General features: G+C 39.7%; 1 non-coding gene and 1 pseudogene across 1 annotated transcript; both read left to right on the top strand.

Moving 5' to 3' along the window:
- The first annotated feature begins 30,309 nt into the window (after positions 1–30,309).
- Positions 30,310–71,591, top strand: LOC114685660 (annotated as a pseudogene).
- On the top strand, positions 39,071–39,177 carry LOC114685668. The gene has a single exon (XR_003733483.1). It is a non-coding gene; the product is annotated as a U6 spliceosomal RNA (small nuclear RNA).
- Positions 71,592–72,089: the final 498 nt, after the last annotated feature.

Raw genomic sequence — 72,089 nt, 5'->3', positions numbered from 1 at the left:
TTGAGACCCTGCCTTGAGTTCCTGCCTTGATTTCCTTCAATGAAGGAGTATGAACAGGAAGTGTAAACTGAACAAACCCTTTCCTCACCTAAGTTTCTTTTGTTCAGAGTGTTTTTTTTTTTCACAACAGAAAGGAAACTAGACCACTAACATTTCCTGCTTTCCTTTTGGTTCCACATAATTGACACCCCTTTTATTTTCCTATCATCTGTGAAGCAAATCTCATCAGGAGACCCCACCATATTGTTCATCTGGACTCGGTTCCCAGGTAATGCTGAAGTTTCACTACAGAGATAGAACCCTGCCTCCTCTGACTGTATCCAAGACTGGCTTGCTAGCCTTGTGTTGCTGTGCCTGTCCTTGGTGTTGGGCACATTTCTGTACAGTCATTGCAGGTTGGCATGGAACTGACCTTTCTCTGGTCTGGTGGTGACAACATGAGTATGGATATGAGGTAATTTTTTTTCTAATTTTTCTTTAATGAGAAGCTAAGTAAAGATCAACTTAGCCATCATTGATAAGTATATGGATAGGAAACTATAAGATCTAAGGAGAAGAGTGAACCCAGGATAAAAGCAAGACTATAAGAGGACCAAAAGGGTTCTGTGCTATGATATGCATATGCGTTTAAAAAGAGAAATTTGAAAAAAACCTTTCATGATTTTTTTGTGCTTCTTGTCTAACCGTGAATATCTAGATTCTTTGTGGAAACATTTAGAAACTGTTCTAGAGCTGGGGAATGACTCAGAAGAGTGCTTGCTATACAACCAGGAGGACAACAGTTCAGATTCCCAGTACCCCCCCCCAAAAAAAATCTGGGTATGGTGGCACACACTTGTAACCCCAGTGCTGGTATGGGGTGGGGTGGTAAAAGGTGAATCTCTGGAGCTCCATGGCCAGCTAGTCTAGCCAAATAGGTGAATTCCAGGTTCAGTGAGATACCCTGTTTTCAAAAACTAAGGTGGGGAGCAATTGAGGAAGATACCCAATGTCCACCTTTTACTTCCACATGTGCATGTGCAGCCCCCACACACTGTTCTCAGCATGGGCCCCACATTGCATTTTCCCATGGTGCATTGCAGGAAATCCCATTGCCTGACAGTGATGAGAAATAAAGGATATTCTAGAACACTTGTCTCCCCCTGAATGAGAGGAAGGCAGAGTACAGAGGGCACAATCAAGCTGCTGGGCTGGGGAAGAGCCAACTGGATTAAAAATCACCTAGCGCATTGTGAGAAATACCTCTGGATGTCATAAGGACATTTCCAAAGAGGTTTAATTGAGGGGGAAGACCTGCCTTGAATGTGGATGGCACCATCTCATGGGCTGGTGTTTTGTACTAAATAAAAAGGGAAAAGGGAAAAAGGGAGCTGAGTACCAGCATATTTCTCTTTCTCTGCTTCCTGACTGTGGACGTCATGTGACAGCCACCTCACATTTTCCACACTGTGACTGTGGACAATATGCCCCTGAACTGTGAGACAAAGAAAACTTTTCTTTCTTTAAGTTCTATTTTGTAAGATATTTAACTTACAGCAATGAAGATATACAGCCTATGTCCTAGAGGACCTCAGAAGTAACAGTTGAAGATCTCATCCACAAGTCATTACTATAGAGGTCACCAGTTTTGGGGTCACTACAGTGTCACCTTACTCAGGTCACTGACAGAAAGCTCTGAGATGGGACTGTGGGAAATGACAGTGCTCTGGGACCACTGTGGCAAGCAGCCACAGCATCCTGCATGTGGGAATTTCACCTTAACTGTGACATCTCAGGTGCCATCTTGCTGTTGATTGACATAGTTTATACAATAAAGGGGGCCTTGTGGAGGCATGTAAAAGTTTGAAGCAAGTATCCTGGCCTTAGGTATTGGCACCTTTTCCTCTTGACACCGGGTATAGTTTTAAGGATTACACAAAGGAAAGCCACACACAAAAGGATCCAGCAGTTTGCTTGGATTGTGACAGGTACCCAGGAGAAAGAATGGATTATTACGTAGGAGAAAAAAAAAAGCAGGACATAGGAAAGTGTAGCCAGCTCTGTGCTTTAGGCAGCAGCTAGAATTTTCTTCTAAATATTGCAGGCTCTGTTATTCTGTTAGTCACTTCTGTACGCCTATCCATTGACCATGGTCTCCTCTTTCTGACACCACTCTTTGTGACAGGATCTCACTATGTAGCCCTGGATGGTCTCAAACTCGTAGATAGCCTTCTGCTTCTGCTCCTAAGCACTGGCATCAAAGGCAAGCGTCACCACACCCCGCTGTTTCATTACTCTTACCATCCATCAACTCAGCATTTGCAGCTCCTGGTTTTTCTCACTTTCTTTGTGTTTCTGGCCCCAAAGACTTTCCCAGTGATGCATCTATGGGCAAAGAATCTGGGAAGGCCTCAGCCCATCTCAGCTGGGGGGAGGGGAGGGACATGCTATCCTGCTCTCTTCCACACTTAGCTTCCTTTGGGGGTCTTCATGTGAATGTTGGCCTTTGGACATTTTGAAGTATCACAACTGTGACTGTCTGCTGCTGTCCCCTCCCCCAAAGCTCCCTTTCTACTCTGGACATATTCTTGTTTCCCCCTGTGCTTGAGTACTCCATGTAGACCATTGCTGCCCAGCTGTCCTGTGAGAATGGCTTCCTGATCTGGAGATGGAATGAGTCAGAGGAAAAGAAAAAGATGAATTTAGACAAAGACCTTGAATGGGGACAGGAGGAGCAGGTGAAATGCCACTCAACACAGTGGAGTAGAACTTCTCTGCCCAACTGCTCACTAGCAAGCATGCCATCGTGCAAAGAGTACAACCTCAAATGTTCCTGCGGCAGGTAGTCAACTCAGGTCCCCGGTACTTGGACTATTCTGTGTGATGAATGCTAGAGGATGTCAAGCAGGCCATTGAGAAAGGCCTTTGTTCTCCTTCCTTGAGTCACTGGAGTGTCTGGCTGGCAAGGGGTGTCATTTTTTAAGGTTCCTAAGGCAAGAGGGCAAAGCCATAGTCATTCTTTGCAGAAGCATCTGCAGACACAAGACCCACAGCTAGACTCACAATTAAAGGCAGTTTGAGCTCTGAAGTGGGGTGGAATGAATGTGCAAGAAGATAGCCTGACCTCCAAACATCTTCCCCTCATTCTCTACTCTTTAATCTTGTTTTTCCTTTCATCTTTCCTTTCTTCCCCTTTCCATTCTGTTCTAGGAAGTACATTGCATTCTGAGGAGGATAAATTGGATCCTTATGAACGATTTTATTTCCCTCTTATAACATTAACAAAAATGGGGAGAACTCAAATCATTTCATATCTTGTGTTTCTACTCTGGAAGGCCCCTGGGCCACAAACTTGGCCCCTCCCTTGGCTGAGTAGACTGAAGGTTACCATGGTTACATGATTACAGCACTGGTGCTGGTCCCTCAAAGCAGGCCTGGCTGGCTACTTAGGTCCTGACTCCCAATCTGGAAGTGAAGCTGGAGGAGGATGGGGCCTGGAAGTCAGGTTGGGGATGCAGAGGCCTGAGTGGTGTTTATGCCCATCCCAGTGTGGCCATCAGGTGGTTTCTAATCTCATTTTTCTCAACATCTAGCAGATTATATATATATAATTTTTTTTAATAGTGTCTCTCTATGTAGCTCAGGCCAGCCTGGAACTCAGCTACTCTGCTTCAACCTCCTAGATTCCTACTGTGTTAGGATTACAGGCATACACCATCATGCATAGCTTAAGCAAGGCCCTTGAAATATTTGTGCCATTACTGGTGTCCCCTTCTATGGACAGATAGACCTTGTTCATACATAAGTGATCTCCCTGTTTGTGCTTGGTGATCCCACAGTATTCTCTCCTGTTTCTTCCCGATGGCTGCTGGTGTTCCTTTGCTTCAGGCTAAGTAACATGCTCTGCTCCTCTGTGTGTCCTTTCCTGTGTCTTATCTCCAATCCAGATCAACTTCATCCACTTCCTTGTCTTAGTCACATCTGCTAAGATTCTTTCCAAATATGAAAATTGTAGCCTCGGATCCTGAGTGGGTGTGAATTTTGAAGGGACACTGTTTAAATAATACAACTACTGCCCTTGTTTGGCAGCTCTTCCTTAGAATGCCCCTCTTCCATTCTATTCACTTTGTGGAGATTCCTGCAGAGGGCAGAAATCTTGTTACTAGTTGGCAAGTTCAACAGGTCACACTATAAGCTGGGGCATAACTGGGCAGTGGTGGTGCACGCCTTTAATCCCAGCACTCGGGAGGCACAGCCAGGTGGATCTCTGTGAGGCCAGCCTGGTCTACAGAGTGAGATCCAGGACAGGCACCAAAACTACACAGAGAAACCCTGTCTCAAAACAAACAAAACCCAAACAAACAAAAACCAGGCTGGGGTATAGATACTTTTATGCTGAGATATAGATGCTTTTCTCATAGATATGACAAAACACCTGATGAAAACAAAGTGTATGGAAGGAAAAGCTCATTCTTTAAGGGTATTGTCCATGGTGGAGGGGAAGGTATGGCAAGACAGATGGCTACACTGTAGCTATAGTTAGGAAACACAGAGTGATGGATACTGATTCTTACCTCACTTTCTCCCTTTTATCCAGAAGTTCAGCCCATGAATTGGTACCACCCATATTCAAGATGGGTCTCCCACCAGTCAGTCCTTCCTGGAGTCCCTTCCACATACTGCCCAGAGGCACATCTCCTAGGTAATTCTGTCAGACTGACAAAACTAACCTTCTCAGCTGGTTGTCTTTTGTCTCTGGGGATGGAAAAGGTGAAAGGACCCAAATCAGCACAGAACACATCAAGACCAATTTCTCTGCACAAAGGAGATTTATTTGCTCCAGAGGGACAAAGGGCAGGGAATAAGAGACAAAGATGGGAGATGGAAGATGAGGTAGAAGGGATATTTGCCCTGGAGGGACAAAGGACTGCCTCTGGATATGAAGGAGACAGATGTGGCCCACAGGCAAAATGACAGTTTATAAGAGAAAGGCAGAAACCCTGTGTTAGGATGAGGTCTTAGCTAGGGTTTCTATTGCTGTGAAGAGACACAATGATCAGAGCAATACTTATAAAGAAAAACATTTATTTGGGTCTGCCTTGCAGTTTCAGAGGTTTAGTCCATTATTGTCATGGTGGGAAGCATAGTATACAGGCAGACATGGTGCTGGAGAAGACGCTGAAATTTCATCTAAATTTGCAGGCAGTAGGAAGAGACTGCCACACTGGGCATGGCTTGAGCATCTGAGACCTCAAAGCTTGTCCTCCAGTCCTCTCTTCCTCTAACAAAGCCACACCCACTCCAACGAGGTCACATTTCCTAATAGTGTCACTCCCTAAGAGCCTATGAGGGCTATTTTCTTTCAAACCACCACAGATGAGTTGGTTAATTTTGACTGGGCATCTTAATTAGGGTAGCAAAAAGGGGGCTTTTAATACTTTGGTATCTGGGCCTTGGTGGTCAGCCTCAGGAGGAAGAAGTGGCCAAATTTAGGAATGTAATCTAACAGTTTTTGACAAGGGAGCAAGGGAAAGGTGAGGGGCAAAACCTGCCAGAGCCATGTTTTCTATGCTCAGGCCTGCTAGAGCCCTTCAAAGGGGTTCTTTGTGGCTCCATCCATCAGTGAGATGTCTTGTGTTAGTCTGTATTTGGGCTTTCTTGTCTGTCTTTTGTTTATATAAGTTCCAAACCACAGAACCCTCTTGGTAAACAGCAGATTATAGCATCAATGCCCCCATGTTGTCTCTTCCTCAGGAGAGCTTTAAGGTCTCATCTCACATACTTTATAGTTTGAATAAATGGTCTGTTTCTCCTAACAACACTTAAGTATATTTCTTAACAAAAACTTCCCAGATTTTGGGAAATGAAGATGTTACTCATCTGGAAGGAAATTCTTAGTTTTAAAACCTGTGACTAAGCCTGTCAGTGTTACTGTCTCCCCTATGGCTGAGCATCTATGATGACAGAGGTATACATTTTCATTCTGGTCCAGGGGCTTTCAGTGGGAATCTTCTCACCCTCCAGCAAGGCCCTGTGAGTCATGTCAGCTCTGCATCCAGCTTCTTCTGCTGCTGCATTTTCCCACTGCCTGGAAATTCACAGGGGGGTAAGCAAGAGGGCCAATCCACTCTCCAGTGAGTCACCATTTGGCTTCCTGGCACAATGGCTAGTGTCTTCCTCTGCTAGTAATTTGCAGAGTAGTCAGCTCTAGAGGGAATGGTCACTGTTGTGTACCTATTTCTCAGTTGGAAATAACAACCCCACTCATGGATTTTCTTGTCAGAAAGTAGGTGTAAAAAAAAGCTTCAGAGAGCCACTTTCTCTGTGAACTCCTTAGGAAAGGTCATGCTAGTGAGCCTTAGGGCTAGGGTTAGAGATGGGGGTTAGGGTTAGGGTTAGGGATTAGTCTTTAATTGAAATAGAATTATATTGCTTTTCCTCCTCTGTATCTTCCCTCCTGCCTCTCCCTAGTACACTCTCTAGTATCCCTTTTATTTCTCCCGTCTCAAGTTGATAGCTTCTTTTTTGATCATTATTGTTACATATGTATATGTATGTATGTATGAATCTATTTATGCATTTACACAAATATATTGAAATACAAACTGCTGACTCCCTTTTTGGTGTTGGTGTGTATATGGTTTGAAGGCTGACATTCTGCATTGAACAACCAATAAAAGTGTTCAGTTTGCAGAACAGGATGCAAGGAAAGAACCTTCTCACAGCCAATAGAGACCTTCATAGAAAATCACAACTGTGTAGGCAGACTTTTCTTTCCCACCCACCAGTTCCCAAATAACTGACACAGACTTAACATTAATTGTAAATGTTCAGCCAATAGCTCAGGCTGGTTGCTAGCTATCTCTTACATTTTAAATTAACCCATATTTCTTATCTACCCTCTGCCACATGGCTGCACCTTCTTTCAACAGGACATGTTCATCTTGCTTCTCTCTGTGTCTCTCATAACTCCTCTGACTCTGCCCTTTTTCTTCCTAGCATTCTCTGTTTGGCTCTCCTTCCAACTTTATCCTGTACAGCTATTGTTCAGTCAGCTTCTTTATTAAACCATTCACAGTGATATATATATTCACACAGTGTAAATAAATATTCCACACAACTGGATCCAATTTGTAGATCAACGTGGGAATGATCTATTTGTCAATATTATGAGTATTCTTAACGATAACTATTCCAACTGGGGAGAGATGGAATCTAATCTTCAATGTGTTTTAAACTGCATAGATCCCACATGGCCTCTGATAACAGCAGAGACCATGAACATCAATACCTCCCTCTGCCTCAGCACAAACATCACTATAGCCCCAGTGGCAGCACAGGCCAAGGACACCAACATGGCCTCTGATGGCAGTGCTAGCCCTCACATCAACATGGCTTCAGGCAGCAACACAGACCATGGACATCCACATGGTCTTTGGTGGTAATGGTGGTAACAGGTCATGGATATCGACATGGCCCCTGGCTGCAAAAGGACCATGGACCCAAACATGGTCCATGGCCACAGACATCAACATGGCCTCAGGTGCTGCATAGGCCACTCACATCAACATGGCCCATGGCCAGATGATGATTCTTTATATAGTTAACTTTCATTATTGGAGGAACATTCCAAGTTTTATGAGTTGAAGCATAAGAAGTTAGAGATAATTTTGAGGCCTCTAGTTCAAACAAATCACCTTTCTTCTCATTCAACTAATCTTGCTTTTCAATTATGTGTCTTTAAATTTCATTTCTAAAGAATTTTCTGCATTTACTCCAAGTTTCTACAATATTTGCTGTGGCCATTAATATCAGGAGTGGTAATAGTTTCAAGGTGGTGTGAAACAGGAAACTCCCACCCTTGAGGAAGAAACCAAAAACTAGACTCCAAAACCATCTCACAGATTCAGCATCAGAGTAATATAGCTGCTAGGAAGAAACAAACTCTCCAGTTTGATAGGCTGCATAGACTCATTAATGCTTATTTCTGGAGCAACAACTAGTTCACTAATCAAAACTTCAGTGTGAAGGCTGAAGACTGAACACAGACAACTAGTTATATCATATAATAATGAAATCAGGATAAGCCTCTAGAGCCTAACTTTATAAGTCATATGTTAGTCTCCCTTCAAATTTGTAGCCACCATCTTCTGACAAACTATGACTCTTTCAATTAAAATTTTACATTAAACAGGTCTCTCTAACATTTTCCCTGACTTTGTTCCATGAGTATAACTTCAGCAAGCTTGACATACTAATTATGACCTTTAGACACACTAGCTTCCTCCTTTCCTTCTTCAGTTTGCCTATCTTTAAGTCTAAAAATGATTCCCTCCTCTACTGGGCACCTTCTTGTAGTAGAATACTATTTTAAGCTGTGTTACTTTTGTTTACATTGCATTTGTTTAACTCTATGAAGCTGTGTTACTATGCCTGCGTAAAACACCTGTTGGTCTAATAAAGAACTGGTCAATAGCAAGGCAGGAGAAAGGATAGATGTGGCTGGCAGGCAGAGAGTATATATAGCAGGAGAAAACTGGGGTTGGGTAATCTAAGACAGCCACCCAGCTATACAGCAAGTCACAGAGTAAGAGTAAAGCTTACAGAAGTTAGAGAACAGGAAAAGTCCAGAGGCAAAAGGTAGATGGGATAATTTAAAATTAAAAAAAAAAAAAAAGCTGGCTAGAAACTAAGCCAAGCGAAGGCCAGGCATTCATAATTAAGAATAAGATTCCATGTATGATTTATTTGGGAGCTGGGTGGTGGGCCCTCTCAAAAAAGAGTAAAACAACCAACAACACCTTGTCTATCATCCAAACCATTTCTCCACTTATCACCAGATCTCATGATGCTCAAGGCACATAGATGAGCTAAGTTGACAGTTCTGTTAAGTATTATACATAGAAAATGGTTTTGAAAGTTTCAATATTTTCTAAGTACAGTGGAAGAATATCAGTCTTCATCCTTAACAAACTGTGTTCCAACAACTCTGAGTTTATACAGTCTTACAGGTAAACTGGGTAAACTTACATGGAAACTCATGTAAAAATCCTGAAAACACCAGTACAAATTGTACTACAGGAAAGCAGTAGTGACATTTGATCCAAAGTGACTCCCAGCATCAAGTGCTCAAGGATACTATCAATTCCTTGATTTCTGTATTGAACCATAAAGTAATCTGCCATCTACTTAGGTAACAGCACTGAAACTTAATCAGGCTGCATATACCATGCATTTTCTAATGTGGATTCCAATGTGGAAGCATCATCTCCTTATCCTGATTCTTGGCCCTGTCATGGACATAATGTATGAAGGAAGCACCCACATAAACACACAGACACAAGCACACACACACACACACACACACACACACACACACACACACACAGAGAGAGAGAGAGAGAGAGAGAGAGAGAGAGAGAGAGAGAGAGAGAACTCAAGATAGATTAAATTGGTCTCTGAAACCTTTACCCAGAAATCAAGGAAAACACCAAACATCATGCCCATGATGTTTATCTTAAACTTAAGTTTATCTTAAAGTTTGCTGTTAAGTTTCCCTCATTGAAAATTCCACCTTGGTTAGAAGATTTTCCTTCTTTCCACGGACCACCAGGAACACAAAGTATTTTTATCATGTGGGCAAACACAGTTTATGGGGCATGTATTCTGTCACATCTACCCAAATTTATTTACTATCTTAGACACCTATACACAAATAGTTAAACTAAAGTACACGGGCGTGGCAGTTTTAAAAAAGTCTACTGTTAAAAGCTCATGCTAGTGCCTGTGAATCATACTTTGACTAATCTTTCAGATTCTATGCAATTATCATTCATTTATCCAAGCAAAAAATTCTTCTATAATCTCATATAAAAGAGAAAGTCTCATTAATTTAACATAATTATCTGAAAAGGATACATACCATGAATCTATCTGCATCGTAGCCTTAATAAAATTAAATAATTTTAGCTATAAAACTATTTTATAAAAATATAATCCACAGCAAAAAAACCAATGAAAATATTTTTAATGTACAGAATTCAGTGGTATTTTGATTTTTTTTACTATTATATGTTAAAATATTTATATATCAAAGCAAACTCATCCTTGGAACTCTCCATTTGTCAAGGAAGTCACATAATATTTTGATTTTTCATTCATTAATTTTCAAATGCTTTCAGAAGAATGAATTTTGGTTACCATATATAAAACATTTTAATGATTTTTATTTTATATTATCCTTAAATGCTCAGGGAAAAAACTGTAAAATTTAGACTTTGCTATCAAAGAAAATCCTTATAATCTACATATTCAATATAAGATTATGAAACTTAACAAAACTTTTATATTGTGACTTAATGAAAACTATTATAATTGTTCTAGTTTGCTTTGTTGCTTCAATGATCACCCTGACCAAAAGCAACTTGGGGGAGTATTATTTCATCTTACAGGTCATAGTCTATCATCCAGGGAAACTAAGGCAGGAACTCAGGCAGAGCTTGAAATAGAAACCACAGAGGATCACTGCTCGTTGTCTTTCTCTTAGGCTCAGGATCAGCTTTTTATTGCAGCTGAGACCCAGTTGTCAAAGGTTGGCAAGGTTCACAGTGGGCTGGGTCCTCCTGTATCAATTGGAATAAAGGCCCAAAGACCAGTCTGTTGGAAGCAGTTCCTGAGCTGAATTCCCCAGGTATATCAAGCTGAAATCCAAAATTAGCTATCATGTTACCATAACTATGCATTACTTATCTTATAAGTTTCATCTCCCTGAAATATTTGTTTTTGTTCCACAGACTAAATAGTGGTGCATATTTAAAAGTTGCAGGTGGCTGGGCGGTGGTGGCACATGCCTTTAATCCCAGCACTCAGGAGGCAGAGGCAGGTGGATCTCTGTGATTCGAGGCCAGCCTGGGCTACAGAGTGAGTTCCAGGACAGACTCCAAAGCTCACAGAGAAATCCTGTCTTGAAAACAAACAAATAAACAAAAAAAGGTGCAGGTGTACCACTTTTAATTGTTTAAGAAGTTAGTATTATATATGTTTATATAGTACAATGGTATAGTTTTATTAAAATCTATGAACAGTTAAATTATGATTGTGGAAGAAATTAAAGTAATCTGCTTTTATTTAAAGCGTTTATTGTAAACCATATTACTACCTGTTTTAGAAACCTCTATGCTGGTAAGTAGGGCTTAGGTTTAAAATGACACATTGTTTTTCTTCAGTCAGAGTTAACCTTTGGATGTCTGCATTTCAGGTACAGCTGGCTGAAATAAATATATTTAATACTCAGGATAAGGAACAGGAAAAATAACTAAAGTTTTAAATTTTTCTTTAAAATATTCACATTAACACACATGCACATACATACATTTCAAGTTAAACTATAAAAGAAAGCGCTATGACAACACAGTTAATTTCAAATTCATGGATAAACACAAAAAAGATACCTAAAATAAACTTTGTTAATTAAATGTAAACTTTGAGATTGCAAAAGGATCAGTTAGCTAGCCTTCTTCTTCTTCAATGTTACCAAGAAAGCATAGACAGTATGCCCCATGCCTACACAAATTATTAATGAGATTTAAAATTTTACTCAGATGCAAATGAAAAAGACAAGTTTCTGAAAACTTTAGCCCATTGAATCTTTATCACATAATGCAACTACCAAAAAAATAACTACTCAGAGAATACTACTTACCTCATAAGAACTAGGGCTGCAAAGTGACCCACAATGAGCCTAAATGGTTGTCACACTTTAATATAGAGATAAAACCTAAAGTGAGTCCTCAGCAGACGAGTGCTATGCTGGCATAGGCAGAATGTCAAATAAAGTGAGCACTGTTCTAAACAAAGTCTGCACAGTATTGTCACAATAATGACTCAGGAAACATCAACTATGCCCATGAAATGAGAGATTTCAAATGTGCCTTGTTTCTCTCAAAACTTCTTTGCAAATCAGAGCCAAAAACAAACAAACAAAAAACAAAAAAACAACAAGATCAGGACAAGAATAGTTTAGCCAAGATTCCACAATCATAAATCAAACAACCAGCATACCATCTTTTCCTGTCAATTCATCATTATGCAATAATCCTATTATAAGATACTATAAAGACACATGTGCTTGGCCTTATCTTTTTCAGGACCTTCAAGCTGGGGAAGGGAAAGGCTGAAACTCTAGTGTTGGAACTTGCCTCCAAGGAAAAGTTTTCACACAGTTCTGGCATCCAAGACTACCCAGAAGTGCTGAAAACGTGTGGAGGTCCTGTAGTGTCCAATTTTCTCAGGCTGGATTCAGGAGGGCAAAGCTGTCTGTGTTTCCTGATTCAGGAGTAGAAATAGAGAGTTAATTACTCAAAATCATGCTCTGACCTCTATATGAGTGTGCAATAAGCAGATTTGACACAAAAACAAATAATTTATTAAAAGCTGAAGGTCTGGTACAATTCCATAGTGAAAGTGGAATATCCTGGGAGGAGACTTTTACTTATTGCTTCAATCTGTCTAATCTCCATGGGTCCATTAGGATTGTGTATATCTTCTTGGTTTAATTATGGCAGCCTGCATATGTTTATGAATTTACTCATTTCTTCTATATTTCTCAACTTTTGGGAATATGTTTTAAAATATTCATTAATGCTTCTTTGAATTTCACTGGACTCTTTTCTATTGACTCCCTATTCATTTCTGATTTTATTAGTTTGGGCACTCTCTTTTGATTAGATTGGATAATGATTTATCAATCCTATCTCTTTAAAACCCATCTTTAATTAATTTTATGATGTACTATTATGAAATTTTTTAATATGTTCTGTATCTAGATTTTAATGTTGATTCTAAATTGCTGTATTATTTAAAAATTTTTACCATATTTTGTATCTTAATTAGTTTTACCATATTTTGATTTTTCTAGCACATAATTATAAAGTCTCTTTGTTTAATAATATTGTTACAGTTGATGGGAATTAACAGATCAATAAATATTTAACAAAGAACAATTCATCATTAGACTAAAAGCTTTGCCCAGGCATAGACAATATTCAACAATGCAACTGTGGAAAAGCTTCTAAAATTAACTTCATGAACATCCTGCTAGTCATGTAAACTCCAGCTGTTCAGATCTGGTAAGCTGTGATATCTATAACTGATAACTTATATGAAATTCATTTTGTTCTAGTTTTATCCTATGAATTTATATTTTCTAATATCTGCAGGATTGATTCAACAATTATGTTCTTAAGCTCCTCTTGCTATATTTTTCCACAATGAATAATTATATTCCTATCTTTCAACTCTAAAAACAAATTCCATCTTTACAATGCCCTATTTGACAAAATTTTTCTTCTCTTATGTGATTAACAAGGATGTTACAATGACTAAGAAATTTGCATGTGAAGCACAAATTATAATTATCAAAAAATAAATTTTGAATATTTTATGAACTTATGAATAAATTAATGTGCCTGTTTTCATCTTTAATTATTTGTATTTGAATATCATCCCTCAATAGAATAAATGTGAATAATAGAAAGTAAAGTTTCATATGGTGAGCAATGTCCAAAATAGCAGCATATCTTTGTTCAGAAGAATGTGTGTTTTGTATGAAGAACAATGAAACAAACTCATAGTTTATTTATCCTGTATTTTAAAAATGTTATTTTAACCCCAAGCCGTCATTTCCATCTCATCTTTCCCATCGACTCTGTCATGAATATTTAGTCTGAAGGAAAGACACATGCACACACACACACCCTCAAGAAAATGAAAACACAACCCTGAAACACAGTAAAATCAGTCTTATGAGGAAATTAATAGGTCTAATTGACCACCTTTAAAAAAAATCTAAGAGCTCAAATAATTGACTTCAGCACAAAATTAAAAAATTTTGAAAAAATATAAACAAATAAAACACAAACCCACTATAAAGAAATACCTTTGCTACACCATTCAAAAATTAGGAAAAATACAAACAAATCAAACACCAACCAACTAGATGGCAAATAATAACAACCAAAGCTGAAATATAAAATGTAGAGAAAATCTTTGATGAAATCCAACACGCCTTTGTGATCAAAGTTGTACAGCCAATAGGACTAGAGGGAACACATGTCTATCAAATAAAAACTAGAGTCTTAAATCATCGTAAAAGATGGGAATCTCACAGCCAGCATCATCCTAAATACTTGAAGCAATTCAACAGGAGACAGGTTCCCAGTGAACTCTTGCTCTTCTCCACACCCCATTTAAGGGTAAATTTTGTCTGAGTGTCCCTGAGGATTTAGGAACTCCTAAAAAACCATTTCCTTTTTTTTTCAACCATTTGATTTCCCTCATATGGATATTTGAAAGGATTTGTTTTTGTTTCTTGTAACTAGGAGGGAGGCTCCTCATACATAGCTCTGAAACACTAAAATGGAATCGCTTGCTTCTGTTCCTTCCTGTCTGTCATGTTTCTGTCTTTTGTGGGTTTGTGTCCCACAACTCATACGGCAGCCAACAAGTGGGCAGGCAAAATACCTAAACACAAAATAAATGATAAAATCAAGTCATCAGGCTAGTTGGCCAGCAGCTGTGCCCTCTGATGCTGTGGGATGTCCTGTATGCTGTGAATATGTTGCTATGATTGATAGATAAATAAAATGCTGATTGGCCAGTAGCCAGGCAGGAAGTATGATAGGTGGAACAAGCAGAGAAGAGAATGCTGGGAGGTGGAAGGCTGAGTCAGGAGACACCAGCCTGCCATCCAGGGAGCAACATGTAAAGGCAACAGGTAAAGCCATGGGACACATGGTGACATATAGATTAACAGAAATTGGCTGAGTTTAAGTGTAAGAGCTAGACAATGGTAGGCCTGAGCTAATGGCCAAGCAGTTTAATTAATATGAGCTTCTGAGTGATTATTTTATAAGTGGTTGTGGGGTCTGTGGGGCTGGCCAGGACTGGAGAAAACTCCAGCTACACTCTGAGCCATCTCACCAGCCTCTGAAATTTTTATATTGAGTTTGTTACAGCAGCATATCCATATATCTTACCTTCTATATTATCCTGGAAGATATCCTTGGTGAGGTTATTGCATGACTGCCATATGCTCCCTGAGAGACCTGCACACTCCTTCCATGAGCCTTCAGTTGATCATGAAGCTCTGAGTAGAACCAACCAGATGCTGCTGCACATGTTACTGACTGGTAGCATACTTTGATGACATCTGTTGATAACTTTGACCTGAATGACAAAGCAGGTCTCACTGTGATTGCTTAGTACCACCCCATTAACAGAGGAGGGAGTGGTTTTCATGAGTTTATTGACTGTTGTTGGAGGTTTTTGCTCTTTTAGCTCTTTGGGGGCCTGCCACCCAGCTCCCAAGTAAACCACACACAGAGGCTTACTCATAACTATGAATGCCCAGCTTTAGCTTGGCTTAATTTCTAGCTAGCTTTCCTTAACTTAAATTATCCCGACTACGTTTTACCTCTGGGCTTTTCCTTTTGCCTAACTTCTGTAAATCTTACTCTTACTCTGTGGCTTGCCTTTCTCCTGCTTTGCTATTGGCTAGTTCTTTATTAGACCATTACATGTTTTTCAAAGGCACAGTAACACAGAGTTAAACAAATGCAACATAAACAAAAATAACACACCATAAAATAATATTCTACATTTCCCCCTTTTTGTCTAAATAAAAATGAAAAGGTTTTAACCTAAACACAGTAAGACTATATGTTAGGATTCTGACCCCACTCTAGCTGCATGACCACACATGTGTAGTTCTGGAGCTAAGCAAAGGGGTCTTGCGCCTTAGGTCATCAGTTTGCGCTGGTGACTACGTGCAAGTGGTGTGCTGTGACGAGACAGGCTCTTCTGGCACTCTGCATCTGGGGCTCTGCATCCGGGAGCCTGTGTGGTGGTTTATTGGACCTGTGACTGCCCACTCCATTTTTTCATTTGCCCAGCTGCTGGGACCACTCCATACAACCAGCCACCAGGACTGCTCCACACAACACACATGCTGCCAAGATTGGTGAATTCCCCACCATTTCTCATGACTGTAGCCTGAAATATATTCCTTGGACCCCCAGCAGATCCTCAGCTGAGTACCATGACACATTCTCTCTTGACGAAGTATTGAATGCTGTCTGGACTCCCAGGGAGTCCTCTGTTATGTATGTCCAGACCTTGCCCTTTTTGTGGTAACAATTGGGTAATCTGTGCTATTAATTTATGTCGATCCACAGACTACCTATCTTGGGGATGTCCAAGATAGGAGCCTGGGATCCCATTTGTTATTTTAATTTTTAATTTTTTTTCTCTTAGCTTTAGTCATGGGACATGGAGGCTTCCTCCTTGCAGTTCCACTCCTCCTCTGATAATTGCCTTAAATATCCCCAGATTCCAGTAAATTTGGCCACATAACGGCTGCTTCAACCCTGATATTTCAAGGGAATTATTTAACTTCCTCTTGTGGATGGGCAAATGAAAAGAGTTACTTTATCCCCACACTTTTACCTAAGTTCTAAACCCTCCCTTTCTGATTCTTTCTCCTGACCACATGCATTCCTAAACCTAAGGAATCTCTGACTCCAAAGAACCTTATCTTATCTGTTCTCTGCTCTCTTCTCCAGTACCGGGTGGGCCGCTAAGCATGGACAGGTCTGAAAGCAGGCTAGGACACATGCAAATACGTTTTTGATCAGGACTCACATGGGGATCACAATAATCTGGATGGCTCTCTAGCCAGAGATCAGTTTACAACCTGCCTCCTGGTGGGTCTTCCTAAAGCTGTCCTCAAGCCAGCAAACTATCAAAAAAAAAATTTCAAGACATGGAACAAAATCCACCTCTTGTCTCCTATACCTCCCTGACATGAGGCCTAAAACTTAAACATCTGGAGAGCAAGGCTCCTGAACCCACAGGCAGGAGTGTTAGTGGTAGCATTTAAATTATACCATGGGAGAGATGAAAAAGCCCCCCCAAAAAACTGTCAAATGCTAGTACACGCTATCCGACCAGCTCCCTGAAAGCCACTGGATTCTGTTTTAAGTGCGGGAAAGAAGGCCATTGGGCTCGGGCTTGCACCACTGCCCCACGGGGGACACCAATAGGGCCTTGCCCAAAGTGCTGCCAGAAGGGCCACTGGTCAGCTAACTTCCCCAGTGCACCTAGTGGCATGGGGACATTAGATCAGGACCACCCTCCAGCTGACTTCCTAGGGTTGACCGGTTCCCAGCCCGGCCACTCCCATCTCATACAGAGAACCCAGGGTAGTAATAATAATATCTGGGTGACCCATCTCCTTCCTTCTGGACACTAGAGCCACTTACTCAGTCCTGAGGGAGATTTGGGGTCCCACCTCTCCTTCATGTTTCCCTATTGTTGGGGTAGGGGGACAGCCTTACCCACCTCACCAGACTTAATTGTACTTTTAGGGGTACTTAATGGGAAAAAAATTCCAGCTAAGGTGGGAGCTTTCATTTTATTTGCTCCCTCCATGTGCCTCACTCTAGACCTGTCAGAAGTGCTTCTCATGCACAGTGACACAGACAGGGCCCACCTCTCTCCCAAGTTCCAGAGGACCTCAGGATCCACTGCCTTGTCACCAATTCCAGAAGAATGAGGTCTCACCCCACAAGTTTTTCTCTTCCTGGTTCTCTCTTCTAATTAACTACTCAGCTAATTGTTACAGAATCACCATAGAGCCAGAATCCAAGGACCATCAGATATATCCAGGCAGTAAGGAAAAGAAACAGCAACAATCAAAAGGTATTTACACCCCCAGACCAAAAAGGGTGTGGGCTCTGCAAAAAAACAAAAAACAAAAACAAAAAAAAAAAACCCAGACTTTAAATATAACCATCTATTACTGTATGTTTTAAGTAATTTATTTAATTTTATTTATGTGCATTGGTGTGAGGGTGTCAGATTCCTTGGAACTGAGTTACAGACAGGTGTGAACTGCCATGTGGGTGCTGAGAATTCAACCCAGATCCTCTAGGAGGACAGCCAGTGCTCTTAACCATTGAGCCATCTCTCTAGCCCCCATTTATTACTGTTAAATGCCCTCAGCAATTGATCACCTGTGTCTCCTGAATGCTAAACTAATAAAGGAAACAGGTGCCTTAAAATAATCTGTCTCTGATAAAGCTTATCTCAGGTAAAAATTAAGAACATGTTTCTCTCTCTCTCTCTCTCTCTCTCTCTCTCTCTCTCTCTCTCTCTCTCTCATTAACATTAACCAGCAGAGTACTAAACACTACAATGGTTACCAGCCCAAGACTTTAATTTTCTCATGGCTGCTTCTTAATATGTTTAAATCTTTTTCCAAGCTCCAGAAACCACTTAAATCCATCCAACAGGTCAGATCTACTTCAAGATAAGTGTCAAACCCAAATTTTCCTGGTCTTGGGACCCCCACTATCACCCTGGGAACCCCCCAAAGGAAATAATAATAATAATAATAATAATAATAACAATTATTATTATTATTATTATTATTTCTTCTAAGCTTTTCTTTTCTTTTCTTTCTTTCTTTCTTTCTTTCTTTCTTTCTTTCTTTCTTTCTTTTTTTTTTTTTTTTGGTTTTTTGAGACAGGGTTTCTCTGTGTAGCTTTGCGCCTGTCCTGGAATTTGCTTTGTAGACCAGGCTGGCCTTTAACTCACAAAGATCCACTTGTCTCTGCCTCCTGGGTGCTGGGATTAAAGTTGTGTGCCTTTAATCCCACCACCCAGCTCTTCTAAGCTTTTCTTTATCTCACCAGCATCCTGTCAGACACAAGCAGCCAGAGTGACAAGCCAAGAAAGATGACCAGCTCTGAGGCAGCAGTTGACAGCCCATCATCCCAAGATACCTGTCTACCTCAGAAGCTCCCTTCCCTACCCCATCAAGAGTCAACCAATGCCCACCAAGTTAGCTGGAAGCAGTTTTTTCTGGGAGAAACGACACCCCTGTTCCTATTCACCCACTTTAAAAAAAAATAATAAACAAAAAGTCTAGAATGTTAGGATTCTGCCCTCACTCCAACTGCATGACCACACATGCACAGTTCAGGAGCTAAGCAAAGGGGTCTTGCGTCTTAAGTCATCAGTGCATGCTGGTGATTATGTATGTGCGGCTCCTCCTAATAAAGCTCTGATACTGGGTTTTGTCGTGGTTCATGCCTCATGACCTTTCTGCATGGTAACCAGTGCCACTTATCATTTAAAAAAAAAAAAAACAACACTATATACAATAACAATTATCAAGTAAAGATTGCATTCACTGTATTCTGTCCATTTGTAGTTAGCATATTCAGAGAAAATAATGCATTATCTATCCTATCTTAATTAATCCAAAGTTTTACACCTAACTTACTTTCTCTCATAACAAAGAAAAACTGCAACTGTAACTATTTAGTCTTTAACTCAACTCGGTTGCCCAATGTGGAGCAAGAGTTTTCACCTAAAACCTGAGAGAATTTAATCAGAGATTCTAAAATGGAGCCAAAACATTGCAGAATTCAGGCTTGAGTGCAGCGTGGTGGATATATGACTTCTTATAAAGAGGAGAGAGGTGGCTCAGTGGTTAAGAGCACTGACTGATGTTCCAGAATAACCAGATTCAATTCTCAGGTTGTCTGGAGTCTGATTATGCCAGGATAATAAATAAACAAATAAACAAACAAACAAACAAACAAGTGGAAGAAGGCAGCAGGGAGAAGGGACCACATGACCCCTCTCTCCTTCCCTTATAAGAGGTCACATACAACGGTAGGAAGCACCACCTCCTTGGGTCATGGGCAGAGCAAATGCCACTACAACTGACAGTCCTTTAAAAATAGCTTCTGGGCTGGGTGCAGTGTCCATGCCTTAATCCAAGCACTGAGGAGGCAGAGGCAGGCAGATCTCTGATTTGCAGGCCAGCCTAGTGTGCTTAGTGAGTTCCAGGAATGCTGGGGCTACATAGAAAGACTGTGTCAAAAACAAAACAAAAAAAAAAGGCATCTGGGCTTTGCATGGTTATGCAGGCTTTTAATACAGATATTAGGGAGATAGGCAGCTATGTATGTATGGTTTAAGACCAGATTTTTATACCTAATAAGTTCTAGGACAGCTGGGAATGCATACCTAAACTGTATCTTAAACAAACAAGCAAACAAATTAACAAATCACATAGAGCCAGTGAGGGCAGACCATTTTGGGATAAAAGTGCTTGCTACTGAGCCTAGGAATTTAATTGTTAGAAGAGAAAAGACACCTGCATTTGTCCTCTGACCTTCACATACACACCTATCACCCCCCAACCCCCACCCACTTCCCCCAATCCCTGCCTCTACCAGAATAGAAATGTGCTCTCCATAGCCCTGAGTCATGTGTAAAGAAGGTCCCAATTCAGGGTTGGGGTGGTGGTACACAACTTTGATCCCAGCATTCAGGAGGCAAAGGCAGGAGGAACTCTGCATTCAAAGCCAGCCTGGTCTACAGTGCCAGTCCCAGGACAGCTAGAACTACACACAGAAACTGAATCTCAACAAACAAAAACAAACAAAAGGGAGGGTCCAATGCAAAGGATGGAATCTAAAGATGGTGTTTTGGCGACCTCTTTTGACAAATCAGTTTTTATGCATTTTTCATGGAGAAATAAAGTGGTTCATAGAGGGCTGGACATGCTAGCTATCTTCTGTCCTTTTTGTCAAATGTCATTGGTCAATTAAAAAAAGACAACCTTAGAATGGTTCCTAGGTGTATACTAACCAGTGCATAGCACCACTACTTCCACTTGCCTCCCTCCTGTCATTGGAGTAAGTTATGAGGGAGCCCAGGGTTACAGAAATGTTCCTTTGTTTGTTTGCTTATTTTCTTAATTTAAATAGATGGTGTAATCCTGGAAGTCATTTTGTTATGGCAGGTGGAGTCAAAAAGGTTACAGAAAGACTGAAGTGTAGAGGAAGAGCTAAGGGTATTAGAGAGCAGCATGTGGGTGGAGGCTGGAAAGATACTTCAGCAGTTAAAAGCACTTGATGTTCTTTCAGAGGATCTGGGTTTGGTTCCTAGTATACACACAAAGGCTAACAGCTACTTGTACTTCAGTTCCAGGATAGGCAATGCTGTACTCTGGACCTCGCCCACACCTGGCAAGCACATGGTACACCTACACATACAAGCAGACAAAACACTCAGAGACATACAATAATAAAATGAGAGATGAGGGGGAGAGGGAGGGAGAGAAAGCACAGATAGGGTACATACTCACGTTTTGACTAAGTTACAAAAAGCATTCCTTAGGCAGAAAACCTGGGATCCGCTTTACTCAACTAGAGCCACAGAATGTCAGAATCATGCAGCCAATCAGAATTGTCTGTAACCAGATACCATAGAAATGGCCTCATTTGCATGGAAAGAATTGTTTGATGGGAAATGGTAGGCAAAGTTGCTCACCCTACCATAAGAAGATCTTTCTGAATGGATACTCAGAGACCAGCAAACTTTGGAACAAGCTTATTCTCTCTCAATGTTATCTCTTTCAGCTTTGAATAGCAGTGGTGTGTGTGTGTGTGTGTGTGTGTGTGTGTGTGTGTGTGTGTGTGTGTGTGTGTATGACTTAGTTTGAAGTTTTATTTAACGAATAACACTGGTCTTAAAGACCTGGAACTGATGGGATACTAAAACAGCACAGTTTAAGACCACAGCTGTATTTTTAAATAAAATAAATGTAGACTTTCTAGCCTACTTTTTTGTTTATTTATTTTAATAATAGTACAGGACCAGCCACTTCCAAAAGACCCAATGTAAAACTTAGTTTTAGCTGGGCGGTGGTGGCGCATGCCTTTAATCCCAACACTCAGGAGGCAGAGGCAGGCGGATCTCTGTGAGTTCCAGGCCAGCCTGGTCTACAGAGCTAGTCCAGGACAGACTCCAAAGCTACAGAGAAACACTGTCTCAAAAAAAAAAAAAAAGTTAGTTTTACCCTGTCCCCAGGCCCTTGATTTTTATGAGATGGGGTTTCTTTGTGTGGCCTTGGCTGTCCTAGAACTAGCTCTGTAGACCAGGCTGGGGTGGAAGTCAGAGTTCTGTTTGTTGGGGTTAAAAGGTATGTGCCACCATCACCTGGCTACATTTTCATATTAATGTTTTAATCACTTCTGTTCTTATCTGCCTGGTTGCTCGGGTTTCTGAGTTTCTCATGAATGTTCTCTTGGCATGATAAAGTTTGATCTTACACTCTGCATGCAGAAGGGACACACCCTATATAATATCTGCAATAACATGTTCATTTTGGTTGCCAGTTACTGAAAATCGTATTTTTGGAACAGAAGATTTCTTTTGTGTGTATTTAGCCTGGAGCTATTTATGTGGACCAAGATGTTCTACTCCGTGATATCTTCCTGCCTCTGCCCTCCTCCTTGAGTCCTCTGACTAATAGTGGGCACCACCAGGGCAGGCAGTTTCTTCTTGGTGTCCTACAACCACAAACAATTAGGTTACTATTGGCTCATTATAAAATATAACATTTGTTTGTGGGATTCAAGATAATGACTAGCTTTCTACCATGACATCTGACATGGCTTGTAGAGTATGAACTTTTAGCTGGATATGGAGAGCAGTGTCCCATTGGACTAGACAGAAGACACTGAGTTGTCCAATGATATTCAGTGACCTGAGCTCCCTAGAGTTATCATGAGTCTGAAAGACCTTTGGACTTTTGCCAGATAGAGGAGTGAGTATGAATCTCACTAGAGAACAAGTAAGCCATTCTGTTATGACTAAGGTTGGGTTTCTTTTTGAGAGAAAACATTTCACCTGCTGATCCTGGGCACTCAAAACAACACTTCCACAGTATTTTTTACCTATTACCACAAACGATTAAAATTCCACTTAGAATATATCAACAGTTTACAAGACACATTTTACTAAACATACTTAGAAGAATGCCATTACAATTATTTCTAAGTTCAATTGTGTTTATCAATCATATTATTCAGTTATAGCCAGATCTTCCTGAGACTGTGATTTACAACTCACACAATACATATGTATCTTAACATAGGCAAAGCTCAGTCACTGTAAATTTCACATAAACCCTAGGTCTTGCCTATAGAATGTTGTGAAATATTAGTTTAAGATGTGTTACATGTGTTTTTGCTGTGAAATATTTGTTTAATGATGCAAAGATGTGTTGCATTCTTTTGTGTTGCATTTGTTTAACTCTATAGAGCTGTGTTACTTTGCCTGTCTAAAACACCTGATTGGTCTTTATAAAGAGCTGAATGGCCAATAGCTAGGCAGGAGAGAGAAATAGGTGGGGCTGGTGGACAGAGAGACTAAAGAGGAGGAGATAGCTAAAAATGGAGAGGAGTGAGAAAAGGAGAAGAAGAGGAGGACACAAGGGGCCGGCCACACAGCCACCCAGCCACCCAGCCAGCTACAGAGTAAGAAGGAAAGAAAGATCTATAGAATAAGGAAAGGTAAAAACCCAGAGGCAAAATATAGTTAAAGAGAAATGGGATAATGTAAGTTAGAGAAACTGGCTAGTAACAAGCCAAGCTAAGGCTGGATATTCATAACTAAGAATAAGTCTGTGTATTTATTTGGGAGCTGGGTGGCATGTCCCCAAAGAGTGTAAAAAAAAAAACTTACTAATTTATGCACACACAAAAATCCCTGAAACATAGCAAATATTCCAAACATAAAACAAAAGCAAATGTCAGTGAATACTCATTAATAACAAGTTTTTGTGTGAGAGAGAACATAGTAGAGATTGTGTTGAAGATGTCTAAATTACTATACATTTTCAAAGTAAAATGATATGTGAAATAAACTTCATTATTTTATTCACTTCCAAAAAAAAAACCCCAAAACTTTTGTGTGCATATTGTTTTGTAGAATCTAACTTCATTATTAACCCATACTTTTAAAGATTTAATGTTGTAATTTTATGTCTTCAGGTTTAGCAACTAAAGCATATAAACATACTTCTGGGAAATCTGTTAAGTCAAGATGATATAGAATAAGATACCTCCATTTAGAAAGTGGTGTTAAATTTCATTCAGTACTTTAAATTTATTTATTTTTATTCTATGTGCATTGGTGTTTTGTAGCTGGAGGGCACTCTCCAGGTTCCCCAAGCCCCGCAGTCCCACAATCCATGTATAAAATAATCACTCAGACGCTTATATCACTTATAAACTGTATGGCCGTGGCAGGCTTCTTGCTAATTGTTCTTTTATCTTAAGTTAACCCATTTCTATAAATCTATACCTTGCCACGTGACTGGTGGCTTACCGGCGTCTTCACATGTTGCTTCTCCTGGCGGTGGCTGCAGTGTCTCTCCCTCAGCCTTCCGCTTCCCAGAATTCTCCTCTCTCCTTGTCCCACCTACTTCCTGCCTGGTCACTGGCCATCAGTGTTTTATTTATATAGAACAATATCCACAGCAGTGTTTTGTCTGCATTTATGTCTGTGTGAGGGTGTCAGGTCCCCTAGAACTAGAGTTACAAACAGTTGTGAGCCACCATGTGGGTGCTGAGAATTGAACCCAGGTCCTCGGGAGCAGTCAGTGCTCCTAACCACTGAGCCATCTCTCCAGCTCCATCATTCAGTCCTTTAATTACAATTCTAAATGGTGGCTTTAGAAATGAAGACAGTTTATTTTCTCCTTCCTTGGTGATTGGAGCTTTGATGATGGTTTTTCCCCTTTAAGCATCAATTTACTTAAATTTTGAACTTTAATAGGTTTAAAGAATGAATGCCTACAAGATTAAATTAATAAATGAATAGATTCAACTTGATGAAAACAGATAACCAAATCTTGCCATGTATCTAATGACTCATACTGTTCTATATTTTTTTTTAATCAGAAATAACACCCATCCCTATGCTTCACTGTTTCCCATATTCTTTAGCTTTATACAATAGGAAAGGATATTTTCTGCAATTGTATGTAATGTGGTACTGAGGTGTTTCAGATGTGTAGAGTCTAAATAAAAAATTAGGACCTAAAAGTATAGAAATTTAATTGACTGGAAATCCTAGTGAGTCACAGAACTTACAGAATTATACATATACATACATACATACATACATACATACATATATATGGCACATACATATAGAATTTATTGGAATGAATAAATGCAGTACAAAAATGACTAGCTGCGAATGGAAATTCCAAGAACCTAGTAATTGCTTAGTCCCATGAGGCTGGGTGTCTCAGCTGGTTTTTTGTATATGCTGGAATCCCAAAGAAGTCAGCTTCAATGTCAGTGAAGGAATGGATATGCTGATAAGGTGAAGGAAAGAAGACAAAGAACTAACACACCACCTTTCTTCTTCCATTGTCCTTCCAGCAGAAGGTGTGACCCAGATTAAAGGTGTGCCTTTCAGCCTCAAGGTCTGGATTAAACGGTGTGTGTCATCCAGCCTCAGGATCTGGATCAAAGGCATGTTGTCTTTTTGCCTTAAGGTCCAGATCACATAGTCAAGTTGACAACCAAGAATAGCTATCACAATCCACCCTTTGTCAACTTGGCATGCAATCATATTGCCTTATGTCATGATTAATTTCCAAATGAAAAACAATAAACAGGTCATAATTATGCCTAAACATACCACAACTATCCCACATACAATTGCAAATGCATTAAATATTTAGAATAATGGCAATATCCTTTGGGGGAACATCTTTCTAGTTATTTCAAACTTACATCTGATAACCACTGATACTCTCTTAATTGATATTGTAACATATGATAAGCAAATGGAAAGAACATACAAATATCTGTACAAATACATTATTAACAAAATAAAACAGAAGCACTCATGTCAGTTATAATCATCATTTCTGCAACTGGTCACATGGCCTTAGATGGTATTTAGAACTACCTTTCTCTATGACCCATTCTGTATTTCTTCTACGCTCTGCAAGCACTTCAGAAGGTCTTGGATCTTTTCCTAGAGAAGTGACCCATACCTTCATTCCTGATGGGTCAGTACCCTTTGTCATCCTTCCTGGATTAGATTGTTGTAGTTTCCCATTAACTTTAATAACAGGGAACAGTAGTGCCAAAAGATGCCCTAAATGATCTCCTGCACTCCAGACATAATCCTCCTTACTTACCTCCATTGTGAGAGGCAATCCAATTTCCCCATTGTAATCTGGATACATCACCCCTCCTAATGGTGTTATTTCTTTCTTAGTCTGTTGGATTAAGGACATTTGAAGCCCAAAATAACCAGATGAAAGTCTGAGTTTCCAGTTCAATGGAATGCTGTGGCTCCTAGCAGAAGCACTCCTCTCCTCTCCCTCATGCCCAACAAAAACTTCTAGGCCAGTAGAACTTAGGGTTGTGAGAACAGGAAGCAAAAACTTTCCTAGTCAGTCACTAGGGGTGATAGTGAGTGGTACTATTCCCTTTTCCACCCCTTGATTCCTGGACCCATGGATCCTGGCTATAGAAGAAACCATATCATATATTGAACACTGATTCAGAGCATATACTGCCTTCTGGAGAACTTTGCCTCAGCCCTAAAGATTCTGCCACCTAACTGGTTCTGTGACTGTGTCTTCAAAGGACCAAAGGCCATTCCATCTTTCTATCAGGGCAGCTTCTTCAGGATGCTGGAGAACATGATAAGAGTGGATTCCATGATTGTGGGCCCACTGTCATGCTTCTCTGGCTGCGGAGTGAGTTCCATGGTCAGAAGCAATACTGTGTGGAATACCATGCCAGTGGATAATACATTCTGTAAATCCATTGATGGTGGTTTTGGCAGAAGCATCACATGTAGGAAAGGCAAATCCATAACCAGAATAAGTATCTACTCCAGTAAGGACAAAAAGTTCTCCTTTCTATGGAGGAAGTGGACCAGTGTACTCAACCTGCCACTAGGTTGCTGACTAATCACCCTGGGGAATGATGCCATATCTGGGGCTCAGTGTTAGTCTCTGCTGTTGGCTGATCTGGCACTCAGCAGCAGCTGTAGCCAGATTAGTCATGGTGAGTAAAAGTCCATGTTGATGAGCCCATGCCTAACTCCCATCTCTGCCACCATACCACTTTGTTCATGGGCCCATTGGGCAATGACATGAATGGCTGGGAAAAGAGTCTGACTGTCCACAGAAAGAGTCATCCTATCTACTACTTGGTTATTGAACTCCTCCTCATCTGAAGTCACCTTTTGGTGAGCATTTACACGGGATATAAGTATCTTCATACCCTTAGCCAATTTGGAGAGATTTATCCACATGCTTATTCCCCAAATGTCTTTTCTCACCAATTTTTCAATCATGCTCTTTCCAAGTCTCTGACCATCCAGCCAATCCATTGGCTATAGCCCATCAATCAGTGGATAGTTACACATTAGGCCATTTCTCCTTCCAAACAAACTGTGTGATGATGTGTACTGCCTGAACTTCTACCCATGTTGAAGATTTCCCTTCACCAGTATCTTTCAGTATGTCCCAGAATGGGGTTGTAATGCTGCAGGTGTCTATTTCTGGGTGGTACCTGCATGATATACAGAACCATCAGTAAATCAGGCCCTAGTCTTCTCTTCCTCAGTCAACCAATCATAGAGAACACCCCATGAGGCTATAGGTGTGTGCTTGGCAGCAGAAGGCATTGTAACAGGAGTAGAAACTGTAGGCTTTTGGACAACTTCTTTGTGTAGCTTGCTTGTGCCTTCAGGACCTGCTTGGGCCTGATCTCTTATGTACCACTCCCATCTGATAACAGATTACTATTGTGCATGTCCTACTTTGTGACTTTGTGGGTCCAATAAAACTTGGCTCATGATGGGCAGTTCAGGTTGCATGGTAAGTGAATGGCCCACTGTCAAATATTCAGTTCTCTCGCCGTGGCTGGGATTTATGATATGTGCTTACATGCTTGGCCATATTTCTTTTTGAAAATGATTCTATGGGCACCAGTGGCAGACACTTGAAGTGATTTTAAGAAGTATTGTATTGTCCTAATTCTCCAGTGCTCCTTTTCTTTTATGTTATTCAGTTTTCTTCTTTTTCAGTATGTGTGTGTGTGTGTGTGTGTGTGTGTGTGTGTGTGTGTGTGTACTATGTAGCACATACTTTAAAACTCATAGTGATCTTCCTTCCTCTGTGTCCAGATTCCAGATTGCTGGTACTAAAAGAATGCACTACCACACATAGCTTGAACAATAATTTTTATGATACAAGTCTCCTCTTTTTATGGTGGCCAGGAAGGCCAGGAGGTAGTTTCAGAACCCCTAATACTGGAGATACAGATAGCAGTGAGCTTCTATGTGTACTAGGAATGGAAGCTGGATGCTCTGAAAGAATCTTCAGTGCTCTTAACCAGTAAGGTATTTTCTACCCTACGTATTCTATTCTTGATTATGTTTCCTGTCTAAGGCAGCCTAGTCAAGGTCAGACACCTGATGCTGATTAAAAAGTAGAACTCTCCTCCATTTGAGTGAATTAGCCTTAGGCAGGGATGAGGTCCCTAATTGTCTATCCAATACAATGTGGTCAGCCCATTATCCATATATATACAACCAACAAAAATGGATGTAGCAGGCTGTATTCATGTATATCAGAATACTTATTCATGTATATTTAACAAGGAAGTAGTTGGAAGGAATTGGGGAAGGGATAGAATAAAGAGATAAAAGGGGAAAGTGATGTAATATCTTTTAATTATCAATTTATGGAAATAAATTTTAAATAAAAAAGAGGGACTAGATAGACAGCTCAGCAATTAAGAGCACTGGGTGTTTTTTACAGAGGACCCAGGTTCCATTCCCAGAACCCACATGGTAGCTCACCATTTGCTGTAACTCCAGTCCCAGGCATCTCCTGCCTTCTTCTGGCCTCTGTAGGTACTATGCACAGACATACACAGGCAAAACATCATGTAACTATACTTTTAAAAAAAGTTAGAAAAAGTAAAGAATGAAATGCTGAGACAGACAGCAAGCCAGGGATATTTAAAATGAACTCCTTCTGGTCTTGCATGGAAGCTGTTGTGACCTTCTGCTGAGCCAGCCTGCTCAGAGGCAAAAGCAGCTTTGTTCTGAGGTTAATAGAGATCATCATTACTGCTCATCTAGGAGCAGAGTAAACAATGCTGTTAAGTGACTTTTCCTTGAACTTTTCTGTATTTTGTTCTTAATCTTTTGTATCTGTGAGAATTGTGGCATTGATAGTTATCTTTTAGATCAAACATCAAGATTGACAGGTCACATAGACTCCAAAGAAATCTATTTTTCACGGTGTCATTTATTTGATTTTCAGCTAAGGCCTTGTGGTACAAGATGAACATGCCAGAGACATTTCTTTCCATCATTTTTACAATTTATATATGTTCTTGTATGATTTTGAGGTGAGAACATCCCTAAATGTCTCTGCTTTTACATTGTGATCATGTTCAGAAGTGGATTTGTTAACTGAACGTGCTTGGTAACAGGAAAAACTCTACATGAATATGTCCAGACTCCCTAAGTAATATCCACATGCTTCCTTTGTTTAGGAAAAGCATTGTTTTGGAAACAAGTCCCATGCTCTCCTTGCCTCCTGTAGGTAGGAAATCTTTTTTATTTCTTCTGTCTTGGCTGTTGTGATGGCTATTCTTGGTAGTCAAACTTACTACCTCTGGAATTAACTACTATACAAAGAATTGGGTACACCTATGAGGCATTTTTCTTAAAGGTTTTGAAATTAAAGACTCATCTTTAAACTGGATCATTTGAGGTGCTAAGATCCACCTTTAGCTGCTTGGTAGCTGTGCACACATTTAACTCCAGCACTCAGGAGGCAGGGGCATTGGATTTTCTGAATTTGAGACCAGCCTGGTCTACAGATGAGTTCCAGGGCTACACAGATAAACCCTGTCTTGAAAACACCAACCTCCCCCCCCAAAAAAAACCCCAAAACAATCAAAGAATAAGATCCACCTTTAATCTGGTAGTCACTGATATTGAAGAAGGAAGCTCTCTTTGCCTGTTTGCCCTAGCTCTGGCTACCAAGCTCATTCCTTTACTAGCATTTGAGCCTACTTCTTTGGTTTGGTGTATATTGAAAACTAGCTGAGATATACAGCCTCATGGGCTGAACAACTACTGGATTCCTCAAATTTTCACAGGTAGGCAGCCATTGTTGGACTATCTAGACCACAACTTGTGAAACATTCTAATAAATCCACTTTCTACATACATGAAGAGATTCATTCTACCAGTCCTGTTCATGTAGAGAGCCTTGAATAATGCAGTTGTGTTTTGTTTGTTTGTTTGTTTTGGTTTGGTTTGGTTTTTCATCTGCCCACTGAAAAAGATGTGCTGGCTAACAATAGTGCTCGTAAAGACATTCTTCCTAGCTCCATTGTTCTCTATTCAACTTTCCATGAAGACTACATTTTATTATTATTCATTTGCCAACAGTTTGCTCTGAATTTCAGGAATAAAACCCCTAAAGCAATGGAGCCATCATCCAGCTTTCTGATGGGAGAAAGACCACTATGATCTAGTTCCTGCTTTTCTTTCTTGGTGTCTGAAGTCCCTGTGACAACCAGGTAAAAAGTACCTTCAGTTCATCTGATCTCTGCATGAAGCCACAGATCAAACATCTCCTTTTGTGTCCTTAAATCTCTCTTTAATTGTTAATGTTCTGGGCACCCTTCCACCCATGGGACAGGGAATCACTCCACCTGCATAGTATAGTGGGGTGTGCAAGCTAGCTAGCTGCATTGTGTCCAAGAGAAAGAAGAGGAGTGCCCATGGAGTGCAGGAAGATAGCAGGGTCTGTTATTGGAGCCAGGGGCAAGTGCTATTGAAATGCATATCTCTGTAGATCTGGAAAATGTGTCTGGGTGGAAGGCATGACCAGAAACCATTGTGCTGTGTCTTTAAGCGTACTGTAACCCTATGGGAGGTGCTCTTGTCACTCAGACCTCAGTAGCCAATCAGGCCCTCTAGTCGACCTGCCAGTCAGAAGTGGTGCAGTTCTTCCGGCACCAGGCTTCAGGCGTGGCTTTGAAGAGGAGCTGGCGCCTGCAGTTTTGTGTGCTGTGCTGTAATTGCTGCTGCTGGGAGCTGAGTGGAGAGCTTGGGTGAGCTGTGAAACCACGACATGGTGAGTTAAGGGCTGCCGTCCCCAGATAGGGAGGTGCGGGAGCCAGTGTGGTGGGTCCTCCCCGGATCTGGGTGGGAACCTGCACCAGATTCCATGTCTAGTGAGGTCCGGTGCAGACCTTGCAACTCCCTGGACCCAGGGGCAGACCTCTGAATAACTTTGCTCTGTGGGCTCAGAGCATTGGGAACAAGGAGCCGTGTGTAGAAACATCTTTCTAGTAAATCTCTACATGCTTTTGGTGCATCCATGGAAAGCAGGTTGCCAAACTTGGAGAGGCCTAGTTTCTCCAATATCTTCTAGACATTCAGCACTTTGCATTTAACCTTTACGTGTAAGATCCATTTATAGTTAATTTTGTGGAGGTTATAAAAGGCATCTCATATGTTATGTAGCCCTCCACTACTACACAGTGATGTAGAAGAGTAGAATTGGTGATATAAAGAATTTATATAAGTCTCACAAAGCATAATTTAGCTGAGGGAGGACTGCCTCTAAATACCCAAAAGGTAAATATATGCTAACCAGGCCTATTAGAGATTAGGATGCTAGAATACACATTTGTTCACCAGGATTGTCCAGACATATGGCTCCAAACTATTTCAAAGAAGCCACCCCTGTTTTACAACCAGCCACTAGGCCCATCCCCATATCGAAGAACAGGCCTCTTAACAAACTGCTCTAGGGGCATTACAGGGTCACAAGCAACATTCAGGCCTGGTGTGCCATAAAGGTTCAATTTTCTTCTTGAGAAAAGCTAAGTACCGATAGATGGGCAATATGACATCAGGTGACAGCTATTTGAAAAGGAAAACACTGTTTTGTTGAGGGCTGGCCTGACCAACAACTTTTCCTTTAGGCTCTCACACAAGGAGAAGGAATGTGCTTGGCAGAGCCAGAGATGGCCTGGGACCTAGGCCTTGGGAGTTATTCCTAAGGGCCTGATGTATTGACAATAAAACAGAGCTCCTTCTTAAAGCCAGGAATATGCTTGGGAGAGCTGGAAATGGTTTGGGGCCAGGACCTTTGTGGAGGGATTTCTTCAGATCCTGAGAACCCAACTCTTCCTACCACATGGGGCTATGATTATCAGTTCCAAGGCCACTGTGGGCTTAGTAATGTTTTGAGATATCCTATGTTTCCCTTGTGTAACATTGTTTGATTAACCTCCTTCTGAATTTTTCCCATTGTATATAGTTTCTGCTGACTTCATCAAAGTCTCCCATTTCCTTCCATTTTCCCCCTGGAACTAGTATACAAGATGCTATTTTTCTTAAGCTTACTTGGCTTGTGACACAGCTTGTGCAAGACCTCTCTACCCCAGCTTTGATCTTTTCTACCTTCTACTTTTTCTATCTTCCTCATCTCCTGTGACCTTCACCTCAGGACCCTGTCAATGAAGAAATATCTGCTGTTTCAGTTCACTGGTGTATTTAAGAAATTATTCTGGGAATATCTTTGCTGTGTAACTCTCCCATCTGCCTAAGTGTCTAGACTGGCAAGTTGCCTGTCTTTATTTAAATTGTTCAAAGTGTAACCTGGAGCATGAACCTAAGAGACACTTAAGGATGATGATATATGTGGAATGCTAAATCTGTCTAGGCTGGCTCCTCTTTGAGTATTAGCCAGAGATGGATGCATACCATCCTTACAGAGGTTTTTCTTTATTAATCTCTTAAGTTTGTGGAGTGATTTCTCCCTGGGAAGGCATGTTAATTCTAGAAGAGCTGCATTTCCATCCTGTTAGAAAAAATGATTCTAAGACAAGCTCTCTTATTTTGACCCAGCTTGTCTTGATTCCAGTCTGTTGCTCTCAGGGCAATCCTCTGTATTATACCTTCAAAATTCTTAAATTAAATGACTGTCCCATCTCAGAGTTTTAAAATTATCCATTTGAGTCATGTAGTTGACCATCCAATGTGGTCACAGGAAAAGGATTTCCATGTGGAGCATTGCTTCCGCCTTTAGATCAAAATAGGAGGAATAGTTTCTTGTGTACACCTCAGGGGAAACAAGGTAGGCAGTCAGCTGCTGGAGTCACCATTATGAAGAAGGACCTGACTGTGGTAGAGAGAGTGATTTTGTAATTTCCCAGCATGTTTTAATTCGTGTCTTGTGAATGAAGACAGACCAGACTGGGTGATGTACAATTTGGGAAAGTTGTCTTGCACCAAAGAATATTGAATTTTCAATTAGGCAATTCTCTTATGGAGATATATTCAATCCTGCTTGACACAGTTATGTCAGCTCAGAGGTTTGAGAAAAAAAGCCATTGACTGTAACTTTGTGTATCAGGTTACAGATCTCAGCAGCTAACATATGCATAAGGGCAGCATCAATCTCTGTCTTATTAATGACATTTCCTCTACTAGGGAAGGGGGCCTATTCTTTTTCAAAGTAAATATAGCTAAGTTTTTTTTTAAATTTAAAAATATATTATTTTTATCATTTAAAAAATCACCCATTTTTAAATATTTTCTTTTAAGTGCATTACTGCTCTTATTTCTATTTGTTTCTGTTTCCTAATGTTTCTATGTCATTAATAGTTTCATTCCTTTTCTCTCAAGTGATGGTGATTATTGATTTCTGTGTAGAGCAAAGTCTTCTATAGCTTAGGCTTGCCTCATGGTATGTAATTGAAAATTGCCTTGAGAAACTAATCCTGCCTCTGCTGCCCAGTGCTGGGAAGACAGTCCTGAAATTCCCTCCAGACTGGGCTGTGACTAGTCAGTAAGAAGGAAAAATAGACCAGTTAATGAGTGACCTCCAATCTTTTTGGCTTTTATTGGGGACTTATAAATGAAGAGTGTCCTGTGCAAGAAATGAGTTCATTGACCAACTTTGAAGCTGGTAGAATCACAGTGCAGAAAAGGAGAAGCAGGACTGTGGTTGAGATTAGCAGTGATTGGCCATTTCTCACGGTTCACAGATCAAGACAATCAAGAATCTGGGTAAAGGACACTGACCTTATCATGAAACCAAATTGCTATAGTTACAGTAATTAAACCAAAATGAAGATCTGGGTAACATGCCGTGGCCCTGCCTAACAGGATTGTTGTTTTTCTGGTTTAAGATGTTAATCCTTAGAGAAAAGGTGTGAGAAATCTTTGATGTGCTCTAATACAAATCTCTAGTTTCTGGAGCACAAGGCCACAAAAGTCTGTTTCAACTTTTCAAAATAATCTTGAGATTATAACTATATCATATTCACATTCTCTTTCCTGCCTCCAAGCCCTACTATGACCCCTCATTGTTTTCTAATTTATGACCTATTTTTCTTTAACAACAGTTACTGTGTGCATATGACCTGTGTTTGTCTACAGGATTTCCCAGCTATGAGGCAATGTGTTGGCTGCAATGGACATTGAATGTGTAATGGAAAGTGCACACAAAGGACCCTGTATTTGGATGGAAAAGGAAGTGTTTTGTGAGAGTAGAAGAATGTCTACTAAAATACAAACTTTCTAGACTATGGCCCTGTCTGCTGGGATGGAAGGGCAGAGCTGGAAGGACTGTGCTATCTGAGTCATTTGATCTCTGATCACCCAATAGAGGAGCTGCTAATATTCTAAGGCCCAGCTGGGTGGCACTAGTCAATGAGGGATTCTGGGGAACTGTAGCAATCAGAAGTAGAAGTGGCAGGTGTCTTGTGGGTTCTTTTCAGGATTCTCCTCTGCTTCTGCTTTAGAGAGTTGTATGGAAGACCATAAACCATGCCATGGTGGGTGTAGGGTGCTCAGAGCAGGTCTTCTGAGCTGTCATTTCTGCTGGGATTTGGATGGACCATGAGCTAGACTGTGGTTTTGTTGGTCCATGTGGTAACCTGGGCAGTGGCCCTTGTCCTCGGCACCTCCCTGTGTATGGATTTCCTGGGGTAGGGGAGACTCTGCAGCCCTGGCATGGGAGGATATGATGCTTATAGTACCACTGTCCAGTGTGCACTTACAAGCACTGTTTTTGGTGTGCAGTAGGAAGACAGATTGGAAAACTAAAGGTCTAATTTCTAGAAGTTCTGAATATTGCATTCCACATTCAGGTTTTTCTTATAACTATTACAAATAGTTTAGAAACTGGTAGAAAGATGATGTGGATCACCTTTCAGCAATACATCATTAGAATGCTTTTAAATTTCTGCTACCACCAGCTGCAATGATGTGATTCAGTGAAGTTTAGTTCCAGGGGACAAAAGGAGTTTCTGGTCTGCAAATTACTCTGTTGTGCATAGTGTTGGGCAGGTAGATAGGGCAGAATCCACATCTTGTGCTGTAACCCATGTGTCAGAAAGCAGATTTTAAATTATTCTTCTATGTTATTTTGGGATTGAGGATCAGTGGGGCTGGGTTTACCTGAAACCACATGGACACATAAGGGGCTGCAGAGCCATAGCAAGAGATTATCTGCATTTGTAGAGAGCCCTAGATCATGAGCTTCTGTCTTTGGATGAAATATCAGTAGCTGGAGGGTCAAAAACAACAGTTTAAGGTCACTTTGAGTAGATTTTATGAAAGTTGTGAAGTCTGTGTTTGTTTAATTTCTATACACATTGAATCATAGGTAATTGGGTAGCATTGGTTAAGATCACAATTTTCCTGGCTAAATTTCCTCTGGTCTTTTGATTAAAAGTTGTCTATATTTTCCTGCATTTGTTCATGGCTTTTTTCTCCATCCCCTTTATTCTTTCACATTGTATTGTATTGTATTGTACACATTCTTGATTGTTGTATCTTTGTGGTAAGTATAGAAGTCATATTGTGTCAATCTGTGTGTTATTTTTTCATAATCCCATTGAACATTCTGAGTATTTCCACTGTGAATGTAGCTTTGTAATCAACTTCCCTATTATAAATTGTTGGGCCTTGTCATTGGATTGTATTCATTTTATGGTGTAAATTTACCATACACAACATCTTAATTTTGATCCATCATGTTCCGAAGGATCATTTCTTCACTTTATTTATTGAGGTTTTGTTGTTCTTGTTGTTAATCTGTGAAAGACTTTTGTTTTATTGGATAAAAGGTATTATGGGTGGCTCAGCACATATTCTTTTTGGGGATGACCTGAGTTCAGATACCTACATTGAAGTTGGGAGGCTCATAACTCTCTACTATTCCAGATTCAGGTGATCTGACACCCTCATTTGTATGTCACCTGTACACATATGGAAGACATTCTCTCTTGCACAAACATATGCAAAAAACTAGCAGTAAACTTGTTTTTAAAAGTGATTGTGACTTATAAAGCAGTTAGAGTAAAACAAGTTGATTTAGGCGTATACTGATTCTTTAAAAATCTGTTATCTTGCATTTTGTTTTAAAAGGCTTTCATTTCCTCACTTTGATATAGGCTTATAATCATCAATCATAAGAAACAAAATGGTGTCTAAGTGATCCTAAAAGACATCTGTTTCTTTATCATAAGAGAATGAGATACTTTTAATAGTCAAAACTATTTTCTACAAAGTTAAAACATCAGAGGGCTTCAAGTGAATCCCTCCAATTTTGTTGGAACAGCCCTCTTCACCCAACCCATTTTCTGTTACTGGTAAAGGAGACAACCAGTATACAGGATGAGTGCTGGTCAGTGATTTCTTGGAGTTTGATTTTGATTAGAACTTTGTAGTTCTTGTTTAAGGGACCATAATATATATTTGTAGGTCTGTCTTTGTGTTTTGTTTGTCAGTGGTGCCATCTATGTTGTTGATTTTATTAATTGTAATCTAATTATATTGTTCATTTCCTGGAAAATGATGGACCTTCACCAATTCTGTATTCAGAAAATTTCTTATGAGTTCCTTGAATTTTTGTTGGTTTGGGAAGTTTATGTGAAGAGATAGTTTTAGTTTTTTTCTTGATAATAGAGGCTTCCCTCTTCCCATTTTCTAGCATATCTGTGTTTTCCAATTGCTGCTATCTTCATGTTTGTGTTTTTACTGCTTAAGTGATTGATATGATTAATACATTGGCTTTGGATCTTTAAAACCTTCTCATATATTATTGTCTCTTTTAATTAGCCTGAGTTGTCAATATGACATAGAGTCATCTGAGGGAACATCAATTGAGATTGTGCCTAGATCAGAATATCTGGTTACTCTGAGAGAGATTGTGTTGATTTTGATTGATGTGGGAAGGCTCTTCCACTGAGTTGGCAATATCTCTGAGCAAATGGGTCTGGGTTGGATAAGAGAGCTAGCTGAGCATAAGACAGTGACAAAGCAAGAGAGAAAGCCAGGAAACAATGGTTCCACATGTTTTGCCTTCAGTTATTAACTTGAGTTTCTATCCTAAGCTCACAAGGAGGAATTGTGACCTAGGAGTATCAACCAAATAAACCTGTTTATTACCTGAGTTGCTTTTGGTTAGATAATTTTAACCCAGCAACAGAGAAGGAAGTTAGAACAGAAAAAAATGGTACCTCAAAAGCAATTTTGTTGCTGCGAAAGACCTGGGAATGTTGAATTTTGGAAAAATGTTGAAGATATTAGGACTTAAGATGGCAAAAGCCATAGAAACCTAGACACAGAGCTTAATTGGCTGTTCTTGCAGGTCCTGGAAGATGGGTATATTTAAAGTAATGGCAGACAGTGGAGATCAAGGTCATAGAATTTTAATGGGCAATAGACTCTGCAGGGAACCATGGAGTTGTCCTGACCTATACCCTGAGAGACATGAGTCATAAGTGTTTCAGGTTAAAGTCCATGGCTTGTGGGTCACAATGTGCCTTCTAGTTCCTGACAGACTGAGGCACTCCCTCAGGCCGTGAAGCATTCAGGCTGATTTGTGTTTCTCTGTATGATCCTTTAGTAGTCAAGGAAACATGGAAACTTAACAAGACAATTGGTCTTAGACATTAATCTTGTGTACCCTGTATAGCTTGCAAACTTCACTGTATCTTGGCAACTACAACTGTATTGATCCTGGAAATTGTCATTTTGTTCAGTTTCTGATAAAGATATAAAAAGTCTGATTGCTCTCAATAGAATAGTCACAGCCTTGTCTTGCTGCGGCCCCTCCAGCCCAAGCCAGGCTTCATTCCTTGTGGTCCTATCAGGTGATCTTGACCTGGTAAGTAAGCTCAGGTACTTAGAAGCCTTCATGAAAAATTTAGCTACAGTTAATTTCGGTGATATTTTGGCCCCAAATCTTTCTTATTATCTCCATGTCCTGAAAAAGTGAGTAAGGCAAATGGGCTGATATCTTAGACAAAATATTGCTTCTGTTGGATGGTTATTACTGTTGACTCATTCAGGTCTTCAGTGAAAAAGAAATACAAGTAGAAAGAAATGAAAACTCTGTGTTTTGTTGAGAAAAACAGCACTAGGTAGTTTGAGATGGCAGTCCAGTTGTAAAAAAAGATGTATGGATTTTAAAGGATTTTAACACCATTAAAGGAAGGCCCTTACTCTGCATTTGAAGCCTAGGAAGGTGCCCCAAGTGTAAGACTCCATCCAGCTAAGCCCTTAATTTATGGAAGGTATATACAAAATAATTCCTTGTCCTAGGAGCAACATCATACAGAACCTGGAGTAAATTTGGTCCAGGCTAGGTAGGGTCCATTAAATCTTGGCAGGACCACCTATGTTGTACTGATTCTGGAAACAAGAAAGATGCAAAATGTAAAGGTTTGCATCATGGATTCTTCTGTGGTCAGTTTATCACTATTGTACCCATCTATGTTTGGCAGAGTCAGAGCCCCAGTGAAGAGATTGTGAGAGTTCATTGCATGAAGTGGTGAGTGAAGCTGGGTTGCATTTGAGACCACAGGATGTTGAAATGTCCAAGCTAAGACATCTGCCATGGAGAGCTGCATACGGGAATGAAAGTAGCAAAAGAGTGAGATATATGAGAAATGCAGGGTGTTGTGTGATACTTTGATAATAAAGCTTGTTTGGAGTCAGAGAGCAGAGCTAAATACCATAGAAATTTGGAGGACTGTGGACAGATGGGAGACAGGAAGCAGTAAGGAAGGGACTGTAGATACCATCAAAATTGATAAAGATTAGATTCAAACAAAAAAAATCTCTTGTGCTCGCTTCAGCAGCACATATACTAAAATTGGAACGATACAGAGAAGATTAGCATGGCCCCTGGGCAAGAATGACACGCAAATTCGTGAAGTGTTCCATAAAAAAAAAAGAATAAAAAAAAAAAGATCTCCTGAGATCAACAACCACCTTTTATTTTTTGATCCCAGTAAAATTAAAAATAGAGTGGTATTTGAAAAATTTCAATACAATACTTGGAAATTTTCTAACTATTTTAGAAAAACATTCTTAAAATTCACTGGGTAACTGGCAGCTCTAATATTTACTTTAATAGTCATTGTTTCAGCTTCCACAATTGGAGTCTTAGTATTAAACAAAATGTGCAAATAACTCATTTTACAAATAAACTAGTTAAAATGTTTCTAAATTAGAAAAAGTTCAAGAAAAAGTTTATTGATTTCATAGAATAATTGGATGGAGGAAAACAACCTAGGAATGTAAACAGTATAAAATTTCTCCCACTTTCAGTTCTCTTGAAATATAAGTAAATATGAAGATGGTTGTTTGGAAGCTCCCTCTTGTATAGAAAACTGTCATGCTTTGAATAATGAGCCAGTGATATAAAATGAAATGTTTAATTTGTTTTAAAATATTCAATATATTATTCATTAAATTATACAGTGTGAGTTTTAGGCTAGCTGGAGCTTTCTAATGAGATCTTGTCTCAAACAACAAAGCAGAATTATATTCAACTATATTTGTCAGTGTGTGTTATTGAGGAATATCTTACTATCATATTCACTATGTAGATCAAACTGGTTTGAATTCAAGGAGATCTGCCTGGCTCTGCTACTATACTTGGCTATGTTCATTTCTTTCTTTTTTTATATTAATTTTTTAAAAATTTATTTTATCTACCAATCATAGATACCTCATTCCCTCCTCCCACCTCTCCAGCCTTTCCCCTAACCCACAACCCACTCCTTCCTACAAGAAGGTAAGGCCTCCCATCCAGGTCAGCAGAGCCTGGTACATTCAAGGCAAGTCCAAGCCCCTCCTCCTGCCTCAAGGCTGTGCAAGGTGTCCTACCATAAGTAGCGGGCTCCGAAAAGCTAGCTCATGTATCAGGGATGTATCCTGATCCTACTACCAGGGGGTCCCTTAAACAGATCAACTGTCTTGCTTATGCAGAGGGGCTAGTCCAGTCCTGTGAAGGCTCCACAGGTGTTGATCTAAATTTCATGAGTTTCCACTAGTTTGGTTTGGTTGTCTCTGTAGGTTTCCCCATCATGATCTTGATGCCCGTTGCTCACAGAATCCCTCTTCTCTCTCTTCAACTGGACTCCTGGAGCTCGACCTGGTGCTTGACTGTGGATTTCTGCATCTGTTTCCACCAGTTACTGGAGAAAGGCTCTATTATGACAGTTAGGTATTCACCCATCTGATTACTGGGGTAAGCTAGTTCAGGCACCCTCTCTACTATTGCTAGTAGTCTAAGCTGGGGTCATGCTTGTGGGTTCCTGGGAACTTCCCTAGCTAACCCTATCCCCATGAAGTCTCCCTCTATCATGGTATCTCTTTCATTGTTTGTCCACTCCATCCCTATTCCAGCTTGACCATCCCATTCCTTTATGTTCTCATGCCCCATCCTCTACTCTCCATTGCCCTCCCTCAACCCCTAGTTTACTTATAGAGATCTCATCTATTTTCCCTTACCAGTGATCTATGCATCCCTCTTTGGGTCCTCCTTGTTAGCTAGCTTCTCTGGAGCTATGTGTTATAGTCTTCTGGGAATAATTTGACAGGGACCAGTGACTGACACAAGAAATGATATTGTCCCTGAACCTCGGGACCTCTGCTGAGATTAAGCTGGGACACTTCAGTGCATTTTGGAAAGGGATTTCAGGATGAGTCAATACAAATCAGAGTTGGAATTTTATTTTGAGACAGGGTTTCTCTATGTATCTCTGGCTATCTTTGAACTCAGAATGTAGATGAGGTTGGCCCCAAACTCCCAGAACTCTGCCAGCCTCTGCTGCCCACATATTGGAATAAAAGGTGTATGCCACATCATCTAATTATAATTTTATTATTAATTTAATTATGTCTGTTTGTATGTATGTGTTGAAATATAAGGTGTTGATCCTTTCTCTTCAGGATATTTGAGACATGGTCTCTAGTTTGCTGTCACATGTAAATAGACTTGCAGGATTTCTCTTGTCTGCCTTTTATCTTGCTTTAAAAGCATTGTGTTATAGGCAACTGTCTTTATAATGCAGAAGTAAAAGGATAGTTGCAAGGTGAGTATTTTACCTGTTAAACCATTTTCACGGTGTAGATGTAACCAACCGTCTTATTAAATAAGAAACACAGAACCAATGCAAAGAAGAAAGCCAAGAGATCAGAGCTAAGAGCCTTACCCACCTGCTGCAGCTAGCCTCTTAAGCCAAGAGACCTCTCCGAAAGGGACCTACTTCCTGTCTGTTTGTCTTTATATAGACTTTCTGTTCTGCCTTCTCATTGGTTGTAAAACCAATCACATAACTGCCTTGTCACTGTCTTTTGTACAGCCCTCCAGGTCTTCTATGGTATTGAGACTAAAGGCATGTGTCTCCAATGCTGGCTGTATTCTTGAACACACAGAGATCTACCTAGCTCTGCCTACCAAGTGCTGGGATTAAAGGCTTGCACCACCAACGCCCAGCTTTTGCTATGGCTCTAATAGCTCTGACCCCCGGGCAACTTTATTTATTAACATACAATTAAAATCACATTTCAGTACAATTAAAATATCACCATATCACAGCCCTAAAGTTTTTTTTAAGTAGAGATTTTTGAAGTGACTCTGTTTTGAGACACAGTCTCACTTTCTAACCCTGTCTGGCCTGGAACTCACTATGTAATATATAGGCTAGGCCTGGAACTTGAAGAGATCCACTTTCCTTCACCTCATGTGACCACACCTGGGTAAGAAGATGTTTATCATGGATTTAGCACAGATAATAGTAGAAAGAAAGGACTTTGGAAAAGTATGGTCCTGTGAGGCAGAGCTGCACTTAAGAATTGATACAAAGCCATGTTGCAGTTTTGGTGACTTTGTATGTTTTATTTTAATAGGTTCTTAGGGAGTCTCTCTGTGTGTGTGTCTCTCACTCTCCTCTTTGTCTCTCTCTATCTCACTCTCCTCTTTGTCTCTCTGTCTCTCCTTCTCTTTGGTAACTGGATCATAGGTCAGTTCCTGAGGAGGCTTGTGTAGGATTCTGATTTAAAAAGGTAAAAGCATGAGTCAGAAGAGTTCTGTACTGTGCCTTACATGAGATTCATTATTCTGTCCTGGCAATCATCAGAAAATTGCTGCTTGCATCTGGCAAAGGAGTAAGTTCATACTCAAAAGGTTTTGTATGCTTTGGCCTCAAACATGGGTCATTGGTATCTGAGATACCACTTTTTTAAAAAAGGTTTTTCTCTCTCTACATAGCAAATTTTATTAATTTTGTGTGATGGTTAATATTGATTTTCAACTTGATGAGATCTAGAATTAGCCAAGGGATACTCCTCCAGACATACCTGTGAGGGCTTATCTAGATCATGTTATTCTCTGGGGTGTACTTATGACAAATTAGATTGTATATTGAGTTCATTGAGAAGAGAAGACTTTTCCCCCCCACCCCAGAAGCAGTAGCATCATTCCATTCCATGATCTTGTTACTGGATTATGTAATAAGGACCAGCATTTATCACTCTCTAGCTCCTGACTGTGGATACAGTGTGATCAGGTTAATAGTAGAATCAACATACAGTAGGTTGAAGGAGTAGAAACTACCCTTGCTTGCTATCTGGCCCAGACTGGGAGTTTGTTGAGATTCTTTTACTTCAATGTCTTGACTGCCAATCCAAAATTGAAGGGCTCAGGGAGAGCTGTTGACCTTGTAACAGACTTGAAACACCTGCAGAGAGGACCTGAGAAGATACTGATTACAGTGGGCACATGAAGGTGTAGATTCTAGACCCATAGGATAACAAAGAATAGATAGCTCCAGATGTGGAGTAGAATTGACATGGTAGGAAAGCTGTATATGCTAGAGATGAGAAAGCCTGAAACATGGAGCTTTCCCAGTCCACGAGAGCCCAAAATATCATTAAGAATCTCAGAATTTGCACAATGTGGTACAGAAAGCTGTTCCAAAGGGGAAGAACACGAGCATAGCTTACTGTTTTAGTTTTCTTAAATGTGATTGATTATTTGCTATGCTCCTGTTCTTCCCTTTTTGAAAACAGTGGGCTGTTACTCATTTTTTTTTCACAGAATATACATTAAGGAGACTGTAGACTTTTTAAATGTTGAAATTTTTCTTTTCTTTCCTTTTTTTTGGTTTTTCAAGATAGAGTTTCTCTGTGTAGTTTTAGTGCCTATCCTGGATCTTGCTCTGTAGATCAGGCTGGCCTCAAACTCACAGAGATCCACCTGGTTCTGCCTCCCAAGTGCTGGGATTAAAGGCGTGTGCCACCACTGCCTGGCAAATGTTGGAATTTTTAAATACTATGGACTTTAAGAATTTGAAAGTGTTTGATGTTATGATTTACATGAGACTTTGGGGACCATAGATGGGAATGTCTTGATTGATAGGGATATACCATAAAATGATGAATTAAATGAATATATTTTCCCCAAAGTTACTTTGAGTCAAGTTATTTTATCTGTTTATTAGAAATGAGACTACTCCACTGTTCTGTTAGCTGCTCAAAATAAAAAGAATCTGGATATTAATTCATGGACATCTGCACAGCCTTCTACTGAAACACACTTTTTGTTTTGTTTTGTTTTTGAGAAAGGGTTTCTCTGTGTAGCTTTTTTTTTTTTGAGCCTGTCCTGGAACTCATTTTGTAGACTAGGCTGGCCTCAAACTCACAGAGATTCACTTGCCTCTGCCTTCCAAGTACTGGGATTAAAGACATGTGCCAACACCTCCCAGCTGAAACACTTATAATAGTGATCTTTGACATACAAGTTTGAATCTTCGTCTGTGTTACTATGTATAATCTCCTTACTGCTCTCTATTTTATCATTAGCTCTGCAACCCATATACATAAAACCAACAAAAAAAAAACCCCAGACTTAGCAGGTTGTATTCATATCTTTCAGCATACTTATTCATACATACTTTACAAGAAAGAAGTTGGAAGTGAATTATTTGAGAAGGGATGGAATGAAGAGAAAAAAGGGGAAAGTGTTATAGTATCATTTAAATGAAATGTATAGAAATAAATTTTAAATAAAAGGAGGGACTAGAGAGATGGCTCAGCAATTAATAACACTGGGTATTTTTACAGAGGACCCAGGTTTCTTTCCCAGAATCATGGTAGCTAGCCATTTGCTGTAACTCCAGTCCCAGGCATCTCCTGCCTTCTACTGGCCTCTATAGGTACTGTGCACAGACACATGCAGGTAAAACACCCACATAACTAAAATTAAAAACAGTTTTTAAAAAAAGAAAAAAGAATTGAATTTTATTTCCTGCAGTGATATCACAGGCCTGAGACAGACAGCAGCCAGGGATAGTTAAAATGAACTCCTTTTTGTCCTGCATGGAAATAGCTGTGGCCTTCTACTGAGCCAGTCTGCACAATGGCAAAAGCAATCTTATTCTGAGCTCAAAATAGCTCAGCAGAGCCATCCAACTAAGAGCAGTGACCACAGTGCTGATAGGTGACTTTTCCTTTCTGTATTTGTGTTCTCTGTCCTCTGTTATTGTGAGAATTGTGGCATTGATACATCTATCTATTATATTAGATGAAACATCATGATTGACAGGTATTATAGGCTCCACAGCAATCTAATTTCACAGTACCATTTCCTTGATTTTTCAGCAAAGACCTTGTGTTACAAGATGAACATGCCAGAGACATTTCTTTCCATAATTTTTATAATTTATATATGTTTCTGTATGACTTTTGGGTGTGAATGTCCCTAAATGTCTCTACTTTTACATTATAGTCATGTTTAGAAGTGGATTTGTTAATTGAACATGCTTAGGAAGAGAGAGAACTCTACATGAACATGTCCAGATTCCCTAAGTAAAATCAACATGCTTCTTTTTTAAGAAAAAGTATTGTTTTAGAAATAACTCCCATGCTCTCCTTGCCTCCTGCAGGCAAGACATTTTTCTCATTTCTTCTGTCTTGGCTGTTCTGATGGTTATTCTTGGTAGTCAAACTGACTACCTTGGGAATTAACTAATACACAAAGAATTGGGTATACCTGTGAGGGATTTTACTTAATTAGAGAGTTTGAAATGGGAAAACCCTTTATTAGTCTGGATCTTTTGGGGTAATAAGATCCACCCTTAATTTAGGTCAGACTTTCTGGTGGCAGTCTAAGTATATAGAATATATTGAAGAAGGAAGCTGTTTCTCTTCAACTGATTGCCCTGGCTGTGGCTAGAAAGGTCATTTCTTTACCCTTTTTAGAGCCTGGTTCTTAGTAATTGTGATGTATACTGAAGATCAGCTAAGACATTTAGCCTCATAGACTGAATTCTTCAACTTTCCATTGGTAGACAGCCAGTGTTGGACTAGCAGGACCACAGCCGGTGAGACATTCTAACAAATCCACTTTCTAAATACATACAGAGATTTATCCTATCAATTTTGTTCCAGCAGAGAACCTTGACTAATACTGCTGTGTTTTTTTTTCAGCTGTCTGCTGAGTGAGATATGCTATCTAACAATAGTGCTCATAAAGGCATTCTTCTTTGCTCCATTTCTCTCTAAATATTCAACTTATTGTGAAGACTACACTTTTTATTGTTAAATTGTCAAGAGATTGAAATGAATTTTAGAAGAAAACTCCTAAAGCAATGGAGCCATCATCCAGCCTTGTGATGGCAGAAAGACGTATCTTGTTTGTGATCTGGTTCCTGCTTTTCTCTCCTGTTTGTCTGAAGTCCCTGGTATCACTGCCTGGAGGGCCAGCCTGCTAGCAGCACTTAGGTATACAAAAATATCCATGAATGCAGCAAGGCTAGACTTTTCTATCTGAGGGGTAACCAGGAAAAATACATATGTTCTGATGGTAACTTTCTTTTTTACTTCATCTTGAAAAATCCTCTCTGAAAATCTCTGTCTCAACACAGCTACATTCTCCTCACAGCTATACATCTCATCTACACAGTTCTCTCTTCTCTCTACAAATCTCTCTTCTGCATCCCTCCTTACAGCACAAACTCTGGACAGAGATGAATTACACTTTCAGGATCACATAGCATTTCTTGAATAAACAATAAGAAACAGAACCATGAGAAATAACACAGTTTCTCTCAGGATGTCACACTGATCAGCTGGAAGTAAGTAACCATGACAATGCTTGGCCATACAGATGAGAGGCATGTAGCCTGTGAGACATTATGGAGAGTGACATTGAAATTCAGGACCTAAGCAATAAACAGTTAGTTGGCTGAACCTTGAGCCTTATATCATAAAAGTGAGGTTAGGAGTATGTGCAGAAAGTCAATTGCGGAGAGGATTTGTACAGGAATTTTATATCTTTAATCTTATCTGCCAAGCTTTTACAAGTGAAAAACTGGCACTAAAGTTGTTTCATGCCTGACCTTGGTTCCACAATTAGACACTTGGGATTTGTCCTTGTGCATTTCATTTGCAGGGGTGACTAGTCTGCTTTGTTTGTTTTGTAGTCTAGTGGTGTAAAAAGCTGTCTTTGTAACTGAGAATATTGCTATTTTCCTATATCAGTCTGAGTTATGAAAAATATCCTAGTATTCTATTCATCATAATTATACACCTTAAGAAGAGATCATCTTCCTGACCATGCACAGATACATATATGTGTGTGTCAAATTGATGGAATATATACACAAGATTAACACACAAGCAATGGGGAAAATACCTATGGCTGTGAGATGGTCTGTATGTCAAATTACTCTGATTGGTCAATAAATAAAACACTCATTGGCCAGTGGCTAGGCAGGAAGTATAGGCGGGACTAACAGAGAGGAGCAAAGAAAGAATAAGAAGGCGAAAGGTATCACTGCCATGACAAGCGACCATGTGAAGATGCCGGTAAGCCACGAGCCATGTGGCAAGGTATAGATTTATGGAAATGGATTAATTTAATCTGTAAGAACAGTTAGCAAGAAGCCTGCCACGGCCATACAGTTTGTAAGCAATATAAGTCTCTGTGTTTACTTGGTTGGGTCTGAGGGGCTGTGGGACTAGAGGGTGACAAAGATTTGTCCTGACTGTGGGCAAGGCAGGAAAACTGTAGCTACAAATGGCATCCAACATGGGGCAAGAGTTTCCACCTAAAACCTGAATAAAAAGATTCTAAAACAGAGCTAAAAACAGTTCCTAGTTGTTTCTCTCAAGTTAGTGGCAGCCTTCGTGTTTGAGGTACTATGGCGGGTTCCTGGCGTGTGTTCTCGACCTACAGTTTGGCGGGAATGAGGCTTCTGCAAGTGGTACATTAAGCTGCATCGTGGATTTAGCCTTTGCTGGTACAAAACAAAAAAGAGGTTTCTGGGCTACATGCTGCTTTGATAGAAGCATAGACCCACTATTTCTGAAAGTTGATGGCTCCCAGAGCTTGCGGAAATCGTACCACCGCCATGTTGGGAAGCTGAAGTGGGCAGCGCCAGCAGCCACAGCGCCAGTGCCTGTTCAGTCTTAGAATGCTGCAGTTTAAAGCAATGGGCTCAAGGTAATATATAAAATAAGCCACATAAAGATGGCTACCACACAGAGAATCTGGATTATGTTCTCTTTGATATTTGTAACTGAAGAAAAATATTTGATTGCAAAAGCTGTTGAGTTATGCCAAAATGTATATTTTAAAGGTTCCTTGACTTCAAAATTTGAATGTAAGGATATGTTGCTTTAGAAAAGAGGCTCTGCTTTTGTTTCCACAGAAAGCCAGAAGTTATGGATTTGTTCCAGATTAAGATACGTCAGGTTTGACCAGCCAAGAACCCCTGAAAGGTCTCCAATGACACCAAAGCCCAGATGATCCAACATCCAGAACCGTTTCAAGGCAACTGGCTCAGATGATACACCCTCATGGACTACTCTATAATCCTAAAATTTTCTTTGTGTCCACATAAGATACAGCACTCCCCCCACCCCCCAGCAGGAAGGAGTAAGAGACGCTACGCCCAAATTCCCAAATATATCAAGCTGGCTTTGGAGATGTGTAAAAGTTAAAACCTTCCTCTTTTTTTTTAAAAGAAACGGGGAAGTGCTGTGGGGTGGTCTGTATGTCAAATTGCTCTGTTTGCTCAATAAATAAAACACTCATTGGCCAGTGGCTAGGCAGGAAGTATAGGCGGGACTAACAGAGAGGAGAAAAGAAAGAACATGAAGGCAGAAGGAGACACTGCCAGCCACCACCATGACAAGCAGCATGTGAAGATGCCGGTAAGCCACGAGCCACGTGGCAAGGTATAGATTTATGGAAATAGATTAATTTAAGCTGTAAGAGCAGTTAGCAAGAAGCCTGCCATAGCCATACAGTTTGTAAACAATATAAGTCTCTGTGTTTACTTGTTTGGGTCTGAGTGGCTGTGGGACTGGTGGGTGACAAAGATTTGCCCTGACTGTGGGCAAGGTAGGAAAACTCTAGCTACAACCTATAGCTGTTTTTAGGGAAGAATGTACTGGCACATGAGAAAAGTTACAAACAGAAGCAACTGGTTTTCAGAGTCTGTAGTCCTGTAAGTCTTGATTAACAAGATTCCTCCACCAGGGAGTTATTCATCTGGTTGGTCGATACCTGACTTATTAATTGCTATCTGTTGTATTTATGTCATGGCCTGTGACATCCTGGGACAACCAGATAAAAAGTACCTTCAGATAAAAATTACCTCAGTGTGAAGCCACAGAACAAGCATTTCCTTTTTTTGTCATAAAATCTCTTTTAATTGTTAATATTGTGGGTAACTTTTCATTTAAGGGAGAGGGGAATCATTCTTCTCCACATTGTGTAATGGCTGTGCAAGCTAGCCACGTTGTGTCCAGGAGGAAGAATGGGAAATGCCTATGGAGTGCAGGAAGATAGCAGAGTTAGCTATTGGAGCCAAGGCAAGTGCTATTGAAATGCTTATCTCTGTAGATTTGGAAAAGTCTGGGTCTGAAGTGGAAGGCATGACCAAGAACCATTGTGCTGTGTCTTTAAGCACAGTGTAACCCTAAGGGAGTTTCTCTTGTCAACCAGGCCTCACTAGCCAATCAGGGCCTCCAGTCTGATCTGCCAGTCAGAAGTGTGCAGGGCTCTTACTGGGACTAGGACACAGGCTTGACTGTGGAGCAGAGTGGGCTTCAGTGTTTTTCTGTGCTGTTCTGCTCAGTGTTTTGAGTGCTTCTGCAGGGAGCTGAGTGGGGAGCATGGGCAATCTGGGATGCATGACATGGTGAACAAGGGGCTGTTGTTCCCATATGGGAAGAGCAGATGGTTAGCCTTGAGATGGTGTGGTGCTCCCCTCTGAGGTTGGGTGGGAGCTTGCAGCCAGATTTTGTGTCCTGTGAGGTCCTGTGTGGTCTTTGAAACTCCCTAGACCCAGGTGCCTGCCTCTGAATAACTTAATTCCACAAGCTGCCTCTGCACACAGCATTGTTAGCAGGGAACTGTGTGTCAAAACATCTTTGTAGTCCAGGTAAACATGCTTTTGGTACATCCATGGAAGCAGGTCACCAAATTCAGAGAGACCTAGTTTCTCTAGCATCTTCTAGAAGTTCTGCACTTCACATTTAACATTTAGGTGAAAGATCTATTTGTGTTTAATTTCTTGAAAGTTGTAAATGGCATCTCTTATGTTGGGTAGCACTCTACTTCTTGTGAAATAGAAGAATAGAATTGGTGATACAAAGGATTTCCAAATGCTTAGGCAATACTCTCACAAAGCATAATTTAGCTGAGGGAGGACTGCCTCTAAATACCCAAAAGGTAAATATATGCTAACCAGGCCTATTAGAGATTAGGATGCTAGAATACACATTTGTTCACCAGGATTGTCCAGACATTTGGCTCCAAACTATTTCAAAGAAGCCACCCCTGTTTTACAACCAGCCACTAGGCCCATCCCCATATCGAAGAACAGGCCTCTTAACAAACTGCTCAAGGGGCATTACAGGGTCACAAGCAACATTCAGGCCTGGTGTGCCATAAAGGTTCAATTTTCTTCTTGAGAAAAGCTAAGTACTGATAGATGGGCAATATGACATCAGGTGACAGCTATTTGAAAAGGAAAACATTGTTGTGTTGCGGGCTGGCCTGACCAACAACTTTTCCTTTAGGCTCTCACACAAGGAGAAGGAATGTGCTTGGCAGAGCCAGAGATGGCCTAGGATCTAGGCCTTGGGAGTTATCCCCCAAGGGCTTGATATTTTGATAATAAAAAACAGCTCTTTCTCTAAAACCAGGAATATGTTTGTGAGATGGTAATGATTTGGGCTCAGGGCCTTTGTGCAGGGGTTGTTTTAGATCCTGAGAACCTAATTCTTCCTACCACATGGGCCTATGGTTATCAGTCCCAATGCCACGGTGGGCTTAGTCAGTAATGTTTTTGAGAAACCCTGTGATCCACTTATGCAACAGTGTTAGATCAGCCTGCTGAATTTGTCCTATTGTATGACACTTTCTGCTGACTTAAGAGAAGTTCTCCATTTCTTTCCATTTGCCCCCTGGAATGTATATAATATGCTAATCATTTTAAAATGCTTTCTTGGCATGAGACATAGCTTGTGCAAGACCTCCCCAACCCAGCTTTTATATTTTCTACTTTATACTTTTCCTATCTTTTTCATCCCCTGGGCTCCTCCACCTCAGGATTCTGTCACTGAAGAAGGTCCTACTGTTTCATGTCACTGGTGTACTTAAATTATTCTGGGTATATCTTTGCTATGCATGTCTCACATCTGCCTGAGTGGCTAGACTTGCAGACTTCTGTAGTGGGTAGCCATTCCAGCTTTGGTCTGGAAGTTCCAACCACTACAGACTTCTGTCCCTATTAAAATTGTTCAAAGTGTAGCCTGGAGCCTGAACCTAAAAGATACAAAGATGGCAGTGTATGTGGAATGCACAATCTATTCTAGGGTGGCTCTTCTTTGAGCATTAGCCAGAGATTATTAAGATCAACTCACATGAGTCTATTTAATGGGTAATAGGGATTTATTAAGATATAAATTGAGGTAATACACTCATGAATACAGAACAGAGTAGACAGCTGAAGTCATCCTCTGCTCTGACCAGGAGTGAATCCACCTCACAGGGGGAAGGGACTTGTGACTCTTCTCCTTTTCCTTTTAAGAGGTCACATACAATGGTAAGAAGCACCAACTCCTTCAGGCCTTATAGCCCAAGGTCATGGGCAGAGCAAATACCACTACATTTCCCCTTTTTGTCTAAATAAGAAGGTTCTAAACTTAATGAAAACTATATACAATAAGAATGATTATCAAGTATTGTTCAGGAAAAACAAAGGGTGATAACATAACCAACAAGAACAACATCAAATAAGAAAGACATGCTAAATGTCCATGTCATAGTTAAATAGAAAATTACTGAGATTACTTCAATAGACAGAGATAACTGACAGCCTGGACAGTCACCTAATGTTCCTTTGTAAAGTTGGGTCATCTGTCATTAGCTCACAGGGCTAGTCTCTCCGTCATTTTTTTTTTTTCAGTGTCCTGTAGAATGTCTGGCAGTTTTCTCTGTGAAGCAGGAACCTGAAGGACCATCTTGTCAAGCAAAGTTCAGTGAGAATCCTTCCATGGGTCTTGCATGTCCAGTCGATCAAGCAGACCAGGCAAAAACAGTTTCTTGCCCGAATGGCTATCTTTTCCAAGGTGAAGATAAACTCCATATGGAGTGTCTTTGATGCCCATCATCCTCTCCAAAGTAAATCCAGTGCTGTCAGGAGCAGACATGTCTCACTGACCAGAAAGTCTAAATTTTTAAAACATTTTAAATGCCATATTCTGTAGGTCTTTGAAGTGTTTAAAGACTACCTACTATCTGAAATATATCTATGTATACCTAGAAGACTTAACTAACATGGCTATAAATATGATTATCATAGATGACTAATTATTAATCTATTTCTTAATTATCTATTACAATTTTAAATGAGTTAGATAAACATAATACCTCAAACAAGAATAGAAATATATATATATATAGTATAACAAAATTAACTTCATGTTTGTATCAATAAACTAAAATTTGTACCAATGTAAAACATTTTAAACATCAACTAAAATCTATACCAATGTAAAACATTTTAAACAAGTTGTTCTTTAAAAGTAGGTTTATTAATCTACCCTTTTATCTTATCTCTATATCCTATATATATCATATCCCTTTTTCTATTTTAGAAAGAGATCCCATTTATAATCAACCTGTTTTAATTAAAAATAATGTTTTTTTTTCTGTCTCTCACCAGAGGGCTCTTCTGATTTGGTACACAAGAATCTTTACCATTTTTTAAAGCAATATGTCTGGTTTAGAGGGGAGTGAGCAATTCACCTCTAAGCAGTTGTTATTTGAATTTGGCATAGCATCTCTTACTATTCCTGCTGGAGAGGGGCGCTGTATCTTACGGGGATGCAAAGAAAATTTTAGGCTTATGGGGTAGTCCGTGAGGCTGTATTGTGTGAACCAGTTGCCTTGAAACTGTTTTGGATGTTAGATAATTTGGGCCATGGTGTCATCAGAGACCTTTCAAGGGGTCTTGGCTGGTGAAACCTGATGTATCTTAATCTGGAACAGTTTGCACACATTATTTCCAACAGTTTTTACACAAAACATTGTAATTTACACAAAATTGGCACAGGGTAGGGCTATATGACATTCCCTACAGGAGGACCTTCCATTGATAGCTTTTGACTAGCTTGAAGTTATTGTAGGTAGATACTGTGAAGGCAAATTTTTCTCTTATCTTTTTTTTGTAGGGGTATGGTAAAGAAACAGTCTTTTAAGTCAATAACTATAATAGGCCATTCTTTAGGTAACAGAGAGGGCAAGGGCATCCCATTCTGTTGGAAGCCCATAGGCTAAATTCCTTTATGGCTCTCAGACCTGTCAGCATTCTCCATTTACCAACTTTCTTTTTCATAACAAATATAGGAGAATTCCAAGGGCTGGTAAATTCTTCAATGTGTTGAACATTTAACTGCTCCTGAACCAACTGTTCTAAAGCTTGTAGTTTCTCCTGTGTCATAGGCCATTGTCCAACCCAAACAAGTTTACCAGTTAGCCATTTTAAAGGTAGGGCCATTGGTACTTCTGAGAGTTCAACAGCAGTTGTGCTCTGTTTATATACAGCCTGAATGGTAGGTGGCTTTTTTTTTTATTTTTTATTTTTTTATAGTATCTTATAATACTATTCTCAGAAACACGAATTAGTCTGCATTCCACTTCTGAGATTGGAGGAATGCTAATCTGGGTATTTCATTGCTGTAAAAGATCTCAGCCCCAAAGATTCAGCCTTACTCTTTGTCCTTCTGGTCCTATCCATTCAACCCACCTAGAACTTTGTTTTACTTGAGATATGGTTCTAATCACTAGAAGTTGGACATGTTACCTCTTGAAGAGGCCAATTCAGATGCCATGATTTTGGTGTAATTATAGTCACATCCACAACTATATCACCAGTCCTTCCAGGACAATGTTGTTAATTCCCGCTCTAAGCTTTGGTCTTTGCCCATTTATGGAAGTCTGCCAAAATATTCATTTTATAGTGTGTAGCTAGAGTTTTCCTGCCTGGCCCACCGTCAGGACAAATCTCTCTCACCCGCCAGTCCCACAGCTGCTCAGACCCAACCAAGTAAACACAGAGACTTATATTGCTTACAAACTGTATGGCCATGGCAGGCTTCTTGCTAACTGTTCTTATATCTTAAATTAACCCATTTCTATAAATCTATACCTTGCAACGTGGCTCGTGGCTTACTGGCATCTTACATGCGGCTTGTCATGGTGGCGGCTGGCAGTGTCTCTGCTCAGCCTTCCACTTCCAGAATTATTTCTCCTCTTTGTCCTGCCTATACTTCCTCCTGCCTGACTACAGGCCAATCAGTGTTTTATTTACTAACCAATCAGAGTAACACATTTGCCATACAGAACATCCCACAGCAATAGTGTTTTTTTGGGTGGGATTTTTGACCCATCTATCAAAGTTGTTCTATCATCCAGTGCAGTATCGTTCTTTATATTAGGCACCAGGTTATTTAATTGTCTTAAAGTGATTAGAAATGTTTGAACCACGTTTGATTTGGGTGCCTGTGCGAGGCACCCTGAGGTGTTTCCCACTGGTAAAGGGTTGCCTCATATGTCTCTTGTTGATCTGCATTCTTGGTCCAATGTCAGTGTTTATCCTATCTTCTGCATAATCTAGAAGGTTGGGGTCTCCTGTTTGGGTTATTTCTAGAAGAATCATTGCTTCTAGGAGCATCCTGTATACAATTTCTTCTTATATAACCTGGTGTACCACAGTTAAAACATTTGTTACCTCAATGCCTCCTTCCACCTCTGGAAATCACCTTTCCTATCCAAGCCTCATTACCATAGTTAAGAGACTTAACACTGTTTATATGTTCAATCCATTCTTCCAAAAGTGCTGACTTAACCTTTAAAGGTGTAAGTATGCTTTTGCATTCTGTATTAGCATTATCAAAAGCCAAAGATTGAGTTAATACTTGTCTTAATTGTGGATCTGATATTGACTCATTTACAGCCATGGTCAGCCTTTGTAAAAAAAAAATCAGTGAACATTTTTGGACCCTTGGAAAACCACTGTATATAGCTCAGTTGTTTTCCCTGGTTCTGGGATTGTTTTCCCCAAGCATTTAAAGCTGCTGTATGACATAGGGATAATGTATGCTCATCAAAGGTAGCTTTTACATTTATATCAGGAAAACAGCCCTCACCAAGAATTGAATCTTGGGAAATCTCAAAACTTCAAATTTTTCCTTGTGGCTCAAAGGCTTTAGTGTAGCTAGAGTTTTCCTGCCTTGCCCACAGTCAGGGCAAATCTTTGTCACCCGCTAGTCCTACAGCCACTCAGAACCAACCAAGTAAATACAGAGACTTTTATTGCTTACAAATTGTATGGCTGTGGTAGGCTTCTTACTAACTGTTCTTATAGCTTAAATTAATCCATTTCCATAAATCCATACCTTGTCACGTGGCTCGTGGCTTACCGGCATTTTCACATGCTGCTTGTCATGGCGATGGCTGGCAGTGTCTCCTTCTGCCTTCTTTTCTCCTCTCTGTTAGTCCTGCCTATACTTCCTGCCTAGCCACTGGCCAATCAGTATTTTATTTATTGATCAATCAGTGTAATTTGACATACAAATCATCCCACAGCATTTCCCCTTTTCTTTTCTTTTTCTTTTTTTTAAAAAAGGAAGGATTTAACCTTAACATAGTAAAATTACATATAATTTGGGAATTTGGGCGTAGCGTCTCTTACTCCTTTCTGCTGGAGGGGGGTGCTGTATCTTATGGGGACAGAAAGAAAATTTTAGGATTATGGAGTAGTCCATGAGGCTGTATTGTCTGAGCCAGTTGCCTTCAAACCTTTCTGGATGTTGGATCATCTGGGCCATGGTGTCATCGAGTCTTGGCTGGTCAAACCTGATGTATCTTAATATGGAACAAATCCATAACCTCTGGCTTTCTTTGGAAACAAAAGCAGAACCTCCTTTCCAAAGCAACATATTCTTACATCCAAATTTTGAAGTCAAGGTACCTTTAAAATATACATTTTGGCATCTCAACAGCTTTTGCAATCAAGTGTTTTTTTTTTTTTTTCAGTTACAAATATCAAAGAGAACATAATCCAGATTCTCTGTGTGGTAGCCATCTTTATGTGGCTTATTTTTTATATTACCTTGAGCCTATTGCTTTAAACTGCAACCTTCTAAGCCTGAAATGGCGCTGTGGCTGCTGGCTCCGCCCACTTTAGCTTCCCAACATGGTGGTGGTACGTTTTCCGAGAGCTCTGGGAGCCATCTTGGGTCTATGCTTTTATCCAAGCAGCAAGAGCTCAGAAACCTCTTTTGTTTTGTACTAGCAAAGGCTAAATCCATGACACAGCTTAATGTGCCACTTGCAGCAGCCTCATTCCCGCCATGTTGCAGGTCGAGTGAGTGCACATGCCAGAAACCCGCCATAGTAGCTCAAACACATAGGCTGCCGCTAACTTGAAAGAGACAACTAGGAACTGTTTTTAGCTCTGTTTTAGAATCTTTTTACTCAGGTTTTAGGTGGAAACTCTTGGCAACACGTTGGGCGCCATTTGTAGCTAGAGTTTTCCTGCCTTGCCCACAGTCAGGACAAATCTTTGTCACCCTGTAGTCCCACAGCCCCTCAGACCCAACCAAGTAAACACAGAGACTTATATTGCTTACAAACTGTATGGCTGTGGCACGCTTCTTGCTAACTGTTCTTATAGCTTAAATTAATCCATTTCCATAAATCTATACCTTGTCACGTGGCTTGTGGCTTACGGGCATCTTCACATGCTGCTTGTCATGGTGGTGGCTGGCAGTGACACCTTTCGCCTTCCTGTTCTTTCTTTTCTCCTCTCTGTTAGTCCTGCCTATACTTCCTGCCTAGCAACTGGCCAATCAGTGTTTTATTTATTGATCAATCAGAGTAATTTGACATACAGACCATCCCACAGCACTTTAGCTTCTTCTCTCAACCAGTTCTTCAATTGTAACTGCTGGCTATATTCTAACACAGCTGAGATGAAGTGATTCCAGTCATCTGGTATAATTCTATTTCTAGAAGATCACATATTTAACATCTGTTTTATGTATGTTGAATATATTCCATAGGTGACTACCACTTCCTTAATATTTTTTAAATCTCTTATATGAATAGGTTGCCAGATATATTCCATATATTCTTCAAGATGTGTATCATCTGGTGGCTTCTCATGTATGGTGACAGAATAAGCCATTTTATAAGAGCCACCTGGTGATGTTATTACTTGCATGGCTTTGCCTGTCTGCTTATTAGTTTCTTTATTATCTTTACTGAGGGACTTCTCCAGAGCTTGAAATCAATTAATTGCCACCTCTTGCAGTGTTTGAACCTCCTCTGTTGTAAAGGATTCTAGAGATTTCATGGAATCATAATTTTTTATGTTCATCAGAAACATATGATTCCAAAGACTATTTATCAATTAGCGATGAACTTTCCTCTTTAGAAATTATCTGAATGGCATTAAGGTTGCTCTAAAGACTTATTGTTTTATCCATTAAGTATTTATATTTATTATCAATAAAATTACATCTGATTGTCCAGTTATTTTTAATGGACTGAAGTTCTTGTGGTAAATTAGCAGATTACATAGAAATAATCCTTCTATTTAAGTCCTCATTACTGCTTTGTAAAGCCTGTATCAGTCTCATTAGTGTCTAATTTTTGATGTTATTATTAAGCCAATTTTTCTATAATATGAGATATATCACTTGCTAATTGCTATTATGGTGAACATTGTATACATCCCAGGTTGGTTGTATATTGTAAAATTTCATTCATAGTAGAAACAAAAGTTTTTAAATTCCTAGTGGTGAAATTGCCTGCCATTGTTTGAGAAATATTCAAAATTTGTAAAGAAAAATTTTATTTTTTATTTATCAATCGGTTTAATATGTAAATATTGAGTAATTTTACCTCAAATGAAATCCTTGATAGCTGGTCCTAACAGGTGTTCCAGATGTCCCAGTTCGTGCAATGGTTCTTGAGTGTAGTAGCGATGTTTGGCCAGCAGGTGTCACAGGTGTAGTGTACAAGGCAAGTCTGGTGTGAGCTGACTCATCTTCCTGAATGGGCTCTGTGAATCAAACACTAAATCGGGCAGCCCCTACCAGCTAGTACTGGGCAGAGCTGCCTGGATCACAACAGATGAGGCAATATACTGAACAATTAGAAGCACTTCTGGGACTTCTGCAGACAGCCTACAGGGCTGGCTGCATGAACTGCAGCCACTGTGCACAAAATGCTGGTGACAGCAGCAGCAGGAGTTTCAAAAGAAGGAGTTGGCAGCCGCTATGCTGAACAGTTTTAAAAGAAAAGGAACAGTCTGCTGGTAGTCTGTAACCAGGTGGGGGTCTGTGACTCAATCTGGCCACTACAAACCCAGAACTCAAAAGGCGCCTAGCATGGGCACCTTTCTCTCTGATGCAGTGCTCTATCCACCACAGATCACTTGTGCTTCTTGTAAGCTGCATGAGCCGCCTGGCCTATAGGCTCCCCGCACAGTCACACTGTATGCAGGCAGTCACCAGTCACCTGAGCAGAGGTATCTGAGTTCCTGGGTGGGGGTGGGGGGGTGGGGGGGTGGGGGGTGGTGTTGGACTGCATGCACACAGGCTCTGCAGGGTGGAGAAACTCACCAGCAGCCACCTGCATGAGTTAGGGTTTGGTCACATGAGTAGCCCTAGTGGGGCATGTGGGGCTCAGATCCATGTGGTTGGGACTGAGCAGCTTGGGGTGCTAGCAAGGCAGGCTTGCAGTGAGCACATGAGCCTCTCAGCATACCTGCCACCACTGCTGTGGAGGCTGTGTGCAGGAGCTACAGGGAGTGTGGGATCTTTTTTTCACATGGGGGCCACTTATTAAGATCAATCCATGTGAGTCTATTTAATGAGTAATAGGGATTTATTAAGATATAAATTGAGGACATACACTCACCAATACAGAATGGAGTAGGCCACTGAAGTCGTCCTCTGATCTGACTGGGAGCAAATCCACCTCACAGGTAGCAGGGAGAAGGGACTTGTGACCCTTCTCCCTTTCCTTTTAAGAGGTCATGTACAATGGCAAGAAGCACCACCTCCTTTGGGCCCTATAGCCCAAGGTCATGCATGGGTGGAGCAAAAACCACTACAAGATATGAATGCATGCTATCATTAAAGATATTTTTCTTTATTAATCTCTTAATTGTGTGGAGTGATTTTTTTCCCTGGGAAGGCATATTAATTTTAGAACAGCTATACTTCCAGCCTTTTAGAAAAATGTTTCAGAGACAAACTCTCTTATGTTGACACAGGTGGCCTTGGTCCCAGTCTGTTGCTCTGCAGGGCAATGGCCTTGCTGTCCTTTATATTGCACCTCTAAAATCTTAAATGATTGTACCACCTCAAGTGTTTCAAAATTATCCATTCTAGTCATGCAATTGAATGTCTATTTATCTTCAGTAAAAGGAAAAGGACTTGCTATGGAGCATGGTTTCTACCTTCAGACCAGAATAGAAAGAATAGTTCATTGTGCACACTGCAGAGGGAAACAGAGTAGATAATCAGCTGCTGGAGTCACCATTATGAAAAAGGACCTGATTGCAGCAGGAGTGATTTTGTAATTTCCCAGCATTTACTAATTGATGTCTTGTGAATGAAAACAGACCAGACTGGTTGATATACAATTTGGGAAGGTCATCTTGCACCAAAGAATATGGAATTTTCAATTAGGCAATTGAACTTTCCTATGCAAATATGCTCAATCCTGCTGGACACAGTTTTGTCAGCTCAGAGGTTTGAGAAAAAGGCCACTGACTATAACTCTGTGTGTGAGGTTACAGATCTCAGAAGCCAGTAAGTGCATATGGGAAAAATCAATCAGTCTCTTATTAATGACATTCCCTCTACTAGAGAAGGCCCTACTATTTTTCAAAGTCAATATAGCTAAGTTTTCTATCTTCAAAATACATTGTTTTTATCAGTTTAAAATGTCACTTATTGGTATTATTTTTTAATATTTTCTTTAAGTGTATTAACTGCTCTTATCTCTCTTATGGGCCATAAGAATATATCATAGAGATTCAGCTGTGTATTAAAGCTGAACTTTGACTGGCCAAGGGTCTGTCAAAAGGCAAAGGCATTTATTATGAATATTTGGTGTTACCCAGCCTTTAATATTTCAGCTGTCTTCTGCTATGAAATCCTTGCGTGCCCAGACTAATTGGTAAATAGTTCAGCTCCCCAGACCTGCTGAACCTACTAAGTTACTCACTGCCCTGCTGAGCTTAGGAGACAAGCTGGCAGGAGACACCTAGCTTTGTTTCCTGTGCTAATGAAGCTCAGACCATCCCTTTGCCTTGAGGAGGCCTAGTGGTTCTCCAGAGCACTTTGACTAAGAACAAAAGATGTTTTTACATATCAAGGTGAGAGATAAAACAACATTCCTGAGGAGGCAGGGAAGGAGAGGCCCAGGGAAAGAAAAGGCAGGTATGTTTTGTAGACAGGGACAGAACAGAGATGGAGAAAGAGGATACAGAGGACGAAGCTGAGGCTGAAAGCATAGGAGGTAGTCATTAACTGGACTATGAGCTAGGGAGCTGGACAGAACTGCAGTTATGGAGACAGGATTTTATCCCAGAGATATAAAGTAGATGGATATAGAGCTTGGTATGTCTCGAGTTGTTCCTGCCTTGAATACCTGGTAGAGCTATAGCTGAATTGATGTAATTTTGTGTTAGAGGAATAAAGTTAACAGACATAAGAACATAGTGTACATAGATTTTTTTCCCCTGATATCCCATGCTGGACATAGCAAAAGCCCCCTTGGACCCTGGGGAATCAATATATCTCTATTTGTTTCTGTTCTCTAATGTTTCTAGGTCATTAATAGTTTCATTCCTTTTGTCTCAAGTGATGTTGATTATTGATTTCTGTTTAGGGCAATGTCTGCTATATCTTAGGCTTGCCTCATGCTATGTAATTGAGAATTGCTTTGAAAACCTAATCCTGCTTCTGCTGACCAGTGCTGGAAAGACAGTCCTGAAATTCCTTCTAGACTGGGCCTTGGCAGCTCAGTAAGAAGAAAAAAGAGACCACTTAATGAATGTCCACCAATTTCTTTGGCTTTTATTGGAGGATATACAAATGAAGAGGTACCTATGCAAGAATTGAGTTTGCCAACCAACTTTGAAGTTGATGTAGTGATGGTGCATAAAGGGAGGGCCAGGAAGGTGAGTGAGAACTTTCTTGCTTCAACAGTAGTTGAGATTAGCAATATGGAGTCATGTAATCAATTTTAAATGATCCATAAATAAATTGACTGGCCATTTTTTGGGGTCCATAGACCAGAGCATTTTATAATCTGGATAAAGAACTGACTTTATCATGATACCAAATTATTGTAGTTACACTAATTCAGCCAATATAGAAGATCTGGGTAAAATGATGTGGCCCTGCCTAACAGGACTGTTATTTTCCTTGTTTAAGATATATCACCTCAGATTTAAAAAAAAAAAAAAAGATATAAATAATCCTTGGTTTGCTATCATACAAATCTCTAGTCTCTGGAACACATAGCCATAAATTGCTTCAACTTTTCAAAATAGGTCTTTGAGATTATGACTACATCATATCCATAGTCTCTTTCTTGCCTATGAGCCCTACCATAGACTGCTAATTCATGGCCCATTTTTCATTAGCAACAGTTACACAGTAACAACAGTTACTGTTTGAATGTGACCTGTGTTTGGCTGTAGTACTTTCCAGCTATGAAGCGAAGGGTTGGCTGCACTGGACAATCAGTATGTATTGTGATTTGTACAAAAAGGACTATGTGCCTTGGAAGAGGAACAGGAAGTGCTCTGGGAAAGTGGAAGCATTTCTACTAAAATACAAATTTCCCAGGTTAGGGCCCTGTTTGCCCCTGGGGTGAAAGGGAAGAGCTAGGGAGGCTTCTGCTGTCTGTGTCATTTTATCTCTGATCACCCAAGTAAGGGAGTTGTTCCTATCCTGAGTCCCAGTTGGGTGGCCTTAGCTAATGTGGGACCCTGGGAAGGCTTAGCACTTAGGAGTACCAGTGGTAGGTAGCTTGCAGGTTCTTTCCAGGATTCTCCTCTCACTCTGCTATAGGGAGCTATGAGGGAAAGCACAACCCATGCCATAGTGAGTGGCATAGTGAGAACAGACCAAGAGGAGCAATTCTGCTGAGCTGTCAGCTTCTGTGACTAGGATGTACAAGAGCCAGATTGTGGTTCCTTTGGTCCATGTGATGATCTGGGCATCTTCTCTAAGATTCCCTGAATGTGGATTCTGTCAGGAGAGGGAGGCTCTGCTGCCCTGACTATTTGAAGCTTTGATATTTGTAATATATGTGTCCACTGTGCACACACAGGCATTGCTTTTAGTGTGAAGTGTAAAGACAGATTGGAAAACTGAAGGTCTGGTTTCTAGAAATTCTGAACATTGCACTTTGCTTTCAGATTTTTCTTATAAATGTTAGAAATATTTAAAAATGGGTAGAAAGAAGTATTGGGGATCATTCTTCAGCAATATGTGATTAGAATGCTTTAAAATTTCTGATATCAGTCTCAATCTGATACAGAAAAGTTCAGTTCCAGGGGAGAAAAGAAGTTTCTGAGCTGCAGAGATATTTAAGATTTGCATGTTGTTGGGCATGTGGATAGGGCAGATACCACATTATATGCCTTAACCCATGTAGTAGGACATAGACATTAAATTATTCTTGTACACTGGTTTGTGATTGGGAATCAGTGGGGCTGAGTTTGCCTGAAACCACAAGGGGACATGAGAATTTGCAGGACCATCACATGAGATCACCTCCAATTGTCATGAGAGTGCTAGAGCTTGGGGCCTCTTTGTTTGGATGAAATATCAGTAGCTGGAGAGTCAGAAACATAACAGTTTAAGGGTCACTTTGAGTTAATCTTGTGGGAATTGTGAACTCTGTGTTAATTTCTATACATTTAGAAGTATAGGTAGTTGGGTAACATTGGTCAAGATCACACTTTTTCTGGGTCATGAGTTTCCTTTGGCCTTTTGTTTAAGTTGACTATTTTTTTGGCTTTTGTTCTTGACTCTTTCTATTTTCTTTATACTTTCACAACTATTGTACATATTCTTGATTGTTGTAACTTTATGGTAAACATAGAAGTCAAATTGTGTCAATATGAATATTATTTTTTCATAATCCTCTTGAATATTCTGAGTGTTTTCATGTTGCATGTAGCCTTGGAATCAGGAATTCTGTTATAAATTTTGAGTATTCTTTTGGATTGTATTCAATTCATGCTGCTAATCTACCATACACAATATTTTAATATTGATGCATCATGTTCCATGGGTCATTTATTTATCTCTTTGTTTATTTACATTTTGTTGTTGTTAATCTGTGAAAGACTTTTACTTTATTGAATAACATGTACTATGGGGCTCGGCAGGTGGCACAATATGTATTCTTCCTGAGTTCATATCCCAATATCCAAGTTGGGAGGCTCATAACCACCTGCTACTCCAGATCCTTTGGATCTGATATCCTCTTTTCTTGTATGTCACCTGTATACACATGGAAGATGTATTCCCTCACACAAACATATACAAAATGTAAGGATAATCTTGTTTTCAAAAGTTCTTGTGACTCATAAAGCAATTAGAGGAAAACAAGTTGCATTAGGTGTATAATACAAGTCATATATTGTTTCTTTAAAAATCTATTGTCTTGGGCCTGAGAGATTGCTCAGAGGTTAAGAGCACTGACTCTTCTTCCAGAGGTCCTGAGTTCAATTCCCGCAACCACATGGTGGCTCACAACCATCTGTAATGAGATCTGGTGCCCTCTTCTGGCATGCAGTCATACATACGTGCTCTATACAAAATAAATAAATAAATCTTTAAAAAAAAAATCCATTGTCTTGCATTTGATTTGGAAAAGCTTTCATTTTCTCACTCTGATCAGATTTACAGATAGTCATCAATCATAGGAAACAAAATGGTGCCTAAGTGACCCTAACAAATATCCTTTTCTTTATTATAAGAGAATGAGATCCTTTTAGTAATCAAAACTATTTTCTACAAAGTTTAAACATCAGAAAGCTTCAAGTGAATCTCTCCAGTTTTGGTGGAATAGCTCTCCTTGCCCAATTCATTTTTTGTTACTGGCAAAGGACAGAATCAGAATGCACAGAATGAGTACTGGCCAGTGATTTCTTGTGGTTTAATTTTGATTAGAATCTTGTCATTCTTGTTTAAGGGACCATGATCTATATTTTTAGGTATGTCTTTTTGTCTTGTTTGGTCAGTGGTGCCATCTATGTTGTTGATTTTATTGATTATCTAAATTTTTTGTTGTTTCTCAGGAAAATGATGGCTGTTCACTGAAGACAAATTGCTAAACAGTCTTATTAAATAAGAAACATGGAGCCAGAAATTGGGGTTAAAGCCTGAGATTAGTGGAATAGGAAAAGTGATAGCTAACCTCACATCATTAACTCTGCAGCTTCCAAAGAGAGCTACTTCCTGTATACTCACACCTATATGCCTTTCTGTTCTGCTCTCTCATTGGCTCTCTCAGTTCAGCTACATTACTTCCTCTTCTGCCCAGCTCTGTCACTTCCTGTCTATCTGTACAGACCTTCAGACCTCTATGGTTAGTGTTGTCACCATGCCTGATTCTGTTCCCCCGATGTAGCCTTGAACTCACAGAGGTTCAGACAGATCCCTGCCTGCCAAATGATAGGATTAAAGGCATATGCTACCATTGCCTGACTTCGGTGTTTACTTATAGTGGCTATCGTGGCTGACTTATTTCTCTGATCCTCATATAAATTTTATTGGGAGACATATGTATATATATATATATATATATATATATATATATATATATATATATATATATATATATATATAAATATTAGGGGACACAATACATCACCACAGTTCACCTTTTTTATTTTTTTTCAGAAAATTTACTATATTATGTTATGGGTTTCTTGAGTTTATGTTGGTTTGGGAAGTTTTTGTGAGAAACAGTTTTAGTTTTCTCTTCTTGATCTTAGAGGCTCATTTTGTAGATGTAACCAACCATCTTATTAAATAAGAAACACAGAATCAATGCAAAGAAGAAAGCCAAGAGATCAGAGCTAAGAGCCTTACTGCCTGCTGCAGCTAGCCTCTTCAGCCAAGAGACCTCTCTGAAAGAGACCTACTTCCTGTCTGTTTGTCTTTATATAGACTTTCTGTTCTGCCTTCTCATTGATTGTAAAATCAACCACATGACTGCCTCTTCACTGTCTGTTGTACAGCCCTCCAGGTCTTCTATGGTATTGAGATTAAAGGCGTGTGTCTCCAATGCTGGCTGTATCCTTGAACACACAGAGATCTACCTAGCTCTGCCTACCAAGTGCTGGGATTAAAGGCCTGCACCACCACCACCCAGCTTTCCTATGGCTTGCTAATAGCTCTGACCCCTGGACAACTTTATTTATTAACATACAAATAACATTTTAGTACAAAATAAAATATCACCATATCACTTCTCATTTTTTGATGTATCTATGTTTTCCAGTTGTTGCTCTCTTCCTGTTTGGGTTTTTACTGCTTAAATGATTGATATGGTTAATATATAGGTTTTGTGTTTTTAAAATCTTCTCATATATTATTGTCTCTGTCTTAATTAGCCTCAGATGTCAACATGATAGAGCCTAGAGTCATTTGAGGGAACATTAATTGAGGCTTTGCTCAGATCAGAATTGCTAGTTATTATGTTTGTGAGAATTGTGTTGATTGAAGATTGATGTGGGAAGACTCTTCCACTAAGGTTTCAATACCCTAAGCAAGTGGGCCTGAGATGGATAAGAGATCTAGCTTAGGATAAGACAGTGACCATTGTATATTGAAAATACTTAATTTGTTTCTTGATTTTATAAGATATGACAGTCAAGAGATTGTCTTGAGTGTCAGAAGAGACCTTGGACATTTGCACTGTTTGAGTTGTTACAGATTATGAGGATCATTGAACTTAGACTAAATGCATTTGTATTTTTTATTTTTATTTGTATCTATTCTTATCTCATACAATGCATCTTGGCTGCAGCTTTCCCTTCCTCCACTCCTTCCAGTCTCCTCCCCAAATTCCCATTTCCCCAGATCCACTGCTATTCTGTTTCCCTTCAGAAAAGAGCGGGCCTCCCAAGGATATCAGCCAAACACATCATAACAAGGTGCAATAAGACTAGGCACAAACCCTCATATCAAGGCTAGACAAGGTAACCCAATAGGAGGAAAAGGGTTCCAAGAACAGGCAAAAGAGTCAAAAGATACCACAACTCCTACAGTTAGTTCCCACAAATACCCCAAGCTAAACAACCATAGCATGTATGCAGAAGACCTGAAATAGAGCCATGCAGGCTCTATGATTGCCACTTGAGTTTCTCTGAGCCCCTATGAGCCCTGCTTAGTTGATTCTGTGGGCCATGTTTACCTGATTTCCTCAACCCCTCTGGATCCTCCAGTCTTCAACCTCCCCCTTCCACAGGATCCTAGAGCTCAAGCTAAAGTTTGGGTAGGGATCTCTGTATGTGCTCCCATCATCTGCTGGAAGAAGCTTCTCTGATGACAACTGGGCTAGGGACCAATCTATGATTATAGCAGAATATAGTTATGAATCATTTCATTAATTTTTTTCTTGGTCAGTTGTATTTGGTTCTACCCTAGTTCTCTGAGCCATCCAAGTTCAGTGTCAGGCATGGGCTTTCTCTTACAGCTTGGACTTCAAGTTAGACTAGTCATTGGTTGATCTCCTGCTCCATGTTGATTATTTTGAGCAACATTTACATTGCTATTGTTTTCATCTGCTCATTTGTAACTGTTTAAACATGCAGTGAGTGCCTTTAGTAAAATCTTATTGATGTTACAGTTTAAATTAGGGCCCTTCAAGTTTCTGGAAGATAAATACAAAACTGGAGTGAATATATAACTCTTTGTAGGAACTTTAGTAAAAACCTCTGAGTTTTTTTTTTTTTTAATTTTTTTTGTTTGACTGATTTTTGTATGGGAGGCATGGTCTTAATATGTACTTCTGGCTATCCTGGACCTGATTGCATAGACTAGGCTGGCATTTAACTCAGAGACAGATTTATGTGCCTCTGCCTTCTGAGTATTGAGATTAAAGGTATGAGTCAATACATCCAGTTTGTCCATCTTATTTTTATTTTTTGTAGTTAGTAGTTTTACATATAATTTATCTCATGTATACTTTATTTTTTTCTCCCCTCCCCCTCATGTATACTTTATACTGTTACTTCTCTCTCTCTGTTAATAGTCATTTTTCTTGCAAGGTGATATCCTATTCAAAGGGTACAGAAATGATAGAGGTGGCCCTCCTATTCAGTTTCCTTTTAAAGCAACTTGGTGATTACATTATAATGTCCATGTCATGGAATAAATGTGGGGGACACCAGAATGATATGACTATACTGTCAAAGAAGTATACATTTACAGTGTTGTCAGTACCATGCATTTTGTTTTATAAATGTATGACATATTTTAGGATGCAGTGATCTATAATGATGTGCATGTTGACTTCACTTGGGAAGAGTGGACTTTGCTGGATCCTTCCCAGAAGAATCTCTACAAAGATGTGATGCTGGAGACCTATAGGAACCTCACTACTATAGGTAAGACTGAATTTTCCTTCAGGTTTTAAAATAAGGGGACAATTGTTCTTGGTTATTGATGCTCTTCTGTAATTTAATTGAGAAAGAAGGAGGAGGAGATAAATAAATCAGTTATGCTTCTGAAGTTCACTGAAGATTGTAAATTAAAATTTTGCATAATTTTCAATAATATAACATAAAACTTTCTGGTACTACATTTTAGGATATAATTGGGAAGACCATAATACTGAAGAACATTGTCATAATATTGAAGAACATTGTCAAAGTTCTAGAAGACATGAAAGGTAATTTTCTTGTGCAAGATGATACAAATGTGCCTCTAAAGAAATTCTAATATTTCCTGAAACTTTTAAACAAAAGCAACTGTGTAGATAAGGACAGCTTAAAGTTAATTGATGATTATTAAATTCTCACAAAGCCATATACCTCAGTTTCAGGTAGGTGAATTGCATCTGCAAGGCATTCTTTTAAGAAAGAAGAAAAGAAAAAATGCCTTTAACAGATATCACCATTTGAATCATAGTGCCATGAGAGCTATGCTGTAGAACTGTCACTCCATTTATTTCATGCTACTCATATTACAAAAGGTATACATATTGAAGAGGTGATAAGTATATCTTCAAAACTTTCTAATAAGCAAATAGTCCATAGTAAAGCTAGTGTACCTCTTATATTTTTTGCAACTGTGCTAAATTTAGTGAGATCAGGGGCAGTTAAGAGTCAAGAGTCAAGGGGCAATTGTTGTGGACTAACCCTAATCCCTATATCACAAGTCCATGAGGAACAAAAGTCAAACTGTGAGAATTCAGTGTGGAAACCTTTTATTTGTTATTTTTCCTTTACTAGGTATATCATATGTTATTCTGGACACAAGCCCTATGAGCATAAGGATATGAAAAGACATAACAACCCCTCTCTCTGAACCATTAGAAGATATGTAGCAGTCCTCACATTGAGTATTCTTGTTGAATTTGATTCAAGTATACAAGTAATTGGTTTTTCCAGCTTCATTGTTAATGTATCAACAAACTCACATTGCAGAAGAGTCCTATGAGTACTAGGACTGTGTAAATACTTTTGTTTGTCCTAGTTCACTTAGCAAATGTAGTATGACTCAAAGTACAAGATAATTTATAGATATAATAAGGGTGATAAATCTCTGAGTTTTTCCAGTTCTCTTCAAATATGTGAAAAGTCTCATATAGAAAAAAGATGCTATAAATGTGAACCATGTAATAAAGGATTTTACCATCATAAGTATCTTCAAAGAGGCAAAACAATCCTTAATGAAGAACAACACAAGTGTAAACACAGTGATAAAACCTTAAGATCTGATTCCTCTTTATAATTGGACCAAATTGTAAAATTAATTTATACAGCTATAAACATTCAACAGTGTATTAGATGTGGTAAAATGTTTACATATGCCAATTATCCTTGCAGGCATGAAAGAAGTCAAGCTGAAGAGAAACCTTCTGCATATACTCAATGCGTTAAAGCCTTTGCATATGACACTCATCTTCAATGGAAAGAAAGAACACATACTGGAGAGAAACCTTATGAATGTAATCAGTGTGGTAAAGCCTTTGCAAGTCACAGTTATTTCCAAATACATAAAAGAATACATACTGGAGAGAAACCCTATGAATGTGATCAGTGTGATAAAGCCTTTGCACGTCACAATAATCTTTTAATGCATAAAAGAACTCATACTGGAGACAAACCCTATGAATGTGATCAGTGTGGTAAAGCCTTTGCACGTCACAATAATCTTCTAATGCATAAAAGAACACATACTGGAGACAAACCCTATGAATGTAATCAGTGTGGTAAAGCGTTTGCATTTCACACTTCTCTTCAACGGCATGAAAGAACACATACTGGAGAGAAGCCATATGAATGTAATCAATGTGGTAAAGCCTTTGCACAACCCAGTAATCTTCAAATGCATAAAAGAACACATACTGGAGAGAAACCCTATCAATGTAATCAATGTGGTAAAGCCTTTTCACATCTTGGTCATCTTCAAAGGCATGGAAGAACACATACTGGAGAGAAACCCTATGAGTGTAATCAGTGTGGTAAAGCCTTTGCACATCTCAATACTCTTCAAATGCATAAAAGTGCACATGCTGGAGAGAAACCCTATGAATGTAATCAGTGTGGTAAAGCCTTTGCACAGCACAGTCAACTTCTAATGCATCAAAGAACACACACTGGAGAGAAACCCTATGAATGTAATCATTGTGGTAAAGCCTATGCACATCTTAGTACTCTTCAAATGCATCAAAGATCACATACTGGAGAGAAACCTTATGAATGTAATCAGTGTGGTAAAGCTTTTGCAAGTCACAGTTATTTCCGAATACACATAAGAACACATACTGGAGAGAAACCCTATGAATGTTATCAATGTGGTAAAGCCTTTGCATTTCACAAAAGTCTTCAGCGGCATGAAAGAACACATACTGGAGAGAAACCCTATGAATGCAATCAATGTGGTAAAGCCTTTGCAGATCTTAGTACTCTTCAAAGGCATGAAAGAACACATAGTGGAGAGAAACCCTATGAATGTAATCAGTGTGGTAAGGCCTTTGCACGTTGCAGTCATCTTCAAATGCATCAAAGAACACATACTGGAGAGAAACCCTATGAATGTAATCAGTGTGGTAAAGCCTTTGCACAGCACAGTCATCTTCAAATGCATCAAAGGACACATAATGGAGAGAAACCCTATGAATGTAATCAGTGTGGTAAAGCTTTTGCATGTATCAGTAGTATTCAAAGTCATGTGAAAAAATTACACTGCAGAGAAACCATTTAAATATAGTCAATGTGATAAAGTTTTGCACTTTATATAAGAGTAATAATTCTTGTGTGCAATCAGTCTGTTAAAGCCTTTGCATATTGCAATAGTCTTTGAGTACCTGAAAAAAGTATTTGGTAAGATCTTTAGTCAACACACATTCAGTTACACAAGTGTATTTATTCTGGAGAAGAAATTTTTACAGTGTCAACAACTTGTTCAAGTATTATGATGTCTGTCTATTTTGTTTGCACCTTCAAACTCATGGAGAAAAAAGCCCTATGAATTTAAATGAGAAGATAACCCTTTGGGAAATTCATATTTACCTTCAATTACATGAAACAGCTAGTTCAAGTGTAAAACTTTATGGATGTGTATTAGTGCCTTTTCTCTGTTGTGATATAATGTCTATGCCAACTTATAAAATAGTTTAATTTGGCCCTTTATTTCAGAGGGATATAAGATCACCATGAAAGTGGTATGATAACAAGTGTCAGACATGGCAGCTAAAGCAGGAGTCTAGGATTTCACATCCTTAACCTGCAACATGAAGCAGAGAGTGAGAACTGGAAATGGTGTGTGGATGCAAATTCTCAAAGCCTACCCCAAGTGATATATTTCCTCCAGCAAGGCCGCATTTAACCCATTTCCTAAATCTTTCCAAGTGATAACACCAACTGAGAAGGATTGATTTCTCTAACTTCAATCTTACATGTTTGCTTTCTGTTACATGAACCAATTCATGATGAAGAAAAACTCTGTAAGTAATTCTTTATATGCCTCAACACCTGTGTAACAGGGATGAATGCTTACAAGAGAAAAACTGTCATGAGTGAAAATTTGTTTTTTTAGATTAATTTTAATTATAATTATGTGATGTTAGTGTTTGTGTGGGTATGTGTGCTACAGAATGCAGAAATATGAAGTAGGAATTCAGCTGACTATGGCAAAGCTATTAGCTGGAAGATTCAAGGATTTTTCCAGAGAAATCCAAGACTCAAGGAGTATTGGTATTATTTGGTTTTTGAATATATCAGCTGTTTTCTTCTATGAATGTGAACTATTATAGATTTCCCAATTGATTCTTTTTTCTAAGAACTTCTAAACAGTGTGGATTGATCATTCTTTGGGCATATACAATTAAGATATTTGGATGACAGTCACACAGGTAAGGCTTCCTTCTTCTAGGCTTTTTGTTTCTCTTTTTTAGTATTAGAATCAAATATCTCCTCTAGCTATCATCCAAGGCCAGGGCCAGCTCTGGACAAAAGCAGTTTTATCTGACATACCTCTCAAACAGCCAAGGACAAATGACAGGCAGAATAAGCATTCCAGACCACCTGCTAGTCTCCTGAATTAAGGTAAATATCCATATTGTAGCTAGAGTTTTCCTGCCTTGCCCACAGTCAGGACAAATCTTTGTCACCCACCAGTCCCAAGCCGCTCAGACACGACCAAGTAAACACAGAGACTTATATTGCTTACAAACTGTATGGCCATGGCAGGCTTCTTGCTAACTGTTCTTATATCTTAAATTAACCCATTTTTATAAATCTATACCTTGCCACGTGGCTGGTGGCTTACCGGCGTCTTTACATGCTGCTTGACCTGGCGGTGGCTGCAGTGTCTCTCTTCCTTCTTCCTGTTTCCCCAATTCTCCTCTCTCTTTGTCCCACCTATACTTCCTGTCTAGTCACTGGCCATCAGTGTTTTATTTTTATAGAGTGATATCCACAGAACCATATGGAGACACCACCTAGGCCAGGTGGATGTTAGGTACATAGCTTTGTTTCTTGCTCAAT

Source organism: Peromyscus leucopus, chromosome 12 (assembly GCF_004664715.2).
Source record: "Peromyscus leucopus breed LL Stock chromosome 12, UCI_PerLeu_2.1, whole genome shotgun sequence".
In the NCBI taxonomy this organism is placed as follows: domain Eukaryota; kingdom Metazoa; phylum Chordata; class Mammalia; order Rodentia; family Cricetidae; genus Peromyscus; species Peromyscus leucopus.
Note: the sequence above shows the minus strand (reverse complement) of the source record. Positions and strands in the feature narration are given on the sequence as shown.